Genomic DNA, 70,099 nt, shown 5'->3' on the forward strand with positions numbered 1-70,099 from the left:
TAGCAAGGAGAATGGTACGACTAGATTGTATCACATCAATTGGAGATTTCCACACCATATGACTTTTATGTTTATTACTCTGGTTTTTGAAATTTTGAACTCGTACTTTGGTTATCTAATATCTTAGAATGAAATTAGGATGATTTTTTTTATTATTAAAAATGAAAAATTTTGTTTTGTGTTTTGGGACGTTCCATTTTGTAATATGTATTCATTTTAATATTTTTGTTGGACAAGATCTTATCTAAGGTGAATGCCTCTTTATTGTCACTATTATGTCGCCATAATTGTTGTTTCAAATTGTCAGTTCGTGGCTGCTATTTTATTTGTGACCGTGATACCAATTTAGATTATACATTTAATTTTATTTTCTATTAATTTATGGTGTAACACTTATTATTTAACTAATTCTGATAATATTATGTTTGTACGGTGTTGGTATCATATTTATACAATCTTTATTTAATTTTTGTTATATATATATATATATATATATATATATATATATATATATATATATATATATATAACAAAAAATAAATAAATATTGTATAAATATAATACAAGCACCATCATTAAAATAAAACAGAAAAGTAACAATATAAATCAAAAACTAAAACGGATATAAAATCAAAAAAATAAAAAGAAGTTAGGATCAGAGAGTTTTTTCACAAAGGGCATAGAAGAAAAAATATAAGTTTATCAAGTGGATGGCTTAAAATATCAAGTGGAAGTATCACTTGCCATAAAAAATAACCTTAAATTTAAATATGAAAGATTCCAAAATAGAAGATTGATATTGGATTCAGGAAAATATAATTTTGAAACAAAACAATAACATAATTAAATTTTTTTAGACAAAATTAAAAAAGAAAATGGTCCATGTGTAAGTATTTTTTCTGAAGTTTTGTCAAAACCTTAATTTTTTTTGGATTGATGATCATTTTAGACTAGTTTCATTGTGTATTTGGTCCCTCCAAATATTGAAATAACTGTAATACATTTGGTATTTATTTTCTATTTTTCTTTCATTTTTTAGAATATAATACTTATTTATTTATTTTAATAATTAAAAAATAAAAAGAAGCCCATCTCTCTCTCTCCCTCTCTCTCTTTCTCTCTCTCATACACACACACATATTCTTCATCTTCTTAAAAATAAAAAAAATCAAATTAGAGCATCATGTTTCAAATCGAAAATCATTTTTCATCTTCATCTTTCTTCATTAGTTTCCGTCTTCATCAATTTCCCCCACACCTTTTATTATTATTACGAAGTCATGTGTGAATCCCTTCTCCCTTCACCTACATTACAACAAACCCATCTAAAAAACGATTAATAGAAGAGGATAATTGATTAAAATCAAGATTGGTGCTTTGTAATTGGGTTCCATCTTCTCCATATCACAATAGAGTTCACACCACATCTCCATCGCAAATAACATCTTCTTCTCCACTGTTAATCGAGATTCCCACATCACCATCTTCACCCTACATCATCGCAATAACTACCACCACCACCTATAATCAGAAATACAGACAAGTAAAATCATTCATCTGTTCTTTAATAACATACCGGACTTCAAGTTCAATTCCTCGAGGAGGAGAGGTGAGACATAAACAAGAATATATGTCCAATTCTTTTAATCCCACATGTAATCAAATGAAGAAAGTGAGTTGGTTTACGATTTCCTAAGGGAAGCAACAAGGAGTATGACACGATCGAGACACATATACCCTTCGTTTTTGTAAGGTAAAATAGATCGAACACTAGTGTCATTTCATTTGTTGATTTGTAGGCTGAGATATTGATTCATCATCCAAATCAAATACCTTGCAATAACCTACTTACACTGTTTGATGATCGGACTGCTTGAGACCAATAAAATGGATTTCGTTCATTTGAAATCGGAGGATCAACAAATTGATTTCAAAGATTTGTTGTTGATTGGTTTTCGAAGGTGGTTGTTGAAATCAACACACACATACATAATTGCAAATCCATGCTAGAAGTTGTTAAATTTGACATATTAACGCACATAGACCTTTGGTTGGACGAGTAATCAAGGGAATGCTAGCTTCAATAGTTCCCAAATCCACATATGTAAAACGTGATGGAAGCGGGAAAGGAAAAGAAGAGAATGTAAGGAGAGAGAGAGAGAGAGAGAGAGAGAGAGAGAGAGAGAGAGAGAGAGCCTTTTATTTTTTAATTATTAAAATTAAAAAGTAAATATTATATTATAAAAAATGAAAGAAAAATGAAAAATAAATACCCGAAGGTACTACAGTCATTTAAATATTCAGAAAGACCAACTATGAAATGAAACTAGTCCAAAAAAACCACTATTTTAAAAAAATCGAAGTTTGACTAAACCTAAAAGAAATAATACCACAGGGACCATTTTGACAGTTTTGTCAAAACTTTATTTTGACAACTAAGATTTCTTTTCTTTTAAAAGAGTAGGGTTTTTTTTTTGGACAGTAATTTTAATTTGATTCCAATCAAATATATGTAAGTTGAACTTAAAGCATCTTCAACCCACTCTTATTCTTCATTTTTTCCTTCATTTCTTTCCCCATTTCTCTCCAACCCTACCGTATTTATTCCCCAATTTTGAGGGAAATGAATAGTATAACACCATATTTGGTGTTATACTATTCATTTCTTCCAAAATTAAGATAAACTTTGAGTTGTCGGTTTTAGTCCCTAATTTTATATATTTATACATTTCTGGTTTTTTTATCTACTAATTATTATTTAATTGAAATATTTAATACTTATAAGATTATGTTCTATGTTAAATTATATTAATTAATTATAAATATAAAGCTTGATTTTTGTTTGTCAAATTCATATTAAAATTTAAATAGATATTGAAATTTTAAAATACAATAACGTATTTTACAAAAACTTATAATTACGTATTATAAATATAATCTTATTTACTTAATATTATCGTAATGAAAAAAATATAGATTATATATTTGTTAAAACCAAAATAATAGAAGGGATGTGCTTGACAATTTATATAAATTATAAGAATGAAATATACTTTTTGAGGGTAAAAATAAAGTAAAAAATAAAGTAGTGTTGGAGATGAAATTTTTTTACTTCATTTTTGGGAGAAAAAAAAAATAGAAGTTGATTGGAGATGATCTTAGAATGCCTTTTTTGTTATTGTTAATAGTATCCGATTAAATAAACAAGGTTATTGTCCCTAACAAAATCAAATCCAAGATTTGCCACTGGTCAAGCAAGCCTATTTTTGTTGTTTCATGGTTTCGACACTACTCAATGTCATCTTTGACATCCGAGTCCAATATACAATGAGCCTCAACAAAGGGGACCCAACACATAAACCTATCAAATCAAAACAACAACCAACAACATGAATCTACAATCCTACACACATTTACATTTTATGTACATATAAGATATAACTGGCATGTATTAGAATCAAAGTCAACTTGTTTTATATTGTCATACCAGGAAGCAACAAACCCATAACCAATTTTTCTATATGATGATGTGATTTATTCGCACTAGTTTTTTATTTTGATTTTTACACACCACACCACGCCAAAGGATGGAATGAGTTCCTTAACCCATAGCATATTTCTGGGTCCAAGATCGGGCAGTGGTCTCATACCTGTCCCTTTGGTTCTTGTACATATGAGCAATCTCTGGCACTAACGGATCATCAGGGTTCGGGTCTGTCAACAATGAGCAAATCGACAGCAAAACCTACACAATTCCCATTCTTCTCACTTTTTTTTTTTTTTTTTTTTTAAATTTAAAATAAGACAAATTACATTAAAAGGTCATTTTGTGGTCTAACAACAAAATATAGTGGGTGTTTGGCAAAACTTTTTAAAATAGCTTATTAACTTTTTAGCTTTTTAAAAAGCTAATAAGCTAAAAAAATGTTTGTGTAATTGAAAAACACTTTTTAAAACAACTTTTTGATAGGAAAAAGTAAAGCTTTCAAAAAACTGAAAAATCCTAGCTTTTTAGCTTTTTAATCATTTTACTCTTAAAAAACTGTTTTTCTTATCCAAACACTTTTTAAAACCAGGTTTTCCTAAAAACTATAAGTTAATGAGCACTTTTCTTAAAAATCACTTTTATACTAAAAAAGCTAACCCAAACATGCCATAAAAGTTAGACCACAAGTTGCTATAGCAAGTTAAAGTGGTCGTACTAGAAATTTTTGTCAAAACTTAGTGGCTGCAGTAAACTATTTTTTTACTTTGAGAAATTTTTTTACCGAGACCACTTTAACTGGCTTTTAGGACAGGAAATATAAAAAAGTAAACTACCTTTGAAATGGTGAGTGCAGGACTCCACTGTTCCTTGAGAATATCAAGGCAGATGCTACCATTACTGTTTATATTTGGATGGAACACCTTTGTTCTGAAGGAAACCTGCCACCGATATGTAAAAAAAAAAATTGATTAAATTTCTAAAGCATTCTTGTAAAAATGAAACAACATAGTTTAGAGATTTGAGTACCTTTGGTGGCTTGAAAGGGTAATCAGGTGGGAAATTAATGGACACAGGAAATACTCCACCAGAAAATGGGCTTTCCGATGGGCCCATTATGGTTGCTTGCCAATGGAACATGTCTTCCCCAACTGGGCCTGAAAGAAAATTAAATTACAAACAACTACAAATACAAAAGCTTCATATGCACAAAAATAAAGAAAACTTGGGAACTAACCAGCACTGCAAGAAGCAGGTGGATCCTTTTGCAAGTCCTTCAACTCTTTTTGAATCCGCTTTGAAGCCATCTCAAGATTCTGATTGCTATCAAATCTGCAGAAACAATTATTTAACAAAAAGCTCATGAACGTTTGTAACATATATCAGTTTTATAACTTGCAGGTGATTCTAGTTTCCTAAGACCTATAATTCTCATCAACTTTATCACAAAAATTACCCTGATTAACTTCCATACTGGAACAATAAACATCAAAATTCTCCAGAAAAGGAAAATTTTTGAAGATACTCAATGTAAAATTATGAACAAGTATCATCAGGATCTCAATCGAGGCACAAAAATTACTTATAATCTAGTAACAACTGAACATGTACAAACATGCAGATTGGAGAACAAACGCTACAAACGCAAGATACAAATCGATACAAAATTATCGCACAGTAAAGAAGCGTACAATAACAACCAAACTCTTAAACCCTATGAAATCGAAACGAGCCAACTTATCAAGAAATCGATCACTAAAATTAAATATAACTCATAAAATCGATTAAACAATCGGAAGATTACCTGAATTGGATCGAAAGAGAGGTAGGGTTTGAATTGTTGATTCTGTTACACTATTTTGCAGATTACGATAGTCGTATGAAGGAAGCGGCCATAGAAAGTCGGTGTATATTGTTGGAAAGCAGGTTTCGTCACTTCGGGACGCGTGTCAGAAGAAATCCTAGCTGTCAATAATCTACGACGTGATTCAAACAAAAATATTTTTTAAAACCCTCTGTCTCACAATTAAAAATATTTTTGGAGTTTTTAAATATTGTCATTGAAAAAAAATCGAATTCTTTTTTGTATATTGTAATATAATTAACCGGGTGACGGGTGTGGACTTAAATGGAGCTAATTTTGGGTAATATATTTTATTGTTTGATACTTGTTAAATTAAAATATAAGTCTTAAAATATATAAATGAGTTGTTTTTCATTTGATGTCTATTTGTTCTAAAAAGAGTTTCGTTAGAGGATAATTAATCTAGTGTATAAAAAGCTATCTTGAGTTAGATGTCTATTTGTTTTATTTTATCTCTTAAATAGCGATTATGATGTTTTTGGAATTTTTTACCTTAAAAGATATTATATAATGTTGGAGTTTTTACATCTTAAAAAACATTGTATGTGTAATGATATTTTTAATTTAAGATAACTAAAACTTGATATTCAAAATGGCTTGTATAATTTGTATAAATAACGTCAAACCGTTTATTCAAAACGTAAATAAAAAGTAATAAAAAGAAATAAAAAAATAAAAAAACTGATAATTAAAAAAATGAAACAAAAAAGACAGTAAAAAGTGAAATAAAAGAAAAAATATTAAAAATATACCTATAATATAAAAATAATAATAATAAGAAAAACTAAAAAAGAAAAAAAAAACTAGTTTGTTAAATATTTTTTAAACTATATTGAATTGGTAAATACTATTTTCAACAACCATATTTTATTCAAAAACTCTATTATTTTGTTTTGAAATTATCAACCATATTGAAAATAGTTAAATATATAAATTTATTAAAAAAAAATAACAAACAATTTCAATATGAATGGTACACATCCCAAAAGATACATGTAATTATAAGGCCATTAGATATACATATAACAAATGGATTTGTGGTTTATGTAGCCACCAACCATTATAATGCACAACATCTGGATGCTTAGTGGTAGCTAGTGATCGTGATTAATTTTGGAGCAAACCATGGAAGACCACATCCAATAGTTTCTCTCTCTCTCTCTCTCTCTCTCTCTCTATATATATATATATATATATATATATATATATATATATATATATATATATATATATATATATACCTCTCTCTACAATAATAAAAAAAATATTTTTATTTAAAAATCAAAAAATAAAAAGGTTATAGTGATGGGTATACCAACCTTTTAGTGGTTCCGTATGGTGATAATATGACACTCACCGCTATAATGATTAGTAGTAGGTATAACAGATGGTCTAAAAGATTAACCATTTAACACTAATAATATTATAAACATAATTTGAACCAAATGGACTAGTGTGAGATTTCTTTTCTCACCCAAAGACTATATAAAACTTTAATGAGTTTATTACAATGGAAAATTTGTTAAGCTGTATTAAACTAAATAAATGTTATTAAGAATATAAAAAATCAAAAATTCAGTTTTATATTACAATGATAATATAATAATAAAAATTATATATTATGTTTTTTGTATTAAATTTTAATATATGCATTAAACTATAAAACGTGAAGCAGGAAAACAAAATCTAGATACATTAAACTATTAAACTGTGAAAAACACCTTAATGTCATTATCTTAAATGTCAATGTTATAATAAAATTAGAAAATAAAAATGTCTCTGTGTTCATCAGGTTGTAATATACTCTTTCGGAAAAAAAAAAAAAGTTGTAATATAATCTCAAAATTGAAACAAATACTCTTCGGCTCCACTATCGAAACTAGAAACAAGGAATTAGCAACAAAACATTGTTAGAATTGCAGCAATACCCAATTAAGACAATCAACTTCAAGGGTATAATACTCTAGCCAATCTATCCCTTTAATATGCTTCGAAACTAAACTCCAGGTCACTTTAAATTGACAATATTAACTCAATACACATCAATGAGGCAAATGCTACAACATCAAGGGCAGAATCGTCCAGATTGAAAATTTTCAATGATGTACAGAGAAGACACCTTTAATAGCCAAGCGAAACCAAACCAAACTTGCAAACATTACATCGCACCTGGGTAAAATTCCAAATAAAAAAAACATAACACCTTTAATAGTCATTGAAATTGGATCTGGAAAGGGTATCCAAAAAATGAAAAAAATAATATTCTTAAGAGATGAGAATTTTGAGAAATCGAGAGACAATATAGTAGATTTTATAAAATTATTGTTCTTGTTTTCTTGACAGAAATCGATTGTTTGTCCGACTAAGAGCCTCTTGACCAATCAATTATTGGGAAAACCAATCTATTCCTCATCTTCTAAATCATGGCATTTCGATTTTCTAGGTAACCATCGGAAGACGGAAACCAAAATCAAACACGCAAGAGTTGAAGCGAGTAAGCGACATAGATCGGAGACGTTAAACTCATTTGGGCCGAATACTCATAATAGTAACAAGATAGACTAAACTTATGCCCTCTCTTTTCTACTGCCCCGGGCCTCTACCCAACTCGCCGAGGTATTAGGTCGGACCTAGTTACACACTTGGGTATATACAATTACACCACCATGGATAATTTTAACACACTTGTGAGCAACTAATTCATGCACAAAAATGATAAACACGCATTCCCTAGCTAGTGTGTTCGTCATTCATGGATGAATATTTTCTAAATATTACTTTACTTTCGGCTAGGGATTGGTAATTTAGGCTTATAAGACCATAATATCGGTACGAAATAACCTAAATGTCTAAAATTTATATATAAGTATGTTCTCAAAACATTTTTTTATCGTTAAATGTACTCGAAAATGAAGTATCATTGACTATTTCTTTGCATCACGAGTATATTCTTCAACCAATTATCCACAAATGCAAAAAATAGGATGATAGTTATTCCTTTTTTGGGACATGTGTAAAATACAAACAAAAACCATGAGAATAGACTTTTAAATGTAAAGACCTTTTGTTTTATGCTTGCAAGCGAAGAGCATATATTCGCAAAGATCATGATCTTAGTTACTAACTCATATTTGATAAGATTGATTTTTTTTTTCTAAAAGTTTGTGGAGCACATAAATATCAGTTTAACTAAACTCATATTTATGTGCTCCACAAACTTTTAGAGAAAAAAAAATCAATCTAATCAAATTTCCTATTTTTTTTCAATAAAAAATTAAGAAAAGATCCATATAGCTATCGAAATTGCATTTGGTTCTTCACATGCTACAATTTCGTCATTACAGCTACGATTTACTCAAAAATATATAAAAAAACCATTTTTTTTTAAATTTTGGCCTGACTAAATTAGAGATGTCATTTGGCCATTTGGGATTTCCTCTAACCTCATGTAAGATTTCCTCTTCTCAAGTGAAAGTTTATAAATGTCTAATGCATAAAGTCATTAATATACTTGTACAATCAATACTTATCCTTATTTTCATACAAATGAGATCATACAAGTGTTTAATATATGGATAATGTTACGCATTAGACATTTTTATCCTTCTTAATAAATGAAAATAATTTTTACACATATCACTCTCTTATTAACTTGAACAATGTCATTTTTTGGTATTTTTGATTAATTGTTTTTTCCATTTGTCATTTTTTCATTTTTTATATTTTCTTAATTAACACATCATATTTACACCTCAATTAATAATTATCTTAATTGAAAATAACCAATAAATTATAATATTAGTATTCATGTAGTATTTAATGTGTTTCCTTTTAACTTCAAATTTTAAATTTTAAATTTCAAATTTAAACAAAATTTTATTTAAACTTTCATATTAAATTTTTTTTATCAAACCCGTATAATATACGGGTTTCACACCTTGTAACCTAATATAAGAAGATGAAATCCCATATTAAATAGAGGAAATCCCATACGAGGTTAGAAGAAATTATAAATATCAATGTCAGTCCAAAATGAAAATAACGACAAATAAAAAAAATGATAAAATTGTAGCTCAAACGATAAAATCGCAGCCAATAATAAATGGGAAGTGATTTATACATAACAGTTTTTTTGCCTACACAACATTTCATGTATTATATAGTTATACAATACAACATTTTAAAACATCAATTGTTATGGATTAAAAAAAAAATTATTGTGTACTGATAGTTTCCATAAGAATTTAGTCATTTATTAATTTATTTCAGATATTTTCTTAAAAATTTTAAGTTTGTCCTTTTCTGAAACTTTTATTGCACTTGATCCGCTAATTAATAAATTAAACACGAAAATGAAAGGAAGAGACAGGATGAACAAAACCCGGAGCTCCGTATATCCTAATCCCCCCATATTCGATTCTCCCAAATCCCACCGACTCTTACAAATCGATCAAATCTAACACATAACTCGTAACTTTCAATTTCAATATCTGAGAAGCAACAAGGTTGACATTTTCTCAGTTCAAATCCAACACGCACACTTCACGACGTCCCCCGATAAATTCTCTTTGATTTCAACAACTGTTTATCATAAATTCATACCGAGATCGATCTTTGTTACTGCTGTTATCTACATCTTAATAATATTATCGTTTTGATTCAGGCTGGTTGGTTCGTTTTCACTTCCTAATTCATCAACAACAACAAACCCTCGTTCTACTCGAGTTTCAGCTGCCTTCGTACTTCCGGTAAGAACTGTTTACTGTTTAAATTTCAAAATTGGCGATAATTTTACAATATAATAATGTCCAATGGTTTTGGCTATGAGCGCATCAGAATCTTTGGTTTTTTGTTCTTTCCTGAATAGATTTATGAAGAATTTTTTGGCCGAGAAGATGCTGTTTCATAATGTTATTTTAAGGATTATGCTTTCTGCTTCAAAAACAAAGTAACTTTAAGTCAAGTTGGATCATAAAATTGAATATCTGTTTGCCTTTTAGCAAACAGTCTGGTCCTACTTACTAAATCTAAGCAAATTGCTAACTTCAACATTATATGCATGTCATCTGTTTTGATGTGCCAGATTTGGATAATCATTTCATGGAAGAGTAGATCTAAGATTAAAGTGAAATTATCAAACTACTATTGACTTTAAGCAACTGATTATCTCTAATTCTTCAAGTCGCAACAAGAGATTATAATCCTTTCCTTTGATTGTAACATAAATGTCAGGAGCATCCATATTACTTTGACCATGGGTGGCAAGTTGACTAAGGGCGATGAATCACCTATGACTTCGGCACCTACAACAAAACTTGAAGCCAAAATTCTGAAAACAATGCGTAGCAGAGAATCTCAAGGAACTTCCATGAAATCTTTCAATACAATAATTCTAAAATTCCCAAAAATTGATGCAAGCCTACGCAAGTGCAAAGCTATATTTGAACAATTTGGTAAGCACATGAATAATGATTCTTCATTTCATTTTTTTTTTTCTAATTTCTGTATAGGGGTATTTTCAGGATTGAAAAAAACAAACTATTTTTTCCATGTCTTTCTTTGAAATTTGTAGATGAAGATAAAAGTGGTTCGATTGATCCAAAGGAGCTGAATCATTGCTTTCGTGAGTTGAAAATAGATTTTACAGATGAGGAAATCAAAGATATTTTTGAGGAATGTGATATAAACGATGACATGGGAATAAACTTCAAGGAGTTCATTGTGATTCTGTGTCTTGTCTATCTTTTGAATAAAGATCGATCCGTATCCATTGATTACTTTCATAGGAATGTGGTTTATATTTTTCGGTAAACGCAAGAATTAGCAACCTACTTTTATTTATTCGTTTATTACATCATCCTACTTTCATTTCTTCAAAAATCTACCAAATTATAGCAATGTCATCCAAATACAAAACAATTCTCACTGCTATAATTGAGTAGATTTTTCAAAGTGCGTTGTCCTAAAGAAAATAATGGAAGTACAATGCTATAGTTCGTTAGGTAAAATTTTAGAAATAAAATGTCTAAATAAGAAAAGAAGCATTGCATATACAATGTAATAGAAAGAAACAAGAGTAAGATGCTATCATAAACAAATAGATAAAAGTAGACTGCTATTTCTCGTTCATCTTGTTACATCCTTGACATGTATAGAATTCGCGTATGGGGATCCCGGATCTAGAAACGGCTTTTGAAACTATGGTCGACTCATTTGTGTTCTTGGATAAAAACAAGGATGGTTATGTTAGCAAAGACGAGATGGTTGGTGCAATAAATGAGACTACTTCTGGGGAGCGATCTTCTGGGCGCATAGCCATGAGAAGATTCGGTATGTCTTCTTTCTCTGTTAAGTCATTTTTTCCACGTTAAGTAAAAACAAAAAGATACACACTCATATACAGTTTACTAGATTAAATATTGTCCTAATTTGTTTGTTGTTTGTTTATAGAGGAAATGGATTGGGATAAAAACGGAATGGTTAACTTCAAGGAGTTCCTTTTCGCCTTCACTAAATGGATTGGGCTTGAAGATGCTGAAGATGAAGAAGACATAAACGAGTGAGCAAGGATCAAGATTCGTTTATGCACTTTGTTAATAGCTTTTGAGCATTAAAACTTGTTTTGTTTATCTTTCAAGAACACATTTTGATTGTTGTAATGTTTACTTCTTCGTTGTTTTTCTAGAAACCATTCGCATGAAACATAAAGGAACTCAAAATGTGCAAAAACCCTAGTAACAGGGCATAACTAGAATTACAAAACTACAAACCAATATGTATATAGATAAATAACAACTCTCAGTTCACCAAAACTCTCTCATAAGAAACAAACACACACACACACACACACACACAAACAACGAATAAAATACAAGTTTTAATGTCTTTTTTCACTACAATAAATACTCTCAAGAACACCATTTGTTTCCTCCAAATAGAAGACACACACCCCATATGATATAGCAACACTTTTAAACCAGGATCCAAATAGTATCCAGTGCCCCGATGGCAATTGGAGGCCAGCAACATATGCTCTGTTTGTGTTAGCAAACTCATGAAATTGATGACGTCATTGATGACATCATATGATCATCCTCTGGTTTTTGCTCTCTTCATTCCAAGGCTATTATTGAAGGGGGACACCGAACCAGACATTTGAGAGGTGTCCTCACGAAGGGTCCCATTTAGCATTGCAAGCTCTCGTAGTTGTTGCTTTTTATAAAAATCATGCGTTTCATCCTGCAAAAAGAATGTTTTTTTAATTATTATTCTTGAATTAAAAAATGACACCAAAATATATAACAGTTATGTGATTAAAAAATAAAAGGTACCACGGGTCTAAGAAGATCTTCAAGTATTTCACGGGCTTGCATTAAACGCGCATCTATTATGTCAACAGGTAATTCTGCTTCAACGAGTATGTGAAGAGGCTCGTTTAGGTGCTCAAAACCTGGTTTTACTCTCATCATCTCTTCCTACAAGGATCAATAAAATAATCAACTTAAATCCATAATTGCAATGTACTTATTTTTTATTTTTTTTAAATATATATATATATATAATAGCAAACACGTTAGTATTAAATGTGTTGCTAATTGTATCACCTTTGTAGGATCCTTGATACTTCCACGTCCTCTGATCAAAACACGACAATCAGTACTGGCTTCCACTCGCTTCAAAGAGTTCCCTCTCGGCCCAAGAAGGCGGCCCACAAAATTAAACTGCAACATCAATTAAAACAGAAAAATATAAAAAAATATATTTGAAGATTTATTGGCAGAATTATTATAAATATAAATTAAAAGAAAAGTAGAAAAGTAAACTTACATTAGGATAACTAGCCACAGGGATATCAACCCTAATTGTTCTCTTTACTACAAGACTTGATGAACTGCCCTGTGAACCAAGCCAACTCTGTGCAGATGATGGTTGCAGTAAAGCTGACATCTGCACAAAAGAATTCCATTTTCTCTCAAAAACGAATCTAAACAACAAAACCATTCACCAATGTGTCTTCTACACCATTAAAGAAAGAAGCATGATAAAACTTTCAAAGAAGCATAACAGTTCTTGATAATATGCTGTTTGAGAGCATGCATATATATATATATATATATATATATATATATATATATATATATATATATATATATATATATATATATATATATATATATATATATATTTATATTTATATATGGCAGACAGCAAACCCATGTCCAAGCAAGCAAGGCCCTAAAAACCATCCCAAGTGGAGTTGCTCAAATGTAACGGGTTATCTGTAACTGTAAGCAATATAAGAAGCAGGATTTATACATTAAAAGTACCATGACCTCCTTGATAAATTGATAGATATACAGATCCTCACATGTTGATGTTATGTTACAACTTACAAACTATATCTGTGTATGTATATGGTGGGTGTTACTTGTTAGCAAGCAGTTAAACAAGTTAGCAAGAGCCAAGATGTATTGTTGTATGTATGGTGGTGTGTCAGGTTGTAAAAAGCAGTAAGAAATTAGAGTAAGTAAAAAGGTTATGTTAATGGTTAGTAATCCGTACTTCTGATTGGATTGGTGAAGACCATCTGTTCATGTTCATGTTAGCTCCTGCGTTTGAGAACATTCCTCCTGAAGCATGTTCAAGCCCACTTTGATCTAAAACGGATGCATTCCCCAACAGAGTGGTTACACGCAGTATTTCTGCTCCAAAAATGTCAATTTTGCAACAACATGTTACCAGTTAGCAGTTAACAAACACTACTAGTTAGCAGGAATGGATAGACAGACACTGTCAGTTTCAATACCAATGCGTCCCCTATCAAACCAACAAATATAATTCGAGAACCTGGACAAAAAACATTATACAAACATACAAAAAAAGGATATGATTTCAATTTCTGGATTCTGTTAATCTTCTATTAGTTTATATATATATATATATATATATATATATATATATATATATATATATATATATATATATATATATATATGTATATACAACTGTTTCTGATGGTAAAAACAGAATAGGATGCTTTGAATTCATACAGCACAAGTTTAACAAACTCACCCTGATTCAGCAGCCGGTAACATTGGGGAAGAACAGGCACAAACGGACTGAGTTTGTTGCGTTCAGACAGTAGCTCGGACAGATATCTGTTACGAATTCTGTATCAGTTTTCTTAAAAATCAACACATCTGATACAACCAACAGTCGAATTACGAAAGTGAACAGGAATCGTAGGATTTAGATGTGAAACGTTTAAAACATGAAACAAAACACACTCGTGGTAACCATAAATCGAGATCGAGGTGAAAACATGGAGCTATGAAGATAAAAAGGGAAAAACGTCATACTTCTCTTGCTCGACGAGGGCGGTGGCTGCGGAACGAAGACCGGCGATGTGAGGAGAGTGAGGGGCTGATGGAGAAGGCGAGTAAGCCATATACCTGCCGGAAGACATGGTGTGTAAATCCGGCGATCGGGATTCAGATCACGCTCAGGAATTTGCTGTAACACCAACACCGCACCGGACGATTCAGTCTCTCTTTCTTTTCAATTTTCACACACACACACAGGAATCAAGAGAGATTAGCGTCGGTGGAAGGAAAGACAGATGTGAGCTTGGCATTTATTGTTGAAGGGATTGAAATTGAGATTGAGATGAGAAGGTCCAATCGTACACCAACACACCAACAGTAACAACACCACAACTACGTAATGGGAGGAATTCAACTGCTACTGTACATCTACTCGTAGAAAACCTTGATTTACTGTCAACTTTTGTGAGGTAAAAGCAAAGATTACTGGCATCAACCCTCGTTCTTCCATCTTTTTGACATTTTTGTGGTTGGGCATGCTTCTGGAGGACTCATTATGTTGTGGAGTACGATGATTGTAGGCCCTCTCTTGGCCCGTCCAAACTTCACCATTCAATCTTATACCATACACACTAAAAACATATCAAGATTATTTATAACTTTCTTACTTTCTGTTATATATATACCTATATCTAACTTTAACCATTTAATATAATATAACTCTTCTATTATTTAAAGTAAAGTTAGTCTTTTATATAGAAAACACCCTTTTTAGTACATCATAAATAAAAATTTAAATCTATTATACTAAATGGTTCTATATATATATATATATATATATATATATATATATATATATATATATATATATATATATATATATATATATATATATATATATATATAAATTGTCTCAAAGATTATATATTGATGATTATAAGTCCGTACGTTACGACAAGAGTTTAAAAGAAATGTTTTTTATGAAAATCGAATATGTCGGAGAGAGATAGAAATTACATGACAAAAATAAAAATAACAATGTACTTTTTTGTTTTTGCCACACACACAAATAGCCATACACAAAGGAAGGTTCAATACAGAACCAAATAATACATCCTAACCACAAACAACATGACAATGATCAATATTCATTTACGAACATATGTTTATATATGAAGATGAAAATGACTTATGTTCATAAATTAATATTGACCATTTTCATTTGGTTATGTAGTTAGATCATATTATTTGATTATATGTTTAATCTAACTCCCCATACATACACATACACTACAAAGTCATGCACACAACCACAAACACATAGGACATGTTTGACATAGAGTGTTTGGGAATGACAAAATATTTCGGTTTAAACAATAAGTTATGTTTGATAGTACGGACGTTTAACTTTTAGTTTAAATAAAACGCTACAAATCTAAAAGCTACTTCATATAGCATTTAACAAAACTGAGCTTTTTAAATCAATTTCCAAAATTGTCCTTAAAATATAATTATATGTTTATTTAAAAAACAATTATCATTTTATGTAATTTTACATATTTTAAAAGTTTTCAGTTATTTTTGTCAAACATTCATATAATAAATAAAAGGTAGAACTTCTAGTTACCAGCTATCAATTATTCGCTACTAGTTAGCTAACAACTACTTTTGTCAAACACGTCTATACATAATTATAACATTGTAATTTTAAAGCCTCACTAACAATAACAAGACACAATTTACTATACAATTACAAATAATTATAAATAAACATGTATATTGGTTTGTGAAAACAAATATTTAAAATAAACTAATACTTATATGTTTTCACAACCTACATAAATAAATATGTAAATATATGAATATGAATAAAAAAAAGTTTTATAAAAGAAAATTCTAAATAGAAATATACATAAAAACAAATATGAAAAAAATAGTAATTCGGTAAAAAAATTGATTTTGTAAAAACGAATTCGAAAACACTTTAAAAAAAATGTAAAAGAAGTTAAAAAAATATATATATTTATCAAAACAAACTAAGCGTTAGAAAATAAAAACAAATCAAAATCTGAAAATTGGGTGGGTTTAATTTGTTCGAATTCGAAAAATAAAGAATATAACATATGTATTATTTATATAAAAAAAATTCTCAAGCAAGAACCACTTTTAACTACAGGCACAAGAAAAACAATGTAGATGTTGTGCTCTTCTAAATATTATTCGCAAATGTTAATGTAGATAATGGGATTTATTTAACCGATAATTACAATTTTATCTAAACCCAAGTATTGATTTTTTTTAGGGAAGTGGTCGGTTAACGACTAGTCCTTTGATGGGTATATGTCGTAAATGAATTAAATGTTTGATTAATCGTTGGGTAGTACGTTAGTTTATATTCGTTTATTTAAAAATAAATATGAAAATGATTTTCTGTTCATTTAATAAAACAAATGAACACAAACAATGGTTTTATTCAGGGAACTGATTCGTACACAATATTTTTTCTCCGTACACAATAATTTGTGTTTTAAAGTATTGTATTGTACAACTTTATAATACATAAATTGTTGTGTATGACAAAAAACTGTTGTGTACGAATCACTTCGTTAATTAATGTTTGTTTATCTTCCTTTGTTATATTTGTTAATTAATGTTTGGTGTTTATGCCTGTTTATTATATCGGTGTGATAAATTATCTAATAATAGATAGCAATTTTGTATGACAAGATTAAATGTTGAAGTTTTACAAGTTTGAAATTGGAAAAGATAAGTGGATGAGAGGAGGCTAAAGTGTGAAAAATTTCAAGTTTGATTTTTTCCGGTAGAACCCCGATGGTTGGTGCATATATACATTTTTGTTAAGCGTGTCATATAAAAATGTGTTTTTAATGTCTAACTTATGTGTTTGTATAAGGTGACGAGAGACGGAAGGTGGTGAGGTCAATGAGAGAGGAGTAGGAATGGTAACAGGCTGTGGTATATGGGTTTAGGAGGTTGGATGAGGATTCTTGATAGGTTGTAGGGATGGGTTGAGTTGATTGGGTTGTGTAGGAACCCATTTTATCAAATGGATTGGTGTGGAATAATATTACTAAGAAGATAACCGTATGAACATGATGAACATAATATGTGAGTAAACTGATAATGAATAGATAGAGAGATTCAAAATGTTACAAGAACAATACTCATTGTAACATCCCGACTCCTAGGTATAATTTTCATAGTTTTGTATTCATTTTATTGAGGGAACTCGACGAGTTGGAGGCCCCAACTCATCGTGACAAACCTGGTCATCCCGCGTGATTTATGAATTCTACTCAACGAGTTGGAGGACCCCAACTCGATGAGTAGGGGTTGTGCATGAAACCCTAATTTTCAGGGTTTTATCTTGTTTAAAGGGTCATTAGCCTCCCTCTGCATCCCTTACCGTCCCCCCCCCCCCCCCACTTGAGCTCAGAAAACCCTAATCACGTCTACTCTCCATTTTTGTGTGTTAAGAAGCTTGGAAGGTGGATTTTGTGAAGAGAGCTTGAAGTCTAAGGAGCTTGGAGCAAGGAGAAGCTTGTGGATTTGATTTCTACAAGTCGTTACCTTGACTTCTCTCTAGCTAGATCTCTTCATGCAAAGGTTTGGGGCTATTTCTAGTTTGTTGTGGAGTTATTTCTGGTTTTGGGCATGATCTGAAGTTATAACTTCAGATCTGGACTCCTCTATCCCCCTATAGTCATAAAGTTCTAGTCTTTAGCAAGTTATGGCCTTCTTCTTACCTAAAACTTCTTCTTTAGCTTGGTTTTGGCCTTCAATACCTTGCATGTACGTAAAGTTTGCAACTTTATGTGATAAATTCACCTTAGGAAGCTAGATCTACAATTTAGAGCTTTGGGGTAGCTTGAAAACATCTGAATGAGAAATGGACCGAAGGGACTCGACAAATTATATGGTCAACTCGACGAGTCAATGAGATGACTCGACGAGTTAGTTATGGTTTTCCCGACATTTGGACACCATATGGACTCGAAGAGTTGTATGGAAACTCGACGAGTCAACTAGGATTTTCACGATTTCTCGAGTTCTGGAAGAACTCGACGTGTCAAGGGGCTACACTCGACGAGTTGGGTCAGCGTTGACTGTTGACCTTGACCATTGACTTTGAATTTGACCAAGGGTTGACTAGTTTGACTTATGGGGGTATTTTGGTAAATTGAGTATTTATGGAATGGGATCAATGGTTGTTGTAGGTGTTGGTGTTTGGAGCTGTATTTTTGGAGTTTAACATTTCAGTTTCCGATCGACATTGTGAGGTGAGTTGTCCTCACTATACTAACAGGGTCGAAGACACCAATGCCAGCCCTTTTTCGGATTTGTAACCGGATTTATTGCATGTTAATATGCTTAGTGACCTGTTAGGTTGGTATCCTGGTATATAGGATGATGTTATGCTAGTGACCTGTTAGGTCGGTATCCTGATATATAAGATGATGTTATATGAGTGACTTGTTAGGTTGGTATCCTGGTATATAGGATGATGTTATGATTAGTGATATGTTAGATCGGTTTGACTACTATATATGCTAGTTATGAGATTTATGTGCACATGATTGTTTCATTGGGGGTTGGGTTGAGGTGGTCATGCTTTGTGCTATAGGCCAACATACCCAGGGCGGACCGGATAGACTGCTGACCCGGTTAGGACATACTAGTCAGGCCAGCGGCTCGGCGAGCAGTCCGGATAGGCTGAAGGCCCTAAGAGGCAGTCCAGACGTGTCAATGGCTCGGGGAGCGGTCCAGATAAGTTGATGGCTCATTATGCGTGTTATTTATTTGTTTGTTATGATATAGCTATGATTTGTATGGCGTTTGGTATTTTGGGAAACTCACTAAGCTTCGGGCTTACAGTTGTTGATTATGTTTCAGGTACCTCTGATGATCGTGGGAAGGCGAAGTCGTGATCGTGCACCTCTTTATATTTTTATGATTTGATTCTGGGATAGTCTGACATGAAACCATTTTGAAAACAAATTTATAGTAATTGTTGGTTTTTGAATGATTTAAAAGTTTTAAATTGGCCTGATTTTTATGGATGTTACACTCATGGCTACGAATAATCCCCAACCAAACACTCTTTAATCTAAATATCTACATGGTGCACACATGAAATAAAAGACCACTCACCTCCACTTTATATACCAGTGGATGAAAGATGTTTTCCATACAAGGGAATAATCTAACTTAATAAACACTTATCATTGTAGAGCATTTTCATGCTCTAACAATCTCCCTCTAAATTCTCAGAAATGGTGAAGGTAAATCAGTGATAAAAGGCAGAACATCCGATGGGCAGGTCCGGTAGATCTGGTGCTGAAGTGTCTCGGAAAAGTTGAAGTTGTCATGATCTCAGAATCTAGAAATGGAATCTATATCATCAAAGAACATACAGAGGAACCCAATATCTGAATAAAAAAATATGAAATCACAATCTTCGAATGTGATTTGTCCTCAAAAACCAATCATGTTTACATTCTCCCCCTCGACTGTTGAACCGAAGAGCATAATGTCGAATCAAACAACGTCTTCAATATTCCGAACTCGAATGATAATGCACCAAAAAGTCTCTAAAGAATAACTTGCTTAAAATGTGAAGCATCCAAAAGTGAAGTCCGAATAATAAATAATGTGAATCCAAAGACATGGTCTAACAATGCCAAAAAATTGGTCGGGAGATAAAAAAATAAGTGCCACGTAACATCGCCAAAATAATCTTCGTATTCAAAGTATTGAAAATCCAAACTCAAGAAATCATAAGATCTGATCCGGATGATAACACAAATGAGATATCCCAAAATGTAGAGTCTGAAGATAAATAATCGTAATCTAAAGAACATCTGGTAATGCTAAAAATTCGATCGGTAAAGATAAAAAATCAGTGGCACATCACACTACTAAATCAATCTCCGTCTTCAAATTTCTCTAACGTCAAAACTCCAATAATAAACTCAAAATGGATCTCCCCCTATTTTTGATTGACCATGCAATAAAGATCAAAAATAATCATGACACCGGGAAAGAGAATATGTCGGATATAATGGAGCATCGCACATTCCCCCTTGATGTGAGCATCTACCCGTAAAACGAGGATATTATTTTCTGGTCATGGGTAGACTTGGTGATGAATTGTCGAATTGAACAAACATTGTAGAATATATATGATAAAATACGCTGCTGAAGAACCATAATGTTGAACCGAAGTAATGTTGATGACCGAAATGCAAACCCGAACTCCCAAAGCACAACCAATGACTCGTCAATCATGAAGTGAATTTGTCTAAACCTCTAAATGGTTTGAATGATGGTCGAGACCATATGTAACCAGTCCAAAGGAAGTAAAAATGTGAACCTCAGAAAAAGATCTAAAACTCGAAAATCCTTGTTGATCAGGCTAGTTTCCGAATGAAAATATGTGGATCTATGAAATTTAGGAGTATATGAGTACATTAGAGTATATGAAATTTAGGAGTAGTTTATGAGTACATTAGAGTATATGAGTCTACGTTAAAAAACACAAAATATAAGTTCATTAGATGGAATGAATGGCAACGAAAATTTAAAATCGATGATCTAGGGTGACCAAAAAGGTTATGCCTTGTGTTTGGGAAGATAGTGTTGAGGTCGATTGACTTAGACTTAGCCTTTGGTGTTTGAGTGAGTGGGTATAAGTCATCAAAATTATTGCATTGCATGATGATGCTCTTTGTTAGAATGTTCTTTACAGAAAAACCAAATGGGTCAAACTCGATACAAAATATTATTATCGTGTATCTTTAGAAGGTTTTCTTTAAATTATAAAAAAGAAAAAAAAACAAAAAACAAACTTGTACCATATTACCATGAATGAATTGCTATCTTCGTCTCATTCATAATCAACTATAATTATGCTATTCATGTTTACCTCCAAAAAGTATATTCCGTTCTTCTAACTTATATAAATTTCAAACATATCCCTTCTACTAATTTAATTTTAACAAATATATAATTTATATTTTTTTCATTACAATAATATTAAATAAATAAGATTATATTTATAATACTTAGTTATAAACTTTTGTAAAATACGTTATTGTATTTTAAAATTTCAAATATGTATTTAAATTTTAATATGAATTTGTTAAAGAAAAAACAACATTTATATTTATAATTAATTAATATAATTTAATATAAATGTTGTAAGTATTAAATATTACATTTAAATAATAATTAGGAAAAAACCATAAATATATAAATATATAAAACGAATGAGTAAAAACCAACAATTCAAAATTCATCTCCATTTTGAGGGAAATAAATAGTATAACACCAAATATAGTGTTATATTGTTCATTTCCGGGGGAATAAATGCTTTGGACAAGATTAAGTGGGAATAAATGAACTTGAAACAAACTTGGCTGGACTTCATTATGCACTTGACAGGGTGTATTTTTCTCCAATATCTTATAGAAGTTAAAGCCAACATTACACATCATGGCAAAACAAGATTTTGATACTTATGTTAGATTCTTCTATCCTTGTAGAAAACTATTCACTATAATAAATCAATAAATCAAATTATTCATCAAAAAAAACCTCATCAAGCCTAGAGTTCAACATGATCGAACAACACAAGCCGTGTCACTCTTCTGGTTAACCATGGTGTCAAAATCCAGTCGAACGAACACATACTTGATGACCGGACCAAAACGCTTCATTCCCACTTAATCAAAGCAACGAAAAAAGAAAGAAAAAGTCTCGACAATTCATGGCGTTTGATTACGCACAAACCATGAATTTACAAATCGGAAGAGATAAACCAGAAGCCAAAACAAGACAAATAGTGACAAGATACTGAGAACACCAAGTGATCGGCTTCCATTTGATCTCAACACTCGAACTCTTCATCCTCTTTCCATTTCCTGGTTCTTTTGACAAATCGAAGCTAACCCCTTTCATCCTCAACTCTTGAATGCATCTCGTTATTCCTCTGTTATCACTTTTCTCCTGATGAATCCTTCCGTTCACTTTCCAGTATCTGTAAAGCTTCATCTGAACCAAAAACACCATCACAACACAAAAAGATAAAGATGTGGTCATGGGTATCCACCATTTTTGACAAACATCAACACCCACGTCGTTGTTTGATGATGTGAATAAAATGGTCAAGAAAAGACCATGGAATGTGAAGAAAAATAAACAAAGTTGGAAGATTTCTCGTCTGAGAGTGTCGAGTCTTGTTTCTTTTCTGGCGATACGGCGGCCGGATAGATCTTCTTCTCTCTGTAATAGTTTCAGAAGTAAGAGGTGGCCGGGGGATTCTGAGATTTCCATTAGTGGGTGGTCTTGGATGGCGGAGATGGCGTTAATGGCGGAGATAATTTGCTTCTGGTGTTCTCCATCGACCGGAATTTCGACGAGGTGGTGGTGGAGATCTTTCATTTCCGCCATCAATGAGTTCGAAAAGCTTAAAAAAAGAGTAAACCAAACACAAACAAGAGCGAAGTAATCAGATTCACGAAAGAAATATGAGATCAGGTGAAATCTGCTCTAGATTCTCAAATAACACTGCGGAATTTAGATGATTTCAGGGGTAATTTGCTGGATATTTAGAGGGTTATGAACACCGGAGATGGTAACGGTCGCATTTGTTTTTCTTGCTCACAACGGTCAGATTTTTATTTATTATGCTAAATTGACATCTTAGCTCCTCATACTTTTATTGTTTTGTTGTTTATGACCTTACACTATGATTTCTTCTAAAATAACGGTCTCAAACAACTTGAAGGGTTTTCTTTAAAACGAGCATAGTTGACTGAAGTCGTATATTCTTTGAGAAATGGTGTAAATCGTGGAGATTACTAATATTTCTTTGAGAAAAAGATAAAAATAAACAATTACTTCGATTGTTTCAGAAAATAAACAAAAATTCAACGGATCACAAAAATAGTTAACTCCTATAAGTTTTGTCATTTCCTACGAAATGGGTTAGGCCTTGCTGCAAAATGGATTTGGTGACCCGAGTACTTTAAACAAAAACAAAATGAAAAACAATATTTTTTATGTAACTTTTGCAAGTTTTTGAGCAACACCCGGTTAGGCCTTGCTGCAAAATGGGTTAGGCCCTGCTGCAAAACGGGTTTGGTGACCCGAGTACTTTAATCTATCTCATTTTCAAATGTGTTCATCCTAAAATATATGGATTTGGAATCAGTAACTTTAAATATGAACTTTGAACCTAGATCTATGTTTGTGTACATCTAAGTATTTGACCATGCCTTGAAAGACTTTTATGTTTGAATATTTCTAAAAAATAAAGTAAAAACATGAAAGTTATGTTTTTATAATGTACAAAACTGGACCAAGTATTTTTGTAGGGCCCCATCAAAAATAACAAAATGTGTCGTTTTTTAGTTTGACAAAATTTATCGTATTTTTGCAAGGACCGTGCCAAAATACTAGTGACTTATGTCATATGGTTGATTTTTGTTCCTAGAACAAGGTTAACAAATTTGTATATTTTTAATCTGAAAATTGGATTTTTAAAATTTGTTATTGTAGTCATTCTATTTTTTGACATTTTTTTATAGTTTAACCACTTAAAATGACCATCCAAATTTATTAATTTTTGTATGCGGACAATTATAAACGTGTTAAAGTAGCTATGATTGAAAAAATTGTTAAAGCCAAGTGGCTTTAGTGGAATAGAAAAAACATTATCAAAATATTCTACTAAAAACACTGAACTAATATTTATTAGTCAAAGTCAATTAAAAAATACGCTTTTATTATTATTATTATTGAAAAAAAATATATATCAAACTAGGTGGTTTTCATTGAGCTTTTTGATTTACAGTTATTAAACCGTAAAAACGATTAAAATATAGTGGGAGAAAAATTCCCTTTATTTTATTTAGTTTCAATAATAACGATGTTTGTCCTTTATTTCATATAATTTTTTTTTGAAACAGCAAAACTATCATACTACATTTAATTTAATCCTAAACACTGAAATTTTGGTATTTCTCATGAAAATTACATTTCATTGATATATATATATATATATATATATATATATATATATATATATATATATATATATATATATATATATATATATATATATATATATATATACACACACACACGATTACATCAAAAATGGACCAAATACAAAAGGGCCAAATAAGAATACAAACACAAGACTATAAATCATACACTAATAGCCCCCTGCAGTGAGAACGGAAGGAGAAGACCGAACGTTTAAGCTGGATCTAAAATCAAGAAATAAAGGTGAGGGAAGACTATTGGTAAAAATATCGGCATACTGAGACGAAGATGGAACATGAAGAACAGGAACCTGACCCGTCGCAACTTTGTCGCGAACAAAATGAAGATCAATCTCAATATGCTTAGTTCTTTGATGATGAATAGGATTGGATGACATGTAAACGGCACTAACATTATCACAGTAAACAAGAGTAGCCCGGTGAGGAGAGTAATGAAGCTCTAACAGTAAATTACAAATCCAGCAAGTCTCTGCAGCTGTATTAGTGACTCCCTGATATTCGACTTCAAAACTGGAGCGTGAAATAGTGTTTTGTCGTTTCGAAGACCAGGAAAAAAGATTGTGACCCAAGAAAACACAATAACCCGAGGTAGATCTCCTAGTAACCAGGCAACCTGCCTAGTCAGCATCTGAATACGCCACAAGATCACGATTAGGAGATGTAAATAGCTGAAGGCCATGATCGATGGATCCTTGAATATAACTCAAGATGCGTTTCAGAGCAGTAAAATGCGGTTCCCTGGGATCATGCATGTATAGACATATTTGTTGAACAGCATATGTAATGTCAGGTCTGGTAAATGTAAGATACTGCAAAGCACCTGCAAGACTACGATATAAAGTGGGGTCAGCAACAGGAGGCCCAGACCCATCAAATTTAGGAGACAAATCAACCGGTGTTCGGGCTGGTTTGCAGTTAAGCATAGACGCACGTTTAAGAATCTCATTGGCATATTTTTGTTGAGACAGAAACATACCATCGGATGTTCTTACAACTGAAATACCAAGAAAATAATGAAGATCACCAAGGTCAGTCATAGAGAACTTCGTACCCAATAGTGATATGATGTGAGTCAGTAAGTGCGACGAGGAACCAGTAAGAACAATGTCATCGACATAGAGAAGTAAATATGCCATATGAGATCCTTGTCTGTAGATAAATAGGGAGGAATCACACTTGCTATGAACAAAGCCAATATGAGAGATAAATGTGGCGAAGCGCTGAAACCATGCCCTAGGTGCTTGCTTGAGACCATAAAGAGATTTCTGAAGATGACATACATGATTAGGTCTTGAAGGATCTCGAAAACCTGGAGGTTGTTGCATATATACTATTTCCTGTAAATAACCATGAAGAAAAGCATTCTTCACATCTAACTGTCTGATGGGCCACTTGTGAGTGACAGCGATGCTAAGAACCGTGTGAATGGTGGCAGGTTTAACCACAGGACTAAATGTCTCATCACAATAAATGTCGGGTCGTTGACTCCTACCATTAGCAACCAAACGAGCTTTATATAGCGATAAGGAGCCATCTGCAGTAAGTTTCTTTTTGAACAACCAAATACAATTTATAATATTAGCAGCAGGTGGTCCTGGCACAAGTATCCAAGTATTGTTAGAGATAAGAGCATTATATTCATCTATCATCGCATTTAGCCAATTAGGATCTTTAAATGCCTGAGAAAAAATTTTAGGGACAGGCGATTCAGAGGCCACATGAAGATTAAGTTTCTAAATAGGTTTAAAGATGCCTTGTTTAGCGTGAGTGCACATGGGATGTTGAGATGGAGGATGAGCAATATGTGAAGGAGGTCCCTCGACAGGAGCTGATGTGACATCATGAGAAGGAGAAGAAACATGCGGAGAGTTTGGAGGACCCGAAGGAGTTGGAGTGTCGAGGGAGGAAGTATCCTCGGGAGAGGAATCAGAGGAAGATGGAGTCTCGAGAGGAGAGTCGCCTTCAGAGTGAATAGTAGTATTTTGTGAGAGTGGAGTATAAGGACTAGGTGGAGGAACCTGATCAAGAAATGAATAGGAAGGAGAAGTGTTTGGAGTCATGGATCTGAAAGGGAAAATAGTTTCATCAAATACATCATGACGATATATGATTATTTGATTTGTGTCAAGGTTGAGACAACGATATCCTTTGTGATTAGTAGGATAACCCAGAAAAATGCAAGGTGTTGATCGCGGAGAAAGTTTATCGGAAGCCTCGATATGAGGAAAGCAAAGGCACCCAAAACCATGAGGGTGATTGTAAGAGGGTTGTTTTTTAAAGAGTTTGTGAAATGGAGTGTCATTTTTTAGAGTGGTTGTAGGCAAAATGTTAAGCAAATGGGCAGCCATATGAAGAGCTTCAACCCAGTAGGTGGGAGGAATACGAGCATTGAAGAGAAGGGTACGTATGACATTGTTAATGGAACGAAGCATGCGTTCAGATTTACCATTTTGTTGAGATGTATAAGGACATGAGAAACGCATGTGGATGCCATGTTGCTCACATAATTGATGAAATTTATGATTTTCATATTCACCTTCATTGTCACATTGAATAGCTTTGATTTCGGTTTTAAATTGGTTGTTAACAAATGAACGAAAAAGAACAAATTTATCAAAGACATCAAACTTCGCACGTAAAGGATAAACCCACATATAATGAGAAAAATCATCCAAAAATAGGACATAATATTTAATGCCACTAGTACTTTCAATAGGAGATGTCCACACATCAGAATGCATAAGTTCAAAGGGAGACAAAGAAGTAGAAGAAGATAAGCTAAAAGGCAATTTAACGTGTTTGCCTAATTGACATGCATGACATAAACTAGAGTCTTTATTGGAAGAATAAGAAATAGATTTATTGTGAACTAAGTGTTTACAGACATGATGATCGGGTGACCAAGACATTGATGCCACAGAGACGAAGAAACGGAAAGTAGAGCTTGAGTTGTTGGAGTAGTGATAGGGTAAAGATCACTTTTGCTTTCACATCGCATGAGAATTTTTTTGGTTTGAAGATCCTTCATAGAAAAACCAAAGGTGTCAAATACAATAGAACAATTGTTTTCACGAACAAAACATGAACATATATAAGATTTTTAATAATTGATGGTGTGATCAAAACATTTTTAAGATGTAAGGTGTGAAACATATTATTGTGCGGAAGAGTGGAATGTCCCATTTTAGTCACAGGTATAGAAGATCCGTCTCCTACTAAAATAGATGAAGAAAATAAATGATTATCTGAAACAAACTTGAGAATACCTGCGTTGGCGTGAACGTGCGATGTAGCCCTGATGTCCATATACCAGCCATCTTGACCTAGATCGTTTAATGACATAGTATTAAACATTTGTGGAAGAGAAGTGGGCTCCGGATTTGTTGAATATGAGTTATTGGGCCACAAAAAAGGTTGAGAAGAGTGATTGGTCTGATAAGTTTGTTGTGGACTCGGCTGGGCCCAAGGTTGTCTTGGTCCAAAATGATTGTTATGAGGAGCCAAATTAGGGGTTGGAAGATTCCCAAGAGAATTTGGTCCACCATTTGAAGATTTGACTCCACCATTATTGTTGACCTGATACCATCCGTAGACCCAATTCCCTGAAGCATTCCCCACACCTCGTTGCTGATACGGTCTGTTCAAAGGAGGTTCTGTAACGCCCGGGTTTTCAGGGCTAAGCATTTTTGTCAATGTAATAGTCTAGGTCAACTATTGTAACTCTTTTTGAAGTAATAAATATGAAATATTTGAGTATTATGTGAATTATGTGTGTTTATGTGTTTATTATTTAATTATAAATGTATAATTAATAAAGAATAAAAATGAGCGTCAAAATTAAAGTGTGAGATAATCCCGATATCTCTACATAAAGTTGTAGAATATGTCTCAAGGTTTCCGTGCATATAAAGAATGTCGAAATCCGAGCTATAACGAAGAAGTTATGGCCCGCCGAAGTTTTACGACAAAACCGGCACGACACCGGGAAACGTAAATAGTGAATTTACGATAGAAGACTTTTTAGCCTTAGAAATCTAAACAAAAGTCGTAGAATATGTTAAACTAAGAACATCGATAAAAAGAACGCCCAAATCTGACTTCGTATGAAGAAGTTATGATTTTTCTAAGATTCGGCTTAGCAGTGCACGGCCTGAAACTCGAATTTTAGTTCGAGCGGTTTTTGGCTTACGCAACATAAATGAGAGTTGAAGATCTCATTAATAGGAAATCAACGGTAAAAAGACAGACAAAAACAGAGTCCGTATGTAGAAGTTATTAATTTTACGCAGACGTTTAACAGTATAATCTCCTTGTACTGTTAAATTTAAGATCGGTCGAGAATTAGCTGACGGTGTCAAAATGAAAGTTGTAGATCTTATTATTACCTACGCGTGGATATAAAGAACGTCAAAAACGGAGGTCGTATGTGAAAGTTACGGATTTTAGAAGTCGGAAGTGTGCTGTGCGAAAATGGGTGATGTGGCACAATCTTGGCCATTGCTTTCTCCCCAAGGCTTGCCACCAGATGGTGACATGTGGCACCAAGTTCAGCCACATTTCACCCTATAAATACCACCTCTCCCACCCTCATTTTCTTCACACCTTTCCCATTCTTTCTTCTCTTTACTCTCTCTCTCTCTCTCTCTAGAACCTCTCTCTAGCCCCGAAATCCCCCGAAAAGCCTAGGGAACCTCCCTAGCACGAGGCGGAAGCCCCGGAGTGCTCGAAGGCTCTGAGAAGAAGAGCTTTTCGGCTCGGGAACGCTGCTCCAAGCAAAGCCCGGTTTTCTATAAAACCCGCTGTAAGTGAGCTACGCCTACGCTATTTTTAATATAACTTTTATTTAATTATAGTAACGTTATTAGGAACTTATAATAAATACTTGGGCTATTATTATGGGTTATATAAGTATTTTTTTGACGCTTATATAATAATAATAATAATAATAATAATAATAGCTAGACTATTAATTAGTCTCGACGAATAATAAACTAAACTCTAGTGGTAATAATACTAGGTTTCGTCGAAGAAAAAAAAAATTCTTTTTAAGAAGCGAAGCGCTGTCTGAGTTCGGAATCACCACCTTTTCCGGTGAGTGCATAGTTACTTTCAGCTTACACATAGATATGAAGTATTTTATATAAATTACGTGCTATGTGTGCATATTATCTGAATACTTGCTATCTACGTTAGATGAACGTTGTTATACATGTTTTTAATGATTTAAACTGTATATGTATTTTATATCTACGAAAATGTTGGGGTAAAACATGGGTAGATGTAATAGGTGATGTGTGATAAAATGATGAGAGGCCTCGATGTTGTTGTTGTTGATCCAGTCATCTAGCGGAGTATAGATGACGACCACGGACTCTTCTAGACAGTCCAGTGGAACACTAGCAGGTTCGCAACCTGTAGGTGTTGTGAACGATGTGTTCACCGGTGTACTCCATCCCCCACATGGTTGCCTATTAGGACATTTATTGCTGAGGAATCCCCTTAGCAGTAGTGTCCGTCCCGATGATGATCCTTAGGCTAGGTCCCTTATGATAGGTGTTTAGGGACGTAAAGTGAGGATAACGGGAACGGGTAATCGGGTTATTGTTGATTGATGAAATTAATAAACTTATTGTGGGTTGAAAACCCTATGTGCTCACCAGGCTCCCAAGCCTGACCCACTCAGTTTTATGCATTACAGGTAGTGGCGCATGAGCATAGGTGTGATGTTTTGGACGAGGGATTACGGATATAGGAATGTAGATATGAAATAATGTAGTAAGGCTTATATTGTACTGTTTATACTTTTGATCTGTACGAACATGACATCCCGAGTCTTTTAATGAAATACATTTCTATGGAAATGCTTTTGATAAATCTTTATCATATTATTGTTTTGGGACAAATTCCGCAACCCTTTTATTAAAAGATAACTCTGATTTTGAAATAAAGTATAAACAAAACCGGTCTTTTCTGGCCGTGATTTTGGGGATGTCACAGGTTCGTTGCCGCCTTTGAAGTTTTGACCACCATGTCTTCCGCCTTGGCCACCTCTGTACCGACCGGCGTTGCGTCCCCCACGATGACCACCTCAAGATGGCAGCTGATTTGTCGATTCGGTGGCAAGGGCATGAGGTGATGAGGTGGTATCGAAGTGGGTAAGAGAAGATCGATGATTGTCTTCTTGAATAAGTTGTTGTTCCTCCTAGATGAGCATAGACCTGACGTCCCAAAACGAGGGTATAGGGTCCCAATGACGGATTGTAGTTGCAAAGACTCGAAATTTAGAGACAACCCATTTAAGGTGTAAGCAACAAGGTTAGGTTCAGGAACTTTTGCATCCATGTTATTGAGGAGATCAACAAGGTTTTTGATACGATTACAATATTCTGTGATAGAAGAAGTTCCAATGGTAATATTTCTAATTTCATTATCCAGTTGAATTACCTTATTTGCTTTGTTGGTTCGAAAAACTTTTTCAAGTTTCAGCCAAACATCATATATTGTTGTTTGTTTCTCAAAAATCAGATGAAGAATAGAGGTTTCAAGGGTGTCATACATCCAAGACTTCACGATGACATCTAACCGGGTCCATTCATCATTTTTTATCTGCATAAATCTTTTCTTTTGGGGGTTCAAGATGAGCTTTGACTCCGTATCCAATGCAATGCATCTCAAAAAGTTTACGCCAGATATCGTAATTCGTACGATCCAAATCAAGTATCAAGGGAACAGCATGTTTGATGTTTATCGTAGAAGAAGGTTTATCGGAAAGTGTAGAAGATGATGCAGAAGAAGAGGATCCAGACATTGTGAAAGTCAATGAAAGGTGAAGAAATAGAACAGAATAAAATAAGAATCAAAGGAGGCAGTCGACAGAACAGAAGGCGACGCCTAGGTTCAAAGAGATTTCAGGAAAGTTTGATACGCTCTGATACCATGAAATCTTGGTATTTCTAATGAAAATCACCTTTCATTGATATATATATATATATATATATATATATATATATATATATACACACACACACACACACGCGATTACATCAAAAATGGGCCAAATACAAAAGGGCCAAATAAGAATACAAACACAAGACTATAAATCATACACTAATAAACACCATCTGTCTCCTAGTGAAACTTGAACCCATGATCTTTCATTTGAGAGAGTCTATCTGTACCGCTAGACCAAAGACCCTTTGGTTCATATAACTTTTCTATTATTTGCCCTTTTAATAGAGTGGTTTTCATTGAGCATTTTGTTTCAAAATGGTTAAAGTCTAAAAACGATTTAAATATAGGTGTAGTTCTATAGCTTGCCCTTTACTTTATATGACTTTAACAAAAAAGAAATTTGTTAGTCAAAGAAAACTAAATGTATGCAATGAAGGTTATTCACAATCGATCACAAACCAACCAGTTATTAATGTATTATTTTATGTTTAATTTATATATACAACCAGTAATATCATATCAACAAATTTAATATTTTGTTTATTTATCAACAATCTATCTTACTCAAAAATATAGTGTATTTGACATTTTCAGATATACATTAAAAATTTACCAATATTATACTTTTCATTGAGAGGGGTCTGTTATAGCCATATATCTCTTACATGCAATACCGCAATGGTTAACCTATGGCTAGGGGAAGATGTCTGTTATGTATAGCAGAATTTGTAGAGTTTGCACCTCTTACTCTGCTCCTAAAACTTGACAATAGAATATGTCCTATTGTTGTAGGCACTATATGGAGGCGTTTGGTCTCAAAGGTTGTTGTGAAAAGAGTTGGTAAAGAAATGACACAATACCTTAATGACTTTCAATTTAGAGTAGGTGTGTCGGGTGGTGCTGAAATTGTACTTCATAGTGTAAATAGGACGTTGAGTGCACGTCATGATGATGGATCTCTTGCAATGCTTGTTGTAGATTTCTCAAATGCCTTTAATTTAGTCGATAGATCTGCCTTACTTCACGAGGTCATGATGAAGTGTCATTCCATTTCCTTATGGCTTGAATTCTTATATGGCCATGCAACAACGTTGTATTTGTGAGATAAGCATATTTGGTCCACTACTGTGGTCCAGCAAGGCGACCCTTTGGGACCACTTCTTTTTGCTCTGGTACTGCACCTACTTATACATCAAATTAGAGACAATTGTAAGCTTCTTCTTCATGCTTGGTACCTTAATGATGGGACAGTCATTAGAGATTCAGAGGAGGTGGCCAAAGTATTGGACATCATTAGGGTGGCAGGCCCAGGATTAAGGCTTGAGCTGAATATCAAGAAAACTAAGATATTTTTGCCTTCATGCGATGGTAGGAAGCTTCGTTCAGGTTTATTCCCTGTTGACATTAGGCGACCGTCAGTAAGGCTGGAGTTTTTTGGGGGAGCTGCTAGTAGAGATGCGAGTTTTATTAGCGGGTTAGCCATGAAGAGAGATGCCAAGGCTGTTGATTTGATGTGTCTTCTACCAAAGTTACATGACCCCCAGGGTGAGCTCATTTTGCTTCGATCTTACATGAGCATCGCCAATTTTTCTTTGGCCTGAGAACGTGCCAACCCGTTCACATGGAAGAGGTTGCTTTGTGTTTTGATAAAGAGTTACGTGGGTCGATTGAAGACATTGTGGTTTACGGGGGTCCGTTCTTTGGGGACCTCTAATGGCGATTGGCTTCGTTACCAATTAGGTTTGGTGGTTTGGGGTTGTACTCAGCAGTAGAGGCTTCCTCCTATGCTTTTGTGACCTCACGAGCTCAATCGTGGGTGTTACAAGACCACATCTTACGAAATAGCGGCATATGTGGCATGGATTCAGATTTTTTTTTGTGCTTTGGTCTGTCTTCGTGATACGATTCTGGGCTTTTACTTCAGCGGTTTCACTAATAAGGATATCTCCCCTCCAAAAGCCCAACATTCATTAGCGAGTGCTCTTTTTAGTAAAAGTGTCCAAGTCATGGAAGTTCACTTCGACACGACGATTAGACAGAAAGCGGTTTTTGAGTGTCTAAGGGCTCCACATGTTCAAGATTTTCTTATTACTATTCATATTGACGGTCTTGGATAACATATGTCGCCATTGGAGTATCGTGTCATCCTCAAGTATCGCCTTATGATCGCTTTATTTCCGGCTGACGAGACTTGCCCTGCTTGTCGCAAGGCATGCTTGGACTCCTTCGGAGAGCATGTGGTTCATTGTAAAGAGCTCCCAGATTTCAAGTACCGATGCGATCTGGTTAGGGATGTTCTTTTTGACATATTGCATTGGGGTTTCTGCCAACAAAGAGGCACATGTGAACTCTCTGACTAACTCATTGGAAAGAAGATCAACACTTAGACCGACTGATGTTTTAGTATTTGGATGGGCTGGAGAAAACATGCATGTGTGGATCTAACAGAGGTTTCTCCTCTGGTGGGCTTGGAGAGTAGAGTTTTCACTGTGGGGCAAGCTACTTTAAAAGTTGCATCAAGCAAAGTGGCAAAACATGAGAAAGCGTGCATGGAAAATCAACACACGTTTATACCCTTTACATTTGATACTTTTGGTTTCCTTGCGCTCGAAGCTATGGAACTACTCAATAGAATCCAACGGGTCACGCATAGTAATGTTATGACTCCAAGATATATAGATGTTGTTTTTAAAAGAATTAGTTTTATCATCCAAAAAGGGATTGCGACACAACTTGTTGTTCGTTTACCCGTTACATTTATGTAAATCTTTCTTATCAAAGTTAAATTGAAAGTGAAACACAAATTGATTGAGAATTACAACATAGTTTTTTATATTTTTAAATAATTTTATAATAAACATAATTTATAATATATTGATTTTTGATTTTGAAAAAAAAAAAAAAAAAAAAAAAGGAACGATGAGATATTAACAAGGGAACGTCATGGTCCTGAACTCGTGATACTTTTGTCAACTGATTTGGTTTTTTTCTTTTTTTACCTTGCCTCGTCCCCCAATACACATTGTATAAAACGTATATGATCTCAAAATGTGTTTATATTTATGAAATTATTGTTCATTGCTTGCATTGTAATTTGTAAATTTGTAATATAAGAAAACACACATAAATTTAATAGACATGTGTTTGGTTTGGTGATTGACCAAGTTTATAGGAGGCCGTATTTCATAACTCTCCTTTCAATATCACATTTCTCTTTTCTCTTTCTGCAAATTATTCATTTCCAAATCGCAATCCTCTTGATCCTAACGGAAAGCATGAGCTGGTGGCGATCGGGAGTCGTTGGCGCAGCAAGGGTACATCATTCCTCTATCTCTCATCCATACGTAATGCAGTTTCATAATTCATATTCAATTACTAACGATTTGTGTATTACAGAAAAAACTCGATGAAAGCAATCCATCTCGCAAGTACCAGAAGTTTGGTTTGATAATCGGAGCCACCGGCATCGTCGGCAATAGTCTCGCCGAAATCCTCCCTCTCCACGACACTCCCGGTGGTCCATGGAAGGTATACGGGGTCGCCCGCCGCCCTCGACCACAGTGGAACGCCGATTATCCGATGGAATACATCCAGTGCGACATCACAGATCCAGAAGAAACACAATCCAAACTCTCGAAACTACAAGACCTAACCCATATATTCTACGTCACATGGGCGAAATGCACCACAGAAGCAGAAAATTGCGAGATTAATGGGAAGATGTTCACGAATGTGCTCAATGCAGTGATCCCTAATGCCCCTAATTTACAACACATATGCTTACAGACAGGACGTAAACATTACATGGGATCATTTAAGGAATGGGGAAAAGGGATCGGGTTTCATAATGCGCCATTTTATGAAGATCTTCCCAGGCTTAATCAGCCGAATTTCTATTACACACTCGAAGATATTTTGTTTAAAGAGGTCGCAAAGAAGGAAGGATTGACATGGTCTGTTCATAGACCAGGATTAATATTAGGGTTCTCTCCCTACAGTATGATGAACATTTTAGCAAGTTTATGTGTTTATGCTGCAATATGTAAGCAGGAGGGTGAACCCTTCAAATTCCCAGGAACGAAGGAGGCGTGGAATAGCTATAACGACGTCTCTGATGCCGACCTAATCGCCGAGCACCATATATGGGCGGCCGTTGACCCAATTGCAAAGAACGAAGCTTTTAACATTTGTAATGGCGACGTTTTTAAATGGAAGCACTTCTGGAAAATTTTGGCTGAGCAATTTGATGTTGAGAACGGAGGGCTTCAAGAAGATGAATCCCGAAAGAGCTTGGGGGAGATGATGAAGGATAAAGGGCCTGTTTGGGATGCGATTGTGCAGGAAAAGGAGTTGCTGACAACGAAATTAGAGGAAGTTGGAGGATGGTGGTTTGTGGATTTTGTACTTAGCATCGAGGGTACGTTGGATATCATGAACAAGAGCAAGGAACATGGGTTTTTAGGGTTTCGAAACTCCAAATCGTCATTGGTTTCTTGGATTGATAAGTTAAAATGTTCCAAGATTGTTCCCTAAGTTTTATTTAATTTTTCTTACTGTGTATATATGTAATGAATGTTTCAAGTTGTTCGTAAGGGAATGACAATAAGTCTAAGCATTATGGTCGTGTAAAGTCAATGTTTTAAAACCCGGGTCAACCCGTTCGGTTCAACCGGTTGGACCGTGATCCGGGATAAAAGGCGGGTCAATTAAGACCGGTTTTTTGTAAAAATACGAACCGGATCGAACCGACCGGGTTTCCCCTAAATCGCAGTTCAACCGCTTATATCGAACCGGTTAAAACCAGATTGACCTGTTGTAATAGGTTTGGATAGTTAGATACAAGTAGCGAACGCCAAAACAACGAGTCGTTTGCGGTTTCTTCAATGTTTTTCAATGTTTTTAAATATTTAAACTTTGTGGACATCAAATTATTGGTTTTATATGTTTATGCATTATGCATGAAAGTAAAAATATATAAAAATAGAAAAAGACCATAAACCAGGTTGACCCGGCGGTTCAACCGGTTGATTCGGTTAACCCGTGAACCGGTCATCATACCGGATCAACCAAAAACCCGGATTTTAAAACATTGTGTAAAGTGTTATAGCTATAGTAAGAAGAAAAAAAAAAAAAAAAAAATGAGGACCTGATAATCACTGTTCTTAAGGATTTATCGCCCTAATTATTACGATGATAGTTACTTTACTATGTCCTCCGAGGATTCAATTCAAATATTTATATATGTTAAGCATATGTGAGTACTGATGTCCTTGTGTGAGTTTCCAAATTATTATTACTTTATTAATGAACGGTTAATAATCCTCCATTGATTTTATATATGTATAAAGGAGAGTGATGTTGTTAGGCTCGTTTTCATGCATCGTATCAACATGTTTTTTCCTTAGCTTTTTCACAACATATTGTACATATGCATGCAAACATATCACATTATCACTACACTTTGAAAAATGCAACTACTTAGGTGCTGTTTGATTTTCTGAAACAAAAATTCATGAAGTCTGTGGACCACCTCTGCAACCCTCTGCAGTAGAAGAGGTGGACCAAACGGCTGCAGACTATAATAAGAAGCGTGTTTGTTTTTTTAATATCTGCATACTACTGCAGATATTAAAAAATTAAAATAAACTAATTTTATAAATCGAAAATAGCTTTTTAATACGTAAAATTTAATAATGTATAACATTTTGGTAAAAATTAATGATATTTCAGTAAAAAAGAATGATATTTCAACAAAAAATAAAGATATTTTAGTAAAAAATAATGATATTTCATCAAGAAATTATCATTATTGAATATAAAAAAATAAAAAATAAATTCAATAAGAATAAACGAAAAAAAAAACGGAAAAACAAATGTGAAATAATTTTTAATAACATATAATCAAAATTTTAGCAATAAAAAAAGAAAAAGAAAATGTTGGAAGAGGTTAGAAGAGGCAGTACAAGTGTTGCGCCAAACAGAGCCTGCGCAGAGGTTTTTGACTCAGAAGACTTTTAAAAAACAAAAAACTGCAAGATGAAAAGTGTTGCGCGTGTGCTGCACCGCACAGCAGTAAGAGGTTTGAAGAGGTTTTTTCCAAAAAACAAACAGCACCTTAGTGAGATCAATATCTATTTGGTGTTTTGACATGTTCTACCGGAAAGGATCATCCAAGAGCATTTACACCTTTGCAGGACCTACGATTGGTGGACAACGATGGCATCAAGTGTTGTGAAGAAAAATGGGTCGATATTCACAAAAAAAATGGATTGCATGCCACATCGGCATAGAGAAAATGAAATTAGGACAAATGTTAGGAGAGGGGCTCGAACTTGGGAGCTCTCGGACAAATGTAACAATAAATTTAAACTAAAAGATAATTTGTATAGCAACAAATTTAACCTTAAAGATTTAAAATGTTAGGAGGACGATTTGAAGTTGAAACCTTAAAAGATTGTGAGGCAACATAGTTATTTATTACTAAATCAAATCATTTTTTTGTCAAGTTGGATTTTGGAACATCGTTGATGTTCATTTTGGGTTTCATATCATGTCGGACTTAGGAGGGGTAGGTATAGTTGAGGAAGAGATGAATAAAAAAACAAAAGAATCAGGACAAAGGTTACAGAAAATACATATAAGATTTTGGTGAAACACCAGCCTTATTTATCAAATAGAACGTATCATGGGAAGTGGGAGAAAGATATTGCTTACAAAACTGAGACTTGGTGTAGTGGTAGAGGCTAGAGAGGTCGGTGTCTCAAGTTTAAATATATCAATGTGGATCCAGGGGCGGCTCAACCATTTTAGAGGCTCTAAGAAAACAAAAAAATTGAAGCCCTTTAGGAAAGAAAATAGATTCAAACCTAAGACCCTTGGTTTGCTAAACCACCACTTTTACCACTAGACCAAGCTACAACTTGTCTTTGCAACCCAGGAAATATGTATATATACATATATAATTAACATAATAAGTTTTAAAATTGAAGACCCTTTAGAATTGGGGGCCCTAAGCCCTTGCTTAGTTTTGTAAAGCATAGAGCCGCCCTGTGTGGATCCACCATGTTTGCAACTGCCAACTAGTAACAAATATGTTATTATTATTATTTGATGGCTTCAACTGTAGCAATGTCTTTATGACAATTGTTATATTACATAATGCATAGCCTAAATGGGTGTTAGGCTATATTCGCAATCTGTTGGTGGTAACAATTAGAGTGTTAAATTGCTCTCACTAATAGAAAACATTCAAATCGACTAGTTGACACGAACCTAATCCCATGTGACATTACAATTTACAAAAGACTGTATAAACAAGTAAACGCATTTTGACTGTTGGCTGTGCCTGAAAAATGGAGTAGTCAGGTTTTACATTTTCATATACAACTTGTGCAAAAATTCGAAAACATCAAAATGATAAATAAATAAATAAAACAACGTCTATAAAAATGTAAGCTCTTGTTTCCTTTGTACAAATGGATGTTCCTTGTTAAATCAACTAAAGCGCTGCTAAGTTTACAAGCAGCACCACCGTCAGCTTTGTTGATATTAAAATTAATTTTGTACAAAATATTGGAACTGTATTTGCAGTTATAAGGGCCAAACTGTAAAGCTAAAAAAGATCTGACTAGAGCATTGACGGGGGCCGCGCGAACGCAGGCCCCCACTGGCACAAATTATGACGTAGGTTCGACCACTTGGGCTGACCTTAAGCTAACGCCCCTCCTGAGTGCAATGGAGGTCGCCAACTTAGGCCATGGACCTTCTTGATCAACCATTGACCCCGTCCAGGTAAGTAAGTAATCCAATGGCCTCCCTCGCTTTTTATACTACTCGCCCCTACTCCCACATTTGTTAACTGGTCGATGTGGGACAAAAAACAACCCTCTCAATCTCATATCTCTAGCACATGCCTGCCTCTCTTTCTTGATAACAAAAGGAACCGATTTTTAGTCTTATTATCATCAAACAATTTTTATACTGTTGTTGTATCCAACTTCATATAATGGTCTCGAAACATAAACAATCAAACACCCCTCGATGCTTTTTCATGAAACTTCCATTCAAAATTACCACTATTGTTCTTTAACAACTTATAAAGGAACTACAAATGTGCAAGAAGCCAATAATATCAATATAATGGCTCGAAAGTTAAGTGGTATAAAAAGTTGTTGTAACATAAGTCCATAACTACTATATTGTCATGTTCAAAGACTCCATTACTTAAAAATACCACTTTTTTTGTTTGTACGAATTTGCATATTTAATACTTTGTTCTTTAACAACTTGCAAAATGATATTTATGTTGATTGTTAGCCAAGATTTATTGCATAAGAAGGACTAGGAGTAAGGAGTGTACAAGGAACCAAGAATTCTAATAAAATAGCAAAGAAAATGGGTCAGATTTTTCCTCCCAAATGACCCGGCGTTTGAAAAGAGGGTGTCCTTTACCTACATAATCGTCGTCTTCTAAATATAAAGGAAAGACTTGAACATTGCAGAAGGAAGATCACAGAAAACTACTTCTCCCCGCATATTTATCTCTTAATAACACGATAACAACACAAGATATTTTGTGCTTGAGCTTCTGATTAAGCATATAATCGTAATCGTTAACATAGATTATCCCTTGATCTGAATTCATGTGACTCTAGATGAAGGGTCGAATTACATATTTTGGAAAGTATTTATCGAAGTTGATTGTTATCCGAAATCCCTAAATCTAACACTAGATTTCCTTCATAAGAGTAAGAGTAATAAAAAGAATAAGAATGTAACCATGACACAATATATCGTTGTGTGCCTGATTCACTCTATTATTATATGTCAATTTCAAAACTATTATTAAATAGTATAACTAAAATTTATTTATATGTACAAAGCATAATAAGGTCTATATGATAAGTTGCAAATAGTAGTTAAGAGTACATAGCGTGGGGTGTTTTATCCAAATCTTTTGGCAATTAGTCCTTGAATAGAACCAATCAAAGCAAATATCGATACAAACAAGCAAACAATGGTGAAGATACGAAGAAGAACCCACTTGCATGTCCAAGATACAATCTTTTTCTGCAAAAAATACATCTCAATAGGGAAGTAAACAACCAATGGCCAGAAGGTGACTGATCCTGCAAACGCCACCACTTCATTGAAATAAGGGAATACCATTGCTATGCTTGTCGTTAACACCACATATGATGTTCTAAAACATAGCCGAACAGGATTCAACCTAATCTCTAAAATCTCAAAATCACTCATGAATTCACTTCCAGCGTACTTTTCAGCATACCATCTTTCCACTATCGCGTATAACGTCTGACTAAATATCTGGAAGAAAAAAAATACGAGATCAACACTAATATCCGCTTTTTGGATCCCGTTTAAGTATAAAAACATTCAAAGGTAATCACAAAAATGACCAAAAAGTGTTTAACCTGATATCCTCCAATTAAGTGAAGGAAAACGCATGCATTAGCAAAATCAATGAGCCAATAAGGCTCGTAAAATCCAAACCCGGTTAAGATATTCCCGGGAGTCGAGTTCCCGAATGCTGCATATCCAAATCCACCACAACAGAGGTAAAAAATGGTGGTGGTAAAAACTGCAATACTTGAGGCCTTCTTCATGGTGACTTCTTTAAGTGGAGGTGATTTCAAAGTGCTCTTCATATTTAACAACATTACAATGAACACGAACACTTTTTTTTTTTTCAAGAAAATAAGCATAATTAATTAGTTAATTAATCATCACCTGTATTTCAAGAAAAACCAAGGGAAAAGGATAGGAGAACGCGATGTCTCCAATAGCTTGAGCGACCAACCATACTTTCTGAATCGGTTTATTAGTTGGAACTCCTCCAATGCTACCTTCAATTTTTCCATTTCCTGTATTTTTTTTTTTTTTAATTTCACCTGTATTATATCAAGAAACGCGATTCTATTCCATACCTTTGAAGATGGATATCAGTAATTCCATACCTATTGTATGGGCTAACCCAAGTCCGGATCCAATGAGGGAATATGTGAAGGACATAATTGCAGCAGTAACTGAGAGCCATTTTGTAGTATGGAAATTAGGTATTTGAGAAGCTATAATTTGAATAAATCCAAATAAAAGCATGTAAGAAGTCAGGGCATATTCACAATCAGCTTCATGCCCTTGTTCATGGTAACAATTCGACTGCTCAATTGCTCTGTCAGCAACAAATTCACTTCAATAATTAGACTAAAAAGAAAAACTGCCATTATAAACAGTTGCCAAAAAGAAGCATGCCTAATGCTGATTGCAGATGTAATTGTGTAAACAACTCCTAACTTGAATAAGTTGAAGTAAGCCAAGAATGCACAAATCCTCGCACTCAAACCCCCTGTGACATTAGAAAAACTGTTGAAGCAAGTAAACGCATTCAGGTATCTAACTGTGGAGGTTAGGTTTGTCTTTTACCTAATATGTTTTGTACAGCTTGCAAGTAGGAATGATTGGTAATGGTTTGTCCATTGATAGGGTCTGAATAATGATGGAAATTGGTGAGAAGGGATGCATTTAGGAAGGTGACAAGTGCAAATAGAAGGAGAGTCAATGGACCAGCAATCCATCCAAGCTGTGCTACACTCCAAGACAGAGATAGAACTCCTGACCCTATTACTGCGGTTATTATATGTGCAACAGCTGTCCATACATTCCCTTCATCAACATTCAACATCAAAAACCGAGTGGACATCTAAGAAACCATCGATATAATATGTTCCAAAATCGATTATAGTTCATTTCATCAGTGTTGCTTGTGACTAGAAGTATGAGTGGTTAGATTTTCATTTTCACAAACACTTGGTGTGCATAATCTACTGAAGCGAAAACAGATATGTGTTTTAAATAGAACCACAAAAACCTACATCTATGAAGACAGCTTTCAACAAGTTTATCTAAATCGATGGTCATTTTACAAGGTTCTTATCAATGATCACCAAAAAACAGTTGACTTCTTACTTGTTGAATACCAAAAAATATAGGAAAGTTAAGACTAGATAGATAAGAAACAGCAAACCAGTCATCTTATGGGGAGTTCTCATCAACAACGGTTTATCGCTCTCGACATCTTCCGGATTTTCTGCCATTACTAATTTGATGATTCCAAGCGAAAATGAAATAATAAAGTATGATTGAAGGTAGAAATTAAAAGAATAAATTGACTAGAGAATTGACGGGGGCCGCGCGAACGCAGGCCCCCACTGACACAAATTATGACGTAGGCTCGACCACTTGGGCCGACCTTAAGCTAACGCCCCTCCTGAGTGCAATGGAGGTCGTCAACTTAGGCCATGGACCTTCTTGATCAACCATTGACCCCGTCCAGGTAAGTGAGTATTCCACCGGCCTCCCTCCCATTTTATACTACTCACCCCTACTCCCACATTTTCGAACCGGCCGATGTGGGAAAAAAAGAACTCATATATTTCTAGCACATACTCTCTTTCTCCGAAGCAATTGTTGATTAATTTGTCCAACAAATTTCATTGGTTTTCTAATTCTAACTTTTGGGTTTTATTATAATCAAATAAATTTTAAAGCGTATAAAATATGTTATTGCGTAACTTCTTAAACATACTGTATAGTAACAACTGAAGCATTTTGATTTTTATTGTCATAATTGTTTCGAAACATAAACAGTGAGAGACCCTACATGCTTTTCATCAGAATTTCATTCAAAAATCATAATTACCCCTTTGGTTCTTCAACAACTTACAAAAAAAACCTTTGTCTATTTTCACCAACATTTATCACGAATGTGGAAGAAGCCATTCAGAGACTTCAAAATACCACCTTTTTTGTTACTATTTCTATTTAAAATTTACAGAATCTGTTCTTTAGCAACTAACTAGTAAAGGGATATTAATGTTGATTTCTAGCCAAACTTTATTGCATAAAAAGGACTATGAATGTACAGGAAACCAAGAATTCTATAGCCGAGAAAGTATACATGTGTTCATCTCAATCTGGCAGATATGAGCCCTTGAAGTGATCCAATGAAGGCCAAAACTGATACAAGAAAGCAAACCAAGCTGAAGGTCCGAAGAGCAACCCATTTTGTTGTCCAAGGTACAATCCTTCTTTGCACAAAGTACATCTCCACAGGGAAATATATAGTCAGGGACCAAAAGTTTAAGGCCCCTAACACTCCCAGCACTTGATTAAAATATGGAAACAACATTGCGATTCCAGTTGTGGTCACAACATAAAAAGTTCTGAAACATAGCCTCAAGAGATTAACATGAAATGTTGCTTCTGATAATGGCAGCTTCACTCTGTAAAACCCATTCACGAATTCACTGTCTGGGTAACTCTTAGAAAACCATGTTTCCACAAGTGCATATATCGGCTGGCTGAATATCTGTAATTTGAATACTTAGTAAAAGCTTATGTTTTGACTCAGACTCAGATTGAGAAACTGACACTAACACTGAGACTGAAACTATTTCCAGTAGGACATAAATTGCAATTTCTTGTCTCACCTGATATCCCCCAACAAGATGAAGAACAACACATGCATTGGCCAAATCAAGAAGCCAATAGGGCTCATAAAATCCAAATCCACTCAAGATATTGCCAGGTGTGTTACTCCCAAAGGCAGCATACCCAAAGCTCCCACAACACATATAGAAGAAGGTGGTGATCATTATTGCAGACATTGATGCTTTCTTCATGGTTTTGGTTTCTGATGGTGGGGATTTCAATGTATCCTTCATTAAAAAAGGCAATCAAGATTAGTTCATGGTTAAAAAGAAGAGTAACATACTTATAATTTTTTTACCATAATAGCAACATACTTTCATTTCTTTACTAATACTTGCAATGCATTTCATTTGTTATATATATCGCTAATATAGGTAAAGAAATGGAGGTATGTTGCTATTATGAGTAAGGAACTGTAAATAAGTTGCTATTAGGTGTAAAAAAATGTCGATACATTAATATTATGGGTAAAAAAATGTTAATACACTGCAGGGAAAAATAAAGTTTATTGTGTATATTGTTAAAAGAATAAAATGTGTGGTTATTTCCTGCAATTTACCCTATAAAGAATGAAACTTATGAGGGAACAACACACCTGAATTTCAAGGAGAATTATGGAGTATGGATAAGCAAAAGCTATGTCTCCAAGACCCTGAAAAACCAGCCATACTTTATCAATTGCAGAAGTTGCTGGAACTCCTCCAATGCTTCCCATAATCTCTCCATTTTCTGGAACTCCAAAAGAGATGTTTTTTAGAAAGAATCAAGAAATTATATATATATATATATATATATATATATATATATATATATATATATATATAATTTGGTAAGAAGTAAATAATTCTAATTCAACAGTAATGTTTATTTATGATTATATATACCAATAACTTTTGCAAAACCAAGCCCCACGCCAATGGTAGAGTAAGCAAATGACATGATAGCAGCAACAACAGATAACCATGCCATGTCATGGAAATTTGGTATCTGAGACATGACAATCTGCACAAGTCCAAACAGCAGCATATAAATGTTGTCTTCATATCTACAATCTGCATCATGCCCTTGTTTGTGGTAACAATTTGATTTTAATATTGCCCTGCATTAATATCAAAAAAAAGCTGATAAAGAACCTTCGTGTTTGTTATAAATATCTTAATAAGAAACCAGTAAATTGGATTCACCTGATGCTGGTAGCAGTTGCAATGGTGTAAGCAATATCATTCCCGAATAAACTCTCGTTGAGAAGCACTGCACATATCCTCTGCTTCTTCTCCCCTGCTTTTCAAAGTTAGCCCCAATTTGGAATTGCGATGCTCGCTTGTATGACTAATTGATACAGGAACACTCCAAATTATCTAAGAGAGAGTTTATGCAACCGATTGCTTGATTAACCGAATAATTAATCTCTTCAGATATTTAATTTCGTATTGGAAAATGATAGGAGTGGTGTGGTACTGACCCAAAAAGAAACGGACAGCTTGAAGAAATGAAACATGCCTATGAGCGCCATACTCAGGGTGTGGAGATCTGTAGCAATCGGAGAGAATGGAGTTTGAAACTCCGGTGACTGCAGCAAAGATAATGATTGCAGGAGGACCAAACAACCATCCGAGTTGAGCTAAGCTCCACGCCAGTGATAACACCCCTGCCCCCATAACTCCGGTTATTATATGAGCAATCGCCGTCCATATCGTCCCTGCACTCCATATTTAAATACCGATCGCCGAATCAGTACACGACCAAACTCCAATAAAATAGGAAACCCCAAGTTAGTCATCGGAAGTAGATAAGATAACATACCTGTTCTGTGTGTGAGTTCCTGTGATTCTTCATCAGATGAATGCGAGCATTGGACTAATGGAGACTGATGGTCTTCTGTGTAGTCGCCCATGGAAGCTCTGTATTTTTCACACGTAAGAATTGAGGTGGGAGTCGTGTGATAATGGGGCTTTGGGAAAAATGACCAATGACGTTGATTTATAGTGAAAGCAGACAATCAGTTTTAGTCTTGTAGAATCGTTGGAGAAACTGCATACGTGTCACCTTTTTCTTCTCATTTTTATCTCTTTTTTTTTCCTTTTTTTAGTTCTATACACATTTTTAGTCTTTTGAATTCATATAACTCACCTTTTCATGAGATTTAAATTTATTACAAAAGAGTTTTTTATGTGTTGTAGCTATAAAAGTTTACAAACATAATCAAACAAAAACCGAACATATTAAAGAAGAAATAGAGGCCTAGTGTTTCGCTATCTATGGTCAAACGCAAAGTGTCGTACGAAAGTCGAAAGTAATTGTTAACAAGTTATTTCTTTTAAGAATACAAACAAAACCACCTATAATTCATAAATATGTTTGATATATTACAAATTGAATTAGAAAACAAAAGGTTTCGTAACAAACACTTCGTGTTCCATTTTTAATGCTGATAACATGATAAGGCTTGTAGATAATAAAATAGTATTTATTCAAGTCATGTAACTTATGTAGGTTATGTGAAATTTTAAAAAGACAAAAAATTATTTGAATAAAGTTTTGGGTGAAGACGACGAGTCATAAAAATCATATAATGCCATGAAAATGATATCACATGACAGATGGAGTCATGGAACTAACTACAAGTCTACAACATTCCATAATATCATTATTATTTTATTTTATTTATTATTTAATTTAATTTAATTTAATTAATATTTTAAGAAACGTTGTTGTGGGCTTGTGGCGACGCGTATCAAGAGGGCCTATAAAGATTAAATAACCAAATACTTTCTTTTTTCCAGCTCATTATTATTCTCAAATGTTTTTTTGTTTTCTTTTACCCATATTTTACTTTTGTCCTTTTATAAAGATTAAAGAATAAAGATCATCATTTTATTAGACATACCGTGTAACTAATTTTATGTACAGTCTAGATGTACGTTTATCACGTTTCAATTAACTTGGATGCTGTGTGTATTCTCTAAAAAAACATCTTCTAACCACTTATTGTTGCGTCGTGCAGCACTTGGTCCTTCGCAACTGTTTGTTTTTCATAAGACTTTTGAATTAAAAACCGATGTGCGTGTGTTGTGTGACGCAACACTTGATTATATGCTTCAAACCTTTTCACACATTATTTTAACTTATTAGAGCAGTCTGCAGAGCTTAAAAAATAAATAAACTTTTTATTACATGTTGCAACTGTTTGGTCCCCCTCTTACGTTACAAAGGGTTGCAGAGGTGGTCCGCAGACTTCAGACATTTTCGCTTTGAAAAACAAACGGCACCTAAATGACTAAATTCACACCCCTGGTTAATAACCTGCGATAGCAGCCATATTGTTCGACTAAGTTTGCACTTTCTGTTTTAAGTGCCTAGCCCGATCGCAACTCCTGACGCTACCTTAAAGTGACCGGATAACCCAATCCAATGCTGCAAACCTCGTTATTGTTGTTACAACCGCCAAACCGAATCTCACCAGCGTTGCCATGAATACAAAGCTGGCACCCACTATCAGAGGGCTGAAAAAGTATAAGTAGTGGAGCGTCGACTAAAAATAGCAAAATTGTTGCAAATAGAGTGAGCGTCATCATCACAAGAAATGGTCCTCCGATAGCGATAGCGTCTATGCTGCAAGTAGCATTGTCTTGCTGGTGTTTCCAGTCTCCTTTCAATAGTACCCATTAAAGACTGAGTTTGTATTTATAGGCAGGTATATGGAGGACACATGGCACAACATTTGTATATTTGTGTTGACATGGTTGCTTTAGTTGTTACACGGGTGGCAAATGTTTGACCAATATTGTCGTGACAGTGATCTCGGCTGACTTTCGAATATCGATTTCCAGTTCTTCCTATGTGGATGATTGTCACGTAATCTAGTTTATTTCGCAACTTAATAAGCACTTGCGCTTCCATTAAAATAAAAAATATATTTGTTTTAAATCAATTGTTATTATAACAAAAATATTTAAAATCGTATACGGTAAGTTTTTTTTTTATAAATACAAAATAAACACATCAACCCATCATGTTACAAGAAGCGCTTAAAAATCACCAGTATTTATCAAATTTAATGTTAAATGCATATCACACATTCTAAATGAAATCATAATAAATTAGAACTAACATTGGATATTTGTTACATATATTGAAATTAAGACATCCATAATACCCAAACTCGAGTTCAAAGACGTTCATGAGATAAATAATGGAGCTTCGATGTTACCACCAAGTAATTGGATTATGGAATTTCTTATGAACACTCCCTTCATTTGGTAGATTGATAGAAGAGATGATGAAGCCATTAAGAAAATTAGAAGAATCAAGAAGATTGTCGCTCTAAGGGCTATGTTAAAGTTGAAAAACACCCATGTGAACTATTTACGATCATTACCTTTCAATGGTCACAACTTAGCGAGATTTTTGGATTTTACACTCGATAACTATTAGTGATATTCACGTGTGCTGTTTATTGAAGTTTCAATTCCCATGAAAATATTAATATGAAATATAAAACTTTCATGATCTTCTATCCTAATAAAAGAGTATCAAAGTGTCATGTGGCAATAGCTAAGCATCCTCCCATCTAATTTTCCCGCTCAAATCATCTATCTAAAATTCTTGTTTTGCCCTTATGCAGTCGATCTTGCTCAAATGTTTTAGAACTCAGTGTATTATTCAATTCCTATTGCAATCAATCCCATAAAATCAGAAAGTCGTATAATCTTCAACCGCTCATCAAGCATCCCATTAAATTAGTTAGAGACTACTCCATATCTTTTGATTTAAACCCAAATCCTAACAAACTTTCTCTAGATTTAGGCTTTACAATATTGAATCGACCACTAGTAAGCTCCACCGCCTCCACTGTAACATCATGACTCTCATGTAAGAGATTTATTGCTTTAAAGACTAGTTATTCTTTGGAACTCAGCGAGTTGATGGACTCAGACTCGGCGTGTTGGAAGTATTCAACTCAACGAGTTGCTTAGAAAAAACTCGACGAGTTGACGTCTATTTACAAAACCCTAATTTTTAGGGTTTTGCACCCTATTTAAAGAACTTATGACTCATTTGAAGCCTCCCTCATTGTTCCCTCAGTCCATAGAAAACCCTAATCGTGCATATTTTGTAACAACCCGAAATTTTCGCTTCATTTTAATGTAACTTTTTCATAATTCAACTCGCGTAACCGATCGTCATTCCGATTTCCAATTTCCGATTTCTCCGTTTAATTAAGTCATTAATTATGACACATTTAAAATGGCTTAATGGGTGTCTTAATACATTTAGAAATCAATTTAACACCCAACTTTAGTGATCGGAATAATTATAGAATTTACCGTATCGAGTTACGGTAACTCAATCGGGTACGACCAAAAACCCCGTCTAACGCCGGTATCGGGTAGAATTCCACCGTGTCCAAAACTTAAACACTATATAAACGTGTTTAGGACTTCATTTGAAGCCTTTGGTCAAATTATCACTAAACATTACCCACCTCTCTCCTAATCCAAGTTTAAGAGATCAAAACTCAAAATTAAGGCTTATAATCTCTAAGGTACCTTCCTAGCCTTAATCTCTATCATATTTAGCATCCAAATTCGAGTTCAATTCATGTAATAGGCCAACATTCATGAGTTTACGGCCATGGAACATTCATGGGCCGTAAACTCATATTTCAAGGGTTTTTAAGCCCTAAAACCCTCCCTTTGCATAGTTGGACTCTAGATATGGCTTAAGGGCTTAAAGGGATGAACTTATAACATGTAGAACATGGATTTAGAAGGAAAAAAGTGAGTTTACGGCCAAGACACTCTCTTGGGCCGTAAACTCATATACAAGGGGTATTTAAGCCATTTAACCCTTCCAAAAACCTAGTTGGGACTTAGACATAAACCTTGGACTTGCTAATCTAGACTTGGAACACTTAAAACTTGAATTTTGTGTAACAAAGAAGAGTTTACAGCCAAGACACTCTCTTGGGCCGTAAACTCCTCTAAAAGGGTGATTTAAGGCCTTTATACATGTCCAAATGCTTCCAAACTCAATCTATGACTTTGTGGTAAAATCTAGATGCATCTAAAAATGGTTTAAAGGATTGAAACACAACAAAAGTATGATTTATGAGAGTTTACGGCCTAGGAGCATACTCTTTGGCCGTAAACTCATGAAACAATGTTTAAGATGCATCCAACACACCCAAATGGCTTATATAAAATTCTAGAATCACATGTGATTGTTTTAAGCACCAAAAACTATCTTTTTCAAAGGTAAAAGAGAGTTTACGGCCTTAGAACATTCCTCTAGGCCGTAAACTCCAACAAAGGTCTTAATTGATGTTCTAAATTCATAATAAAGCTTAGAAAATTAGTTTGAATCACATGTGATTGCCCTAAGTAGCTTAAATCAATTTTTCTTAGCCATTGTGAGTTTACGGCCGTAAACTCTATGAGTGTGGCCGTAAACTCATGTTTTAAGTGTCTTAAATCCATTTCAAGTGTTCCAAGGTGTTTAGATAATCATTCCTAGCAATCCCTAAGTCCAATTGAGCCCTTAAAACACCAAAACCTCACCCACATGAGTTTACGGCCGTAAACTCAAATATGTGGGTGTTCCATTGTTGTAAACTCTTTAAAATGTTTACTTATGGGGAGTAAACTCAAGTCCCAAGTCCGTTGTGTCATTACAAATCCAAAGATGTCACCCGGGTCACTCCAAACGCTCGTTTTGAGGTATTTAACCTCATTAGAGTGTAATGTTCCATATGATTAGTGAATGTATCTCTAATTGTATATATATGGACATTATATCATTTTACATAGGGTCATCGCGAGTAATCAAACCCCGAACCGACGTCTAGCATTCAAAACCGACACGTTTCTGAGTCCGGTGAGTTCATACCCCTACCCTTTTTTTTTCACTGTTTTCACTGTTTTCAGGGGGGAACACAAGCAAAGTACAAGGGAATTCCTGTACTCATAACATGTTTTCAAATGTGTGTTTCATATTCTTATGCTTTTATAACTGATAACTACAACTGATAACAGATCGAACATACAAATCACGTAACATATATTTGTGAAATAAGTCTTTAAACTAGTATGTTTTACATGTATTTCACAAAGGGTTTTCCACATTTTATCAGTTAAAAGCATGACATTAAAACATTTGAATGTAATACCTGTACACTGTTTTGTCCTCGGTAACACTCCACGCACATACGCGAGTGGAGGACTTTCATATTATTTCTAGTAAATTTGTTATTCCGGTATGATTGGAGACACGTCCTCGGAGAACACTCCACCTGGATTACGCGAGTGGAGGACTACACCCATAACCAGAATCTCTGGTATTTAGAGAGTGTGACTCGAGTGTATAGATCTATACGGGGCTGACTACCCCACACCTGGCTGCTAGCTACAGCCGAACCGAAATGGTTCAAGGGTGACGAAAGTCATAAGTATGTGGACGACTTATTGCCACATGTGGACTACTTATTGCCACAGGTTTCAGTCTATTGTATGGTTATGGAACTCGCAATTAGGATAACAAAGATTTACTTACAGTAATAATGGATCACTTTATACATCGTTTACATCTTTTACATCTTTTACTTACTGTAACTAACATTCAGGAAGGTACGGGACCTTCCTGGGGAAAACATGGAATCTAATCACGATTACATCTTTTACATCTTTCACATCGTTTACATAAGATACATATATGCAGGAAAGCATGGGGCTTTCCTGGGTAACACTTACATAACTAGAAAGAGTCACAGAATGGATAACATTACATCCTTTACAATTTGTAATATACAATAAGGAAAGTATAGGACTTTCCTGGTAACACACGATAAGTAAACAGAACAGTTTAACCAGTCAGATAACCAACTGTACATTTTCATATGAGTAAACATGTTTTCAGTGTACAAACTTACTATACTTTACATTTGGGAAACAATAACCAACTTTTAAGAAAATACGGGATTTTCTTGGTGTACATAACATTTCAGAAACAGAAAGGAAACCGAAGCATTTTCACAAACAAAAACCTCTTATGAACTCACCAGCTTTATGCTGATTTTCAAACCGCTTGTGTTCTCAGGTCAACGTTAGAACAGGTACCGGAAGATCCTTTTGCATGAAGACGGTGTACATGAAGACCTGTTACATTTTGTCTATATATACTATGTATCACAACTGTACAAACTTTACCTTTTGAAACAACTGTAAAACTGTTATTATGTAATGTAATGCTTGTTTTACTTTGCTTACTATGTACATTGGATTTGATACTCAACACGGTAGTCAACCCCGGAAATGTATTCCGCCTTCGGTTTTCGGGGTGTGACATATTTCCTCATTTTGAGTTTGTGTGAGCTTAAGGAGTATTCTTTAGTGCTTTTCTTGAAGGTGCTTGAGGTTGGTGGTGCAAGGCTGAAGGGAGAAGCTTTAGATATGGGATTTTCAGTGTTGTTGCAGCTACTTGGAGGTATAAAGTCATTATCTTGATCATCCATTATTCTAGATCTCTTCTTTTAGAGTTTATGGTCATTATTAGATTATTTTGGGATCATTCTTGGATTTGATCATGTTACGAAGCCATGGTTTCAAATTTGGACATCTCATGGCCTCGGTAGACTTAAAGTTGCCAACTTTATAAAGTCTTGGCCCTCATTCATGCCCTAGGTCCCTTGATAAGCCTTATTTGAGTGTTTTATCCCCTTTGATGCCATGCATGGATGTAAAGTTAGCAACTTCACGTGGTATCTTAACCCTGTGGGACCAGATCTATAGTTTGGAACATTAGACTTGCTTGGAAGCATCTGGATGCATTAAGGCTAGGAAGAACTCGACGAGTTGCTATGCCAACTCAATGAGTTTGTGAGGGTTTTCCCGCTTTCTGGATACTGATGAACTCGACGAGTTGCTCTGGTAACTCGGTGAGTTGCCTCGGGCTTTTCATGATTTTCTGAGACATGAAGAAACTCTACGAGTCAAGAGATACACTCGACGAGTTGGGTCAACATGGATTGTTGACCTTGACTGTTGACTTTGACTTTGACCATGGTTAATCAATTTTGATTTTAAGTGTATTTTTGGGAATTTAGGTTTTTGATGGAGTTAGTCACATGGTGGTTGTAGGTGGTTGAGTTCAAGAATTGCGATTCGAGGGTTGGATCTTGTCAGTCAGTGCTACTTGTGAGGTGAGTTCTCCTCACTATACTAAGGGGTCGAAGGCACCAAGGCTAGCCAATTGGATTGATATCCTAGTAGTTATTGATATATTGAGTACGAGTTAGATATACATGCTAGTTTGATATGTTAGTCTAGTAGATCTGTATAACTACATGTTGATACTATCTGATTATCTGAATGTGTATTTATCTATTACATGTCGACATGTTGTGTGGGTTGGGTTGAGGTTGTACTGCTCCGTGCGGTAGCCAACAAACCCTGAAGTATGCCAGATATGAGCTGAGGGCCAGGGATGGCATGTCAAACTCATATTGAGGACTCCTGAGCATTCCAGATACGAGATGAGGGTCGGGCGGGGCATGACAGACTCGTACTATCCTATGTAACAAACATGAGCTTTTGGGCTCACCAATGCTCCTGCTGTGTTCATGGAGCTCATGAACCGTGTATGCATACCGATACTGGATCGAAATGTGATAGTCTTTATCGATGACATATTGGTTTACTCCAAGAAACAGGAGAAGCACGAGGAGCACTTGCGGGAGGTGTTGGATACCCTATGGAGGTAGAGCTTGTATGTCAAGTTCTCTAAGTGTGAGTTTTGGTTGTGCGAGATGTAGTTTCTTAGGCACATTGTCAACCAGAACGATATTTTGGTCGACCCGACCAAAGTGGAGGCCGTGATGAGATGGGGGGTTCCAAAGTATCCATCTGTGATTCGGAGTTTCCTCGGGCTAGTAGGCTATTACCGGAGATTCATACAGGACTTCTCCAAGATATCAGTACCCTTTACCTGACTGATGAATAAGGTTGTGGTCACTCGATGGGGGCTTGAGCAGCAAGCACCATTCGATACATTAAGGCAGTGATCAGAGAAAGGATGTTAGTTGCTCAAGATCGACAAAAGAGTTATGTTGACAAGAAAAGACGACCGATAACCTTTGAAGTGGGAGATTCGGTTTTACTTAAAGTCTCGCCGTGGAAGTGACTTATAAGATTTGGGAAACGAGGAAAGTTGAGTCCAAGGTTTATTGGACCGTTCAAAGTTCTTCAGAAGATCGGGAATCAAGCTTACAAGCTAGAGTTACCGGAAGAACTGGAGGGTATTCATAACACCTTTCATGTGTGTTACTGGAGAAAGTTCACGGGAGATGTGCCCGACATAATTCCGATTTTTGAGTTAAGGTTGGATGAAAACAAGAGGTTGATCGAAGAACCTGAGGCAATCGTTGACCGTAAGACTATGAAGTTATGATGCAAGATGGTTGATTTAGTGCTTATACGTTGGAAACATACGAATGGACCAAATCTCACTTGGGAAACAGAGAGTGACATGATGAGTCGCTACCCGCAGTTGTTTGGTGATATGTGATTCCAGGGATGGAATCATCCTAAGGGGGAGAGAATTGTAACACTTGTGTTTCTAGCCTAGGCATTTATATTGAGTTGATAGTCTGGGTTAACCTCTGTAACTCATTTTGAAGAAATGAAAAGAAATTATGTGAATATTATGTGAATTATGTGTTTTATGCGTAATTATTAGGGTTTCTTTATTTAAGAATAAAAATAAGCGTCAAAATTAAAGTTTGAGATAAGTCTGATATCTTTACATCAAAGATTCGTAGCTTATTGGGTTTAGCGAGCTATAACCAAATATTTATCCATGATTTCTCCAAGATTATTGTGCCATTAACCCGCATGACCAAGAAGAATATGACCTTTCAGTGGGGTATGGATCAACAGATGGTTTTTGAGACCTTAAGATGAAGGTTATGCGAGGCTCTGATCCTAGTACTACATTAAGGGTTAGATGATTTGGTAGTATATTGTGACGCCTCGATTTTAGGGTTAGGTATTGTACTGATGCAAAGGGGGCACGTGATAGCTTACGCCTCGAGGCAGTTGAAGCCCTATAAGGCAAATTACCCCACTCATGACCTAGAGCTAGGGGCAGTGGTGTTTGCCCTTAAAATTTGGAGACACTATTTGTATGGAGTGCGATTCACCATTTATACCGATCACAAGAGTTTAAAGTATTTGATGGATCAGCAGAAACTCAACATGTGACAGAGGAGGTCGTTGGATGTGCTGAAGGATTATGATTGTGAGATCCTATATCATCCAGGGAAGGCCAATGTAGTGGCTAATGCATTGAGCCGCAAGATGTCGGGTTCCCTGATCAGGTACATTTGTATGAGGATGACAGTGATTTCTCTTTTGTTGGATATGATAAAAGAGGCCCAGGTCGAGGGAGTGAAGAAAGAGAATTGGAAGATAGATAAAATACGCGGACAATATCCTTTATATGTTAAGGATAATCTCGGCCTTTTAACGTAGTGTGGCCATGTGTGGGTACCAGTGATAGGGGGAGTAAGGCAAAGGCTATTAGAGGAGGCGAACAAGTGCAAGTTCTCTATACACCCAGGGGCTACGAAAATGTATAAGGACTTGAGGCTGAGTTATTGGTGGCCCTGGATGAAGTGGGAGATAGCCTGGTTTGTGGAGCGAGGCTTGACCTGAAGGAAGGTCAAGGCCAAGCATCAGCGGCCTCATGGAAAGGTTCAGGCACTACCCATTCCTATATAGAAGTGGGAAGAGATCTATATGGACTTCATCACAAAGTTACCCATGACAGCGAGGGGAGTAGATGCCACATGGGTGATCGTGGATAGACTAACAAAGAGTGCCCACTTCATTCCGATTTATGAAAGTATATCCACGAAGAAGTTGGTGGATATTTATGTATGAGGGTGGTGGTTAGACACGAAGTGCCAGTGTCAGTACTCTCTGACAGGGATGTCTGGTTTACTTCTAGGTTTTGGAAGAAGTTCTACGAGGAGTCGGACACTCAGATACATTTCAGCACGGTGTACCACCCCCAGACCAACGGTCAGAGCGAGGGGATGATCCAAACATTGGAGGACATGCTTCAAGCATGTGTGCTAGATTCTGGAGGGAGTTAGGATACGTACATCCCACTATCAGAGTTTTTGTACAACAACAGTTATCATGTCTGTATTGATCGAGCTCCCTTCGAGATGTTATATGGTCGAATGTGCATGACCCTAGTGTGTTCGGATGAGGTTGGACACCGAGTCATAGGGAACACTGAGGTAGTGCTCAAGACTATCAGAATGATTCGATAGGTGCATGACTGTTTGCGAGTCGCACAGAGCCACCAGAAAAGTTATGCTGACCGATGGCGATCGGGTCTCGAGTTTCAGGTGGGGGATTTTGTATTACTGAAGGTGGCACCCTGGAAGGGGATTATTAGGTTTCGGAAGATAAGCAAGTTGAGGCCTCAGTTCATAGGCCCGTTTAGGATCACGACCCGAGTAGAGAAGGTGACATATCGCTTGGATCTACCAGAGGAGCTTAGCCAAATTCACAATACCTTCCACATATCTCAGCTTCGGAAGTGCATTGCTGACGAGTTCGGGGTTATTTCATTGGATGATATCCAAGTGGATGAGGGCCTGAAATATGTCGAGAGGCCGGTCGCCATCTTAGATAGGAAGACAAAGGGTCATCAGAATAAGGAGTTGAAATTGGTAAAGGTGTAATGGCAGCACCAGAAGGGCTCCGAATGGACTTGGAGCCGGACGAGGAAATGCGGGAGCATTACCCTGATCTATTTATAGCTACGGACTTCGAGGATTAAGTATAGTTTAAGTGGGGGAGAGTTGTAACACCCTAAACCAGGCATGACTTGAAACCCTTGAAGAAATTTCATTTTGACATAATTGGTCCCTTAAGTACGCTGGGGGTACTACACATGATTGATCGCGAAGGAGACGCACGTACGCTGGGCGTACGTGTCGAGAGTTCAAACCCTAATTTGCGGACTTGTGACCTATTTCAAATCCCTTAACTCACTTGAGCCTTACCCTCATCAGATCCGTTCACCTTCAAACGTTCCTGGAATCCCTAATATCCTTTGTGAGTGCATTTTGAGCCTTGAGAGTGCAATTGTGGTCCTTTTAGTGTTCATCCAAGAAGAAGAAGTGGTCAAAGAAGCTTGGAGTTTTTTTTGGCTTCAAGAATCTGCACATAGACGACCTTGAGGAGTTCCTATAGGTAACAAGCTTGGATCTTTCCACTTAAATCTCTAGATCTAGCTAGGGGTTTCTAGTTTTGCCCCTTTGGGTGATTTTGGACCTCCATTTGTGAGTTAAGCAACTCCAGAAGATGGAAATGACAGATATAAGGTCCCTTGGTCCTTTAGTAACATAAAAATAGAGTCTTGGTGGGAGTTTTGACCTCATGCATGGGTTAAGAACCTTGAAAAGGTCTTAATGGGGGTGTTGGGAGCATATGCGACATGCAAAGGCATAAAATTGCCAACTTTATGCATTAGGTCATCTTAATAAGCTTAGATCTGACTTTTGGACATAAAAGAATCGAGTATTAAGCACATAATGGAAAAAGTGCTTAATATGTTAGTACGCTGGGCATAACCCAGTGTACGCTGCGCGTAAGTGCCAGAACCCTTTTGGGCCTTTGAAGTGTGGGGCCCCATTTGGTTATTGGACTCAATTGCATTCTATAAATTAGGATTCATGTTATCTGTTATGGTCCATGGATATATTGATTGATCCTTGTTGGGCCAAGAGGACCATTAATGATTTTGGACATGGGCATTTGGCCCATTAACAAAGAAAGGATGATTGGGCCTTGTGGAAGGATTTAGGTTTTGGGTTTCCCTTTGATTATGTAAAATGCTAACATTTATTAATATTATTATTCAGCACGGGAGGTTACAGACTGTTAGGAGAGCAGCTTTCGCATTCAACATACAGAGGTGAGTCTTCTCCCCATACCCATGGGTCTAAGGCACCAAGGCCGACCTATTATGTGATTATGGTATATGTGTTAGTCATTTTGTGATTTGATATGCTATGTGATTGTGTGTTATTGGATGTAAGACCATGTGGGGTAGCCTATGGTCTTCCTAGGTAAAGACCATGTGGGGTAGCCCATAACATTAGATGTAAGACCATGTGGGGTAGCCCATGACATGCCTAGGTAAAGACCATGTGGGGTAGCTCATGGCATTGGATGTAAGACCATGTGGGGTAGCCCATGACATCCTTACAGGTTTTATGTATGCATGGTTTATGTGATATAGTTAACTCTAATAGCTAACATAATATGTATGTGTGGACTGTGTCTGTGGTATGATATGAGGAACTCACCAAGCTTTCAACTTACCATTTGTGAATTTGTTTTCAGGTACATCCGAGCTTAAGGGCAAGGGCAAGGCGTGATGGCGCGACATGCACTCTATCTCTCTTTCACTTATATGGTTTGGGAACACTGTGATGTTTTTAAATAAATTGTAATGAATGTGGATTTGAAAACAATTGTGTTAGGATTTTATGATTTATGAAAATGTGTTGATTTTTTAAAAATGAAAATTTTATTTGTAAAATTTGGGTCGTTACACTCTATATTTCGTTGTGGTTCTACAACCCATTTTGCCTTAACCTCCATAAACCGAATGCCATCATCTCCACCATGTCACTTCGATTGGCTTTTTGGCTTCAATAGCTAAAATTTAATTCTCGATGGGAATAGAGGACTTACAGTATGTTCCCTAATTCAAGGTAATTTCGTTATACCCTTTAATCATTCTCAGCTATTGATCAACGAGCAATTTCCCCTAATCAATTAGCGTGTTATCATAATTCTAAATTTTCCCATTTTGTATTTTAGGGCTCCATTTTCGGGAACGTAGAATATAGAGTTTTAGGGTCCCTCCATTTGATTTGGGTTTTTTGTCTGCGGATGCAATAGAGCCGGCTGTGGTGAAATTGCTCCTCTATAACTTATATTCCAATTTGAATCCCATCAATCATGATTCTAGGGTAATAAAGACCCGATTTCATCATTTAACTAAAATGTAAAAAAAATTGTCACTACCCTTAATTTTTTTTATACAAGTAACAATGTGCCAATTGTCTTTCCTTGAAAGACTCAAACAATTGTTAAACAACAGAGAAAGCGAGGACACCATTGTACTAAATTTCTCCATAACTGTTAAAATGATCGATTGATGGGTTCTAAACAAAATGTAAGTTTTCCAAAAATATCATTGCATACACAAATAACTTACGTGTTAAAGTATTAATTCCAACTTACTTAGTTTCATATGTATGATTCAGCTTTGTTTGGCTTGAAATGTTACTGTCATCTTAATTTAATATTTCCAAACCCCATGTTTTTTGTGGTTTTGAACTTTAGCAAGTGTCATAGTGGTGTGATTAATTTTTATTGGGTTTTGGAATAGAGTCATGGGACTCCACCGCAATGGAAAACAGATGATTTTTCATTTCCTTAAAAAGGACTCTAGGTAAATTGTAAGCCAAGTTACCAGAGTTATAAGGTCAATTTTTATTTCGCTTCACACCGATTTCTTTTTACTTCATTCAGTTATTCTAAAATATTATTTTTGTATATCAGGATCACATGTAGTGATTTATGTTGTCCAATACCAAAATCCAAGTTTAGGGAGTCTATTTTTGGCAACGTTAGTTGTCCATGTAATCATGAATTTCAGTTTAAATGGTAAGGTAAAATTAATAATTTTTCTCACTTCATTGACTTGCTATTAATATAAAAATTATTATTACAATGCTTATTATATTTTTCCCCTCGGGTTCCATTGGTGCATTTATCACCTATTATACAGGAAGAACATGAAGGGACATTTTTTTAATAATGTATAACATGCTGATTCTATTCCTAAAGAAGACAATGATTCTCTCTCTAAACCCTTAGGTCAAGTGTATCACTCTGCTTTAGCCAAGGCTTATATTCACATCTTTCTGAATGCTTTTTTTTTTTATTTGGGATTTTTGAAAAATGTGAATTTTTTTTTCTTTTTTTATGTTTTTAGGTTGCAACTTTTGATGCTTACCTATCGAAGAGAAGTGTGATAGCAGTTTAACAAAAGTACGTAGGTATTTGTTGATGTAGATAGAAAGTACATTATGGAAATTGAGCATTCCCATTCATTCATGTTTGTTCCAACGCATCAACGGATGTTGAGCCATTTGAGTCCTTTGGTGAATTGACAAACTGTGGTTATCTTCAGTAGTAATAAGGTTTTAAAGAGTTCATCATTGCAATGCATGCATGTCTGATTTCTTCTTTTTCTGTTCTTACAATATTCATACTGTCATCTTACTTGAATTTGGCATTGTTTTGCTTGACAGGTAATCTATCTAGCACAAAAAGGAGTAAAATCTGGGCTTTTACAAACTTTATCCTTTAACAAGAACAAGTTATAGAAAGGATCACTGGTGTGGTAAAGAAGAAGAAGGAGGTATGTAAATATAAAACTATATTTATTTACCCTTTCTCCCTCACTCTTCTTAATAATGAGATTTACTTGAATAATTGTTGAAATGAAAAAGGTGATAAGAAGGTCAGAATGACGTACCGTTGGTTACTTGAAGCAGGTCATGCTGTTGTGGGGTGTGCAAGGTTCTTCTAAACGAACTGCAAAGGTAAAAAAATAAATAATTATTGTAAGGATTCAAACCGAAACCACCTCGCCTCCTGTTGCTGATACGGATGCCAAAAGTACCTAGGTGACTGAGATTTGTAATCTTTATTTTGGTCTAACTGTAAAATGGTAATTTAAAAATAAATATAACTGAGTATTTAGACTTGACGAGTCAGGGACTAAAGTTGAAACAAAATGACTCAACAAGGACGTATCATTTAATAAAAACAAGGACAGGAACTTACCAAAGTGTTCCTTATGTTTTATGATTTTTACTGTGTTTAGTCTAAAATTGAAAACTTTTCCATTTCCGTTCCTTACTTTATAGTTTCATATCAGTTTTTGTTCATTAAAACCTTAAAGAAGCTCCAAAATCGGTTCATGATTTATTAATGTGTTAAATAGGTTTGATTTGAAACCAGTCTACTATCACTCATGCTGGATGTTGGAAGGTTAATTTGGCAATCGGTAACATTTACCATTTGATCTGCAACCATGAGATTTGAATAAAATGATCTTTTTTTCATCATCTGTGTAGGATGCAAATATAAAACCGACTAAATTGGATAACAAGGTAAATATTGATTTTTTATTCTGTTTCTTTATTGTTGGTGTTAAATTCCATTATGTCTTATGATCTTTCAGGCCGATGATGATTTAAAGGAAAAAAAAGACACCATTATTGACTCAATTCTTAACACCCATTTTTGTCAAGGTAACTGCTCATGCAACTGTTATTTATTTATTTTTTTCCAAATGATATGTTGTTCGAGTGGTTTTTTTTTCTCTTATTTGGATTGAAAGAAAGAAAAAACATGGTAATTTATTGTTTTTTCCTCGAACCGCTTTGCATTTACACATTTTTTTTTCAATTTCTTTTAATTTCTTTTAATTTCCTTACTAAAAATCCAAAATACATTGCCATTTGGTTTATTTTTTTCATTTCTTGATTATAATTACAGTAAATAGCACTGTATTTTCAATTAACAACTTTTCCCCTTTTTTTGTAAATACATTTTGATGAAAAGCAATGGTTTATTGTAAACTACTCATTTTATCACTCAATGTATGATGACTTTTGTATGGACGAGCGAATTTGATCATCCAATGTTTCATAAACATGTTGCAGGTATGTTTTAAGTTTTAACATTATTCGATACATTATTTCATTATAATTAATTATACAACTTATTATTTACAAAACAAAGAACTAAAAAAAAATGACAACAACGACCATTTGGGGTTTAGTAACTCTACAGACAGCAAATGCGGATATTTTTCCTTTTAATTATGATTTATATGTATATAAGCTTCATGTATGTTCGTAGATCATTTTTTAAAAATATCTGGTGGGATTTCACAACCATTTTTTAAAAACATATGATGTTCTTTTTTCCTATTTTTCTGATTTTGACCACTCTTTTACTTGATCCTGTTGTAGTACATGAAATGTTTTGATGACTACATAGATAACACAACCATGTTGGTGTAGGGATGAACAATTTATCATAAATCCCGATCCCGTACCGGAACCGGTACCGAATTTAAAAATATGGAACGATACTTGGTACTCCAAATACATAAAATTCAGGATTTGGTATCGCCGGTACCGGTACTAGTACCGAAAACCGGTATCATTCCCGGTACCGGTGATTTTAATTCGGTTCGGTACTCGGGATTAACTTTTGATCGAATTCGGTTTTCGGGAAATCGGGAGCGGTACGGGTCGGTGCCGGTTCCGTCCCACGCTTATCCCTATGTTGGTTTAATGCAAAATTAGTCATTTATTGGTTTCACTCTTTCAAAGACTATAGTTATTTTGTAATTTAAGCCATAAATTTAGTTGGCATGTTAGTTTTAGGTTGCTAATTAGTTTCACTTTTATGTTATTGAGGCTTTGTAACATATTAAATTTTGTATCAAGACAAATAGGTAGTCTGGAAGGCGGTTGTGGACCCAAATGTGGGTAAATGTGTTTTGTATAACTGGATAAATGGCTTAAGTGTTTTTTCTTCACCAATCGAAATCCTACATGTTTGGAATGTGAATAATTCAATAATTTTATCTTTATAGTAATAAAATGTATTTGATGGAGATATAAAACTCTGATATTTTTGTGAATAATTCAATAATTTTATCATTATAGTAATAAAATGTATTTTGATTATTACGTATCAAATAATGATCAATCACATCAACACTTTGCATGTATAATTTTTTTTTTTTATATAAATTAATAAACAGGCCTTAACTTTTTCAAACTGGTATTCATTCTTTTAAACTGTTATTTATTTTTATTTCAGCGAGAGTGTTGTTCAATGTGCATTACTTCGAGAGTCCATCAATGGCCAAAACGAGCCCATAGTGGACCTGGAAAGAAAGGTATGTAATTAAGCCCATTAGAAACGACACCGTGTTACATGTTTTTCCAACGGCGAAAATTATAAGAGTACGTTTTAGATCTCCCGCTTCCCCCGAAAATTGGACAATTTTTTGGAACCCTAGCTTCTCCTCCTGCGATTCGCGACAATGAAGCTCGTCAGGTCTGATCTTCCTATTAATCCTGTCTTAGTTTTTGTTTAATTTCTGTTTTCTCGATTAATTTCTATGGTTGGCAAAGTTATTGGGATGACGTTTTCACTTCTCTGTCTTTTTTGTGTGTAAAACTCTAGGTTTTTGATGAAGTTGAACAACGAAACTGTCTCGATCGAGCTCAAGAATGGGACAGTTGTACATGGAACCATAACAGGTAACTAATTCTTCATCTTGTTTCTCTTCTTATGTTGTTTTTGGTAGTCCCAATGTGCGAGTAACCAGGGCTTTTCTAAACCCTGCTACAATACAGTTCCTTGTTAAGGGACATGTTTGTTCGTTATCATCAGGCACTTTGCACCCATGCTAGTTTTCCATAAATTCCGAAGCACATTAGAGGATACTATATTAGTAAAACAAAATGAAACCTTCTGTGTCCTGAGTCTCAAATACTAAGTATGCCTCCAAGACCTGTCAGACCAATGGGGACACATTTTCATTGCAGCCTAAATAAATTGAAATTGTACTTAAGCTGCCTGTGAGTATCTTATCGTAGACATGTTTTTGTCTATGTAGATGAACTGTTGAGTTTTTGTTGCAAACAAAACAAACAACCCTTCAAATAAATCGACTAAAAAAGAGCACTATGCATTGCAAGGGGTCTTTTTTTTTTACTCTGAAGTTTTGTACCTTTTCCTCAACAATCTTGATATCTGTATTTTATTTTTAGGGTTTGTTTTGTAATCTGGATGGGTGTAATATAGGTGTTGATATCAGCATGAACACACACTTGAAGACGGTGAAGTTGACATTGAAAGGGAAAAATCCAGTAACCCTTGACCATTTGAGTGTTAGAGGCAATAATATTCGTTACTATATACTTCCCGACAGCTTGAATCTGGAGACATTGCTAGTGGAAGAGACACCTAGAGTCAAGCCCAAGAAGCCCACTGCAGGTTTGTAGTTGTACTTGTACCCCTTTTCTTCATTGGAGCACAAAAAGTGAAAAGCTCTATTTTTTTGTCCTTTTGACATTGGTGTCAGTCTCAGTCCAATGCACATCAAACACAGTAATGTCCTTTCCTCTAACGGTTTGAGATTTTTGACATGTAATGCAGGGCGGCCTGTGGGACGTGGAAGAGGGCGGGGACGCGGGCGTGGACGTGGTCGTGGGCGTTAATCATGTTTTTCTATCTATGTTATATGTTAGTCTTGAGCTATGTGGAAGATTTTGAATTTTCATCAACACCTCGAATCTTAAATGATATCTATATTATCTAGTACACTTGCAACATCTTTACTTTTATTGATGATGTATATTTATTAACTATCACACTATGAAATGCACTTGGTACAATGTGATTCACATACGTTGACAGGAACATGAACGTAGGTACCCCATTATCTTCACCCTTGTTTTTTTGGTGATTGATGTCACTCTCAATCAATTTCAGTTGGTACATTGTATAACCTTGTTCATGGTAATTGGTAAGTCCACTGTAGCATCTTCATTTATGTAAGGTTCATTTTCCTCTCATATGTCTTATTTATTGGCGATCGTTTGGTTTGTGTAACATAGCTGACCTAACAACCATATTGTAGAATTGTGACCAGTGTAGCCTATGCTTCAACAATCCTGACCATCTGACCATTTGTCCCAAAGTAATTGAAAACTACATTTTACTCTTATTGTAGAATTCTACTCTCTATTCTTGTTACACTCCTCGCTCTATTGCACCAAAATACCCGGTCTTATATGTATTACATTTTAACTCCCTTTTCTTCTCGGCCGTTCCCCAAATATCCATCACAACATTTGGTTTTATTCTCTCAGCTACCATCACCAGGCACGTATACCGGTTCCACTCTTATCTTAAGCTATTGGCACAATATAATCAACAAAAAAAAAATCATATACCGAAGCATCTCACCCCAAATCTCATGGTATATTTCATCCATAATCAAAAGTGATTGTATGTAAGAAGTGCAAATCTTTAATGAAGTCATATTCTCTTATAGTCTAGTACGGAAGTTTGAACAAAGATTGATGACTTCCAACACATACCGTAAGCTGTAACATAACTCTCTGAGACACCTTAATAGTGGTGTCAATTGATGATACGAAACGACAAAAATACACAAGAAATGAAATTGAAAATCAAAATTGTTTTTGTGACTGGTGTAAAAAGCACAACATCATGTTGTGTCGTGTTAGCGTTCAAAATGCTAACATGTATCTGTTGTGTTTTGTATGTATGATTTTTTTTTTCTTTTTTCTGAATGGCAGAGATATTATTAAAACACCAAACTAGCAAGAAGCTAGTAGGAAAACAAAAAAGATTACAAAATCATGAAAAAGAAATTAGGCAATAATAATTCTAGGATCTTGTAACCATTCAACCCAATTCAAGGAAACCCTTCTACTTTTATAATTAGCCTAAAAGAATGATTGAGTAACAATCCTACCAAAAATGTCCGTCAATCTTCACTTCTTTATCCCGAATAAAAAATTCCTCTGATAGCTCCAAATCGTCCACAACATAGTAAAAACCCACCTCTAAATAAACTTTTTTAGACTCCTACAACCGAACAGAGGAAACCAAGCGAGTCGGTCTTCAAATGAGGCCACCACCGGAATATAAACATTTCACCATCTACTAATCTGGAACATAATAGAAGAAGTTATGTCACAAAGGAAAACAAGTGGTTTACCGTTTCCACATCTCTATCACAGATCAGACACAAAATAGACGGAATGTCGATTCCTCTCTTCTTCAAATTAGACCTGGAAGTTTATCTGGTCTCAACCGCCAACCAAAAACATTAACCTTTACAGGCACCATCTTAACCCATCTAGTCGGAGAGGACACTGATAACAAAAACCTATCTATATGAGTAATGAGTAGAAGCAACACTAAAAACACTAGAACCATCAAACGACCAACGGCCATACTCATCTATCCTTGATATCAAAAAGTATAATAGAAGACAAAAGTTGATTAAACTCGCGTCACTGAGCATTCTAAGCTCCCCCATCTCTAGGCAATCTACGAAAAGAACTCACCCACCCATCTTGGTTCATCTTGTCTTTCACGGTAATTTGTTTATCCAATTCCAAAGCATAAATCCTAGGAAATTTACGTTTAAGAGAAGAATTTACAATCGAAACATCTTCCTAAAAAACAGACCCATAACCATCACCAACTCTCTTTTTGCACAGAGACAAAGATCAATCCCTTTAACCTTAAGATTTTCCATAGATTTCACCACTTCAATCCACGGAGAACCAAAAGAAGTAGAAGAATGCTTTCTTAGGCCACCATTATCACCATGTATGTTTTTCACAACCTTAACTCACAAAGCCTCCGTGTTATTGAAAAAACATTAGACCCATTTAAAGAGAAGAGCTCTATTCAAAGCAAAAAGACTACTAACATCAAGACCCCCAAATTGTTTTTACGCCACGAGTTTATTCCAACCAACCCAAGTCATTTTATTTTCATCCAAATCAGCCCCAATAAAGAAATTATTCCTTATGGACTCCAACTTGGAGAGCACACCCATGGCGCCTTGTAAAGCAAAAAATAATAGGCAGACAAAGCACCCAAAACCGACTTTAACAAAGTCAAACTTCTTCAAAATGATAAAATTTTAACTTTCCAATTAGAAAGTTTGACACCAACTCTTTTCACAACTTGGTACCAAGCACCCAATCTATTCATATTCCCACCAACAACCAACCCAAGCTAAGGGAAACAGTCTTTATAAAAGTACAACCTATAAAAGTAGTCATTTTTTCGATCACAAGCCGAGACACACTAGCACCCACTAATTTACTTTTAGTTAGATTTATTTTAAGCCCAAAAGCAAACTGAAAACAATGAAGAATACAAATTAGATTAAATGTTCGAGTTCTTCCACTCACAATGATTATTTTGTGTTACTTTGTCGGGCTTGTCATGTTTAGTTGTATAGTTATCATGTTAGACTGACACTTCATTTTTGTTTTTGTGTGATAGAACATTATAGTGTCATGTAAGACAGAAACATGACAAGATGATTGTTCAATTTGATACCCTACCTTTCAATCTTCTAGAAATCTTAAAATCCTCTCTCGATGCACACTTCCATAAGCATACTCAAGGTCGATGAACAACATACACAAATCATTATTATTTCTCTATATGAATATGCAAGGTCATTGAACGCCGAAACATGAAGCCAAAATGGTTATATGATATGAACATTCCATGCCTAAGTCGACTTCCAATACCCAACCAAAGTTATGACTTAAAAAAAGCTCAACACCTAGAAAATCGCTGCCACCTTTGGGCATATCCTTTGTTCTTGTATGTATTGGATCAAATACTAGCTCCAAAAAAACACTTTTAAGCATTAAAATGAAGACATGAAAGTTTTAGAATTAACAACCAACTTTAGTTTGCATTTATCATGGAATTTGTATAATGTTGAATTTCCCACAAAGAACTAAATTCATTCTGGAATTCCAATTCGTCAAATAGCCACTGGCAACAGGAAATACATAATAAACCTGTTATACCTATTGTTTACATTTGCATACCCAATGAAGACACTTATGGGTAAATAAATAAGCTTATGCATTGCATTCTATAACACCTTACCAAAAAAAAAAAAAAAAAAAAAAACCACATTAGCAAACATCTCAAAATGAATGTCAAAAGGGTCAAACCCCCCAACCTTAGCTCGACTTTACAACAGCAGGCAGTGATTTCAAAAGCATAGGTGATGGTCGCCGAACAGTGTGATTCAAAAGAAGCATAAAAGTCAACAGAGTCAACGCCCCAGCTTGGTGGGCCGTGCCAAGTGAAACCGGCACATAAGACAAAAGAGTGGATATGCCCAAAGTTACCTGCAAATTATATATAAAACAAAAATCACTTATTAAATTTAAGTACGCCCCTATAAGTATTAAGTACAAGTTTATCAACAGTATGTACTTACCTGGAGAGCAGCCATTCCCATGGTACTTCCGATTAATGAACGAATAGCAGGATGTAAGTCAACCTTCCTTGTTGACCACCATAACCCACCAATTGCCGCTAGGGTTGTAGTTGCAAGTATTCGATGATCAAGCTGTAGGTAGAAAACAAGAATATTAAATAAAGTATTTTGGTTTGCAGGATGTTTTAAGAAGAAATGGAATCTTAAGGAATCATAATGTCATGCGTTTGGTTGTCAACAAATCAAATCAAATCAAATCAAACACATAATTTGAAGGATAGGAAATATATTTCCATACATTTGGATTGGGCAACCAAACACACCATTGAAATGGAATCTCAAATTCCAATTCCATCAGAATCCAATTACAAAGCTATCTATCTACCTGCACAGTTGCTGTATTCTCAAAGAAGTTGCGGATGACCGGCTTCAAACTCAAAACATCTTCCGGAATCCACGAATCCCCCATCTTTGGAAACGTATTAAACGCATGTCCCTTGACAAATTTTATCATAAAACAAAATCAGAAAAAGGGCATTTATGTAATACTTTCAAGAGATTTAGTCACATACCGCATCGTTTCCTGCAACAAAAGCTCCTGAAATCGCGGTTACACCAACAAGAATCCCAAGCGGAAGAGCCAATCTTTTGACTTTTGCAGCCCCGTTGACCCAAGCCTTTGACTCAGTAGGAGGTTCAGGCATGACAACAGAAAGAGCAGTCCAGAAAAGTCCACAGTAAATAGCAAAAGCTGAAGTCAGATGAGCAGCAAGACGATATGGGCTTACTCTTGGTTGAGAGTACTCTGAAGGTGGCTCCTGATGAAAAAAAAAAAAGTCAAAGAAATGAGTTTTGATTAGCTTTGTATTTATGAACTTCATAAAGAAAGATGATACTAACTTCTAAACCACTTTTAACCATCCACCAACCAATCATCCCTTGCCCACCACCAAGAGCAAATAAACCAGCAAGCCTAACTCCAAGCCGTAGATTTATATAACCTTTTCGTATAAAATACGAAAATGGGAGAGCAAACATGATCCCCAATGCTCTTCCCCACATACGATGCGCGTATTCCATCCAGTAAATGAATTTAAAATCGTCAATATTCATTCCTCTGTTCACACTGCAAGTTGTTAAAATCATGTGGGGTCGGGTCAGTATATATTTGATTCACTAGCTCCTCTTCTCTTATCTAATAAATGTAGCAAAATATAGAGTACTCCTTGATCACACTCTCAATTGGAGCAACATCACATTTGCAAACTTTACTTTAGCATTTATATAGTGATCTTTCTGGAATGACGATTCAGAAAGATGTATCAACAATGCAATTGCAAATTACAATAAAAGAATGTTGGAGACTGATGAATGTGAAGAAAGGTAGACGTACTGATGATTAAACTAACCGCTTGAACTCAGGGGATTGTTTGTATTTCTCAAACTCAATCAACCAATCTTCATCTGATAAAGGAGGAAGGCTGCCAGTGAATTTCCAGTCTGTCATTGAAAGACCAGATCGAGTGAGCCGTGTGACACCACCAAGGATAACCATACTGAAGACCCATGCAGCAGATGCAAAAAGCCATATTCCTATTGCTTTTTGAGCATGAGGTCCAGCAGTAACAAGGAGCTTCACCGTCTCCTTATTTTCCTTGCAAAC

At 35.0% G+C, this 70,099-nt stretch overlaps 9 protein-coding genes and 2 non-coding genes across 14 annotated transcripts in view; 3 read left to right on the plus strand and 8 right to left on the minus strand.

Moving 5' to 3' along the window:
* Positions 1-3,209: 3,209 nt before the first annotated feature.
* UBC30 (ubiquitin-conjugating enzyme 30) lies at positions 3,210-5,445 on the minus strand. The gene is made up of 5 exons (XM_078964451.1): positions 5,289-5,445; positions 4,722-4,816; positions 4,514-4,641; positions 4,321-4,425; positions 3,210-3,745 (listed from the first exon to the last, which is right to left on the minus strand). The coding sequence occupies exons 2-5, from the start codon at positions 4,789-4,791 to the stop codon at positions 3,602-3,604; spliced, it is 447 nt and encodes a 148-aa protein (XP_078820577.1). The 5' UTR covers positions 4,792-4,816; positions 5,289-5,445; the 3' UTR covers positions 3,210-3,601.
* Positions 5,446-9,701: 4,256 nt separating this feature from the next.
* On the plus strand, positions 9,702-12,036 carry LOC145005080 (putative calcium-binding protein CML21). 2 transcript variants are annotated; one of them, XM_078964128.1, is made up of 6 exons: positions 9,702-9,853; positions 10,012-10,096; positions 10,581-10,801; positions 10,921-11,111; positions 11,504-11,678; positions 11,799-12,036. In XM_078964128.1, the coding sequence occupies exons 3-6, from the start codon at positions 10,603-10,605 to the stop codon at positions 11,909-11,911; spliced, it is 678 nt and encodes a 225-aa protein (XP_078820254.1). In that variant the 5' UTR covers positions 9,702-9,853; positions 10,012-10,096; positions 10,581-10,602; the 3' UTR covers positions 11,912-12,036. The 2 variants fall into 2 exon arrangements, with proteins under 2 accessions (XP_078820254.1, XP_078820255.1); XM_078964129.1 differs by having other exon boundaries at positions 9,702-10,096.
* Positions 12,037-12,102: 66 nt separating this feature from the next.
* On the minus strand, positions 12,103-15,245 carry LOC145005078 (RNA-binding KH domain-containing protein). Its single transcript, XM_078964126.1, has 7 exons — positions 14,708-15,245; positions 14,421-14,506; positions 13,911-14,050; positions 13,176-13,295; positions 12,953-13,069; positions 12,680-12,823; positions 12,103-12,587 (listed from the first exon to the last, which is right to left on the minus strand). The coding sequence occupies exons 1-7, from the start codon at positions 14,812-14,814 to the stop codon at positions 12,438-12,440; spliced, it is 864 nt and encodes a 287-aa protein (XP_078820252.1). The 5' UTR covers positions 14,815-15,245; the 3' UTR covers positions 12,103-12,437.
* A 6,998-nt stretch (positions 15,246-22,243) lies between these two features.
* Positions 22,244-23,335, minus strand: LOC145005082 (RNA polymerase II elongation factor). The gene has a single exon (XM_078964130.1). It carries the CDS (start codon positions 23,141-23,143, stop codon positions 22,472-22,474), a length of 672 nt encoding a protein of 223 aa, XP_078820256.1. The 5' UTR covers positions 23,144-23,335; the 3' UTR covers positions 22,244-22,471.
* An 11,595-nt stretch (positions 23,336-34,930) lies between these two features.
* Positions 34,931-36,484, plus strand: LOC145005074 ((S)-8-oxocitronellyl enol synthase ISY1-like). Its single transcript, XM_078964122.1, has 2 exons — positions 34,931-35,027; positions 35,110-36,484. Exons 1-2 carry the CDS (start codon positions 34,989-34,991, stop codon positions 36,244-36,246), a joined length of 1,176 nt encoding a protein of 391 aa, XP_078820248.1. The 5' UTR covers positions 34,931-34,988; the 3' UTR covers positions 36,247-36,484.
* A 2,867-nt stretch (positions 36,485-39,351) lies between these two features.
* LOC145007642 (U1 spliceosomal RNA) lies at positions 39,352-39,512 on the minus strand. The gene has a single exon (XR_013663018.1). It is a non-coding gene; the product is annotated as a U1 spliceosomal RNA (small nuclear RNA).
* A 1,031-nt stretch (positions 39,513-40,543) lies between these two features.
* On the minus strand, positions 40,544-43,084 carry LOC145005071 (putative amino acid permease 7). Of its 3 annotated transcripts, none has more exons than XM_078964118.1 (7): positions 42,758-43,083; positions 42,157-42,396; positions 41,986-42,079; positions 41,691-41,905; positions 41,464-41,597; positions 41,148-41,375; positions 40,544-41,040 (listed from the first exon to the last, which is right to left on the minus strand). In XM_078964118.1, exons 1-7 carry the CDS (start codon positions 42,825-42,827, stop codon positions 40,657-40,659), a joined length of 1,365 nt encoding a protein of 454 aa, XP_078820244.1. In that variant the 5' UTR covers positions 42,828-43,083; the 3' UTR covers positions 40,544-40,656. The 3 variants fall into 3 exon arrangements, with proteins under 3 accessions (XP_078820244.1, XP_078820243.1, XP_078820245.1); XM_078964117.1 differs by having other exon boundaries at positions 41,661-41,905; XM_078964119.1 differs by lacking the exon at positions 41,148-41,375 and having other exon boundaries at positions 41,661-41,905; positions 42,758-43,084.
* On the minus strand, positions 42,914-43,074 carry LOC145007641 (U1 spliceosomal RNA). The gene has a single exon (XR_013663017.1). It is a non-coding gene; the product is annotated as a U1 spliceosomal RNA (small nuclear RNA).
* A 402-nt stretch (positions 43,085-43,486) lies between the features above and the next one.
* Positions 43,487-46,184, minus strand: LOC145005070 (putative amino acid permease 7). The gene is made up of 7 exons (XM_078964116.1): positions 46,027-46,184; positions 45,686-45,922; positions 45,408-45,501; positions 45,108-45,322; positions 44,819-44,952; positions 44,223-44,450; positions 43,487-44,101 (listed from the first exon to the last, which is right to left on the minus strand). The coding sequence occupies exons 1-7, from the start codon at positions 46,115-46,117 to the stop codon at positions 43,697-43,699; spliced, it is 1,404 nt and encodes a 467-aa protein (XP_078820242.1). The 5' UTR covers positions 46,118-46,184; the 3' UTR covers positions 43,487-43,696.
* Positions 46,185-63,337: 17,153 nt separating this feature from the next.
* On the plus strand, positions 63,338-64,819 carry LOC145005084 (small nuclear ribonucleoprotein SmD1a-like). Its single transcript, XM_078964132.1, has 4 exons — positions 63,338-63,464; positions 63,594-63,670; positions 64,218-64,409; positions 64,572-64,819. The coding sequence occupies exons 1-4, from the start codon at positions 63,451-63,453 to the stop codon at positions 64,631-64,633; spliced, it is 345 nt and encodes a 114-aa protein (XP_078820258.1). The 5' UTR covers positions 63,338-63,450; the 3' UTR covers positions 64,634-64,819.
* A 3,108-nt stretch (positions 64,820-67,927) lies between these two features.
* COX15 (cytochrome c oxidase 15) overlaps positions 67,928-70,099 on the minus strand; it is a 3,036-nt gene continuing 864 nt past the window's right edge. The window contains exons 2-7 of the mRNA XM_078964120.1: positions 69,846-70,099; positions 69,337-69,562; positions 69,009-69,254; positions 68,822-68,932; positions 68,437-68,568; positions 67,928-68,344 (exon numbers count right to left, since the gene is read on the minus strand). The exon at positions 69,846-70,099 is cut by the window's right edge and continues 48 nt beyond it. Of these exons, the coding sequence (XP_078820246.1) occupies positions 68,174-68,344; positions 68,437-68,568; positions 68,822-68,932; positions 69,009-69,254; positions 69,337-69,562; positions 69,846-70,099 (1,140 nt within the window). The 3' untranslated portion in view covers positions 67,928-68,173. The remainder of the gene's footprint in view (positions 68,345-68,436; positions 68,569-68,821; positions 68,933-69,008; positions 69,255-69,336; positions 69,563-69,845) is intronic.

This window comes from Lactuca saligna, chromosome 7 (genome assembly GCF_052625555.1).
Source record: "Lactuca saligna cultivar CGN05327 chromosome 7, ASM5262555v1, whole genome shotgun sequence".
Taxonomy (NCBI): Eukaryota; Viridiplantae; Streptophyta; class Magnoliopsida; order Asterales; family Asteraceae; genus Lactuca; species Lactuca saligna.

Bases quoted from the DNA above. Each gene is read 5' to 3' on its own strand.
- LOC145005078 (XM_078964126.1), bottom strand. From the start codon at position 14,814: ATGTCTTCCGGCAGGTATATGGCTTACTCGCCTTCTCCATCAGCCCCT. The intron at 13,296-13,910 runs GTACGGATTACT...TCTTTTGTGCAG, and splicing joins CTTCACCAATCCAATCAGAA to ATGTCAGCTTTACTGCAACC. The intron at 12,588-12,679 runs GTACCTTTTATT...TTCTTTTTGCAG, and splicing joins AAGATCTTCTTAGACCCGTG to GATGAAACGCATGATTTTTA.
- LOC145005071 (XM_078964117.1), bottom strand. From the start codon at position 42,827: ATGGCAGAAAATCCGGAAGATGTCGAGAGCGATAAACCGTTGTTGATG. The intron at 42,397-42,757 runs GTTTGCTGTTTC...ATGTTGATGAAG, and splicing joins AACTCCCCATAAGATGACTG to GGAATGTATGGACAGCTGTT. The intron at 42,080-42,156 runs GTAAAAGACAAA...CTAATGTCACAG, and splicing joins AGCTGTACAAAACATATTAG to GGGGTTTGAGTGCGAGGATT.
- LOC145005080 (XM_078964129.1), top strand. From the start codon at position 10,603: ATGGGTGGCAAGTTGACTAAGGGCGATGAATCACCTATGACTTCGGCA. The intron at 11,112-11,503 runs GTATCCATTGAT...TGACATGTATAG, and splicing joins TTTTGAATAAAGATCGATCC to AATTCGCGTATGGGGATCCC. The intron at 11,679-11,798 runs GTATGTCTTCTT...GTTTGTTTATAG, and splicing joins CATAGCCATGAGAAGATTCG to AGGAAATGGATTGGGATAAA.
- UBC30 (XM_078964451.1), bottom strand. From the start codon at position 4,791: ATGGCTTCAAAGCGGATTCAAAAAGAGTTGAAGGACTTGCAAAAGGAT. The intron at 4,642-4,721 runs GTTAGTTCCCAA...ATTTTCTTTCAG, and splicing joins ACCTGCTTCTTGCAGTGCTG to GCCCAGTTGGGGAAGACATG. The intron at 4,426-4,513 runs GTACTCAAATCT...TATCGGTGGCAG, and splicing joins ACCCTTTCAAGCCACCAAAG to GTTTCCTTCAGAACAAAGGT.
- LOC145005070 (XM_078964116.1), bottom strand. From the start codon at position 46,117: ATGGGCGACTACACAGAAGACCATCAGTCTCCATTAGTCCAATGCTCG. The intron at 45,923-46,026 runs GTATGTTATCTT...TATGGAGTGCAG, and splicing joins GGAACTCACACACAGAACAG to GGACGATATGGACGGCGATT. The intron at 44,102-44,222 runs GTGAGACAAGAA...TTCAAATTACAG, and splicing joins ATCTTGTTGGGGGATATCAG to ATATTCAGCCAGCCGATATA.
- LOC145005074 (XM_078964122.1), top strand. From the start codon at position 34,989: ATGAGCTGGTGGCGATCGGGAGTCGTTGGCGCAGCAAGG. The intron at 35,028-35,109 runs GTACATCATTCC...TGTGTATTACAG, and splicing joins GAGTCGTTGGCGCAGCAAGG to AAAAAACTCGATGAAAGCAA.
- LOC145005084 (XM_078964132.1), top strand. The intron at 63,671-64,217 runs GTAACTAATTCT...GGTGTAATATAG, and splicing joins TGTACATGGAACCATAACAG to GTGTTGATATCAGCATGAAC. The intron at 64,410-64,571 runs GTTTGTAGTTGT...CATGTAATGCAG, and splicing joins GCCCAAGAAGCCCACTGCAG to GGCGGCCTGTGGGACGTGGA.
- LOC145005082 (XM_078964130.1), bottom strand. From the start codon at position 23,143: ATGGCGGAAATGAAAGATCTCCACCACCACCTCGTCGAAATTCCGGTC.